We start from the raw sequence: 64,791 nt of genomic DNA, 5'->3' as shown, positions 1-64,791 counted from the left end.
TACTGAAGTTCCTGGAACCATTCTTTAACCAGAGTCGATGGTTGTAACCGTCATTGTGTTAATAAAATGAAAAACCACAGTGAACAGTGTGGAGGCTGCTGAGCAGAAACCCACACGGCCCGTCTGCTGCAGGAAAGGAAGTGTTGATTCGCTGTCAACAGTTTTATATGAGTCCTAATAACCGCCGACAACAGATTCATACCTGCTGCTGTACACTCATGAACTTCCCTCCCTCTCATTTGTCATGTGGGTCTTTTCTCTTGTTGTCTGTAAACCTTTTTTCCACTGAGCCCTCCACCCACACAGTCAAACTGAGCCCAGCCACCAACAAAGGCCACACATCTGGAGGTCTTGTCACTTTTTCTTTTTTGGAGCTTTTAGCAAAGGTGCACTTTACAGCAGGGGAGGAATGTAATAAAGAACAATTGTGAGGTATTTTACATGAGTATTTCCATTTTATGCTTCTTTATACGTCCACTCCACTACATTTCAGAGGGAGATATTTTACTTTCTACTCCACTACATTTACTTCACAGCTATAAGTACTAGTTACTTTTCAGATTTAGATTTTACTAGTAAAGCTGATGATGTATTTTATATTTGAAATACATTTAGATCACTTCATAGGGATTTATTTTCATTTTACATATAAGTGTTTTTTCAGTGTACAAAAAGCCACATTAAATCCCCTTTGACTCCATGTTTTAAAACAATACAATATGAAACATTTCAAGAGTGGTGAATACTTTTCACAGGCTCTGTATATATGTATATGATCAATGTAACAGTGTGTGGGGCCCATTTACATAAAGAGTACTTTTACTTTTGATACTTTAAGTACATTTAGCAAATAATACTTCAGTAATCTTGAAAGTAAAACCATTACTTGTAAAGTAGTATTTTACGTAACAACTCAGAACCTCGGAACCCAAAAGCACAACCTCAGAGACAGGAGCAGAGTCCAATATTCTTTAATCAGTCGAAAAATACAAACAGGGGTCACAACCTCCAAGGGTCTAGGCTAATCTCAAGACCAGGAAACAAGCAGGATATCAGGTAACAGGCAAGCAAACAAACAGATAAAGAAATACTGGAAAGCTATACAAACACACTAGACAATCTGGCAAGAAGCATGTGAATGTGAACCAGTATATAAGGAGTGACTGATGAGCCTAATGGGATCCAGGTGAGGAGATGAGTGGGGAAACTCAGGTGAGGGGAATGAGGTGATTGCAGGGCAGATGGGTGTGGCAGGATCTGCAATCACAGGAGAGTTAGTGATCAGGCAGGTGAACAACATGAAAAATAGTCACCAAGAGGGTGAACCCATGACAATTTTATACTGTATTATTGGTACATTTACTTAAGTAAACCAGTTCAATACTTCTTCCATCACTGCTTTACAGTTTACACTTGTCATTGCCGAGTGCTCATACATAAATGACAGAAGGGGCTGTTTGTCAGTATCCTCCAAATATAACACATATGAGTGTTTTCTGATCTGAACGTCTGATTTGTCAACTAAACTACCTTCAGTTGTCAGAAGATCATGGTCATGCAAATAAATTATTCTTACATTAAAAGGACTTTTTAACCAAATAAACCCAGGAACTCATGAGCCCTGCACTGCTAGAAGCAAAATAATTATTGCCTTTACTCTTATTCTTCTTTTCATTTTTACATTTTTGGTATCATTAAATATTACACTTAGGATTTCTACAGTCAATAAAAGAAACTAGAAGATTTTGCTGATGTTTGCAACATAAATTTAAAAGTAAATCATAAATGTACTCAAGAAAGGCTTCAGCAGCTTTTGGGCTCAGATTTCCAATTGTCCTTTGGGTAAAGTATTTGCAGAAATAACTGTCATCAGTTGGTTATCACCTCTATGTGAGGAGCTTTCTAGTGTGAAAACATTAAAGAGGTTTTTGGGAGAAAAACAACAGCATTTTCTGCTTTGACCAGCTGCTGATGTTGCTTGATTATACACGTTTGAAACTTTATTGTGTTATTGTCTGACTGTTTGTGTTCTTATATTATTGGTGTATTTTCTTTTTAATACAAGTAAAGATGACTTGTTTGTCTCAGTGTGGTTTGTGTTCTGCTGCTCTGATTGATGATAACAAATGTAGGATGTATTTTTTTAAATGTTGCAGAGAGGAAGTGAATGTTAAAAATGTTCTTACAGTGTGAATTTAAACACTCTGCAGGTAAAAACCTCAATTTAGAAGAAGATGAAAGATTTCAGAAACACCACAACTTAAAAACTGGTTTGTTTTATTAACAAAAACAACTTCATAAGAGAAACTGATAATAAAACAAACAGCAACAATAAAGTAATACAACTATTAAATGTAAAATTTATATTATTAAATTATATGTATTCATTATTAAATTAGTAAATATAATTTTATAAAATATGAATAGTATTATTAATTTGGGTTTTGTTATTCAATGAATCATCAAGCACGAGGGGGGAACAGTGGAGGCCCAAACAGAACAAGGTAATGAAGGCTTGGTGACTGTGTTCAGCAGTGATTCAGCTTCATCTGGAGACGCTGTCAGAGAGAGCAGAGGAGCAGAGCACTGACATTTCTCACTGCAACTCCAAACATTTGACTCCTTTTGTGTTTCAGAGCTTCCAGCTCCAGCAGCCTCCTGTCCTCCAGAGAGAGAGCCAGCAGACCTGCCAGCTCTGCAGCAAGCTGACTGTAAGATCACCTGCTGCCTCTCTGCATGCTCTGACAGCTCCAATGTCCTGCTGCAGTTAGGGCTGCATATCAGTCTGTTCACTTTCTGCTCATCATTGAAGGATTTAAACATACACTCCCTGATTCTGTTAGAGTGTCCCACAGCACAACAAGTCCCACTGAGAGAGCTTTCACTTCCCAGGCTGACAAATAACACCTTTTGGGGGCGCTATACTCAGTTTTAGGCCTCCAGGGTGTTAGAACAAGTTTAGGGAGTATATCTTAAAGCTCCACTAATCAATAGTTTTATATTAAGAATGAATCTAATGACTAAATGAGCTTTTTAGCCTCTTTTAGCTCTTAGTTGTGGTTTTGCAGCACATTTCCTGTCTGCTTCAGTCTCAGTGTTTCCAGCAGCAGCAGCTGTTTTCTGATAAACCCACTGTACACTAGCTACCCAGCAGCAAACAGCAGACAGACCATAATATGTCAGAGAGGAGTTTGTTAGCTTGTTGTGGAGTTCTTCTGCCCCCAAGTGGTAAAAACTTCAAATCTATAGTAACCTGTGTGTTTTTAAACAGTATTTGGACTTTGCTTTTTATCCTTCAATGATTTTAATTGTTGTTCTACAACATGTTATACAATTGTCATTTTCAAATGTGATAATCTCAATAATCTGTCTAGTTACTTGTAAATAAACTGCATTTTGTCTTACTGTAGATTTTGTAATATTATAATTATAATTGAATATATCTAACTAACATGGAAGGAGTCTCTGTCTGTCTCTCTGTACATACACATATATATGATATATTTACTCTTTATACACATTTGGGGTCATGAAAGCAAAAGTTTGAAGAGACTAGTAGTAGTAGAAGCAATGTGTTGTTGCAGCCACATGAGGGCAGCAGTGTAAAGGTTTTATTACTGACAGCTCAGCACAGAGCAGATAGAGGTAATATAATATAAAGTGGAGAATGAGATGTAAACTACAGCTTTAAAGTCTAATAAAATGCTTGAACAATATAAATAATATATAATATAATGTGTAAAATATATTATACATATTATATCATAAAAAGGGAGAGAGTTACTTTTGGTTTTGCTCCTGAAAACAGCTGAACATGTAGACTGGTGCAGGTTGTATTTGGTACCAACCTTTTATTTAATAATCATGAATTAATATTCAGTTATTTATAAATAAGCTGAATTTTCTCTTATTGTAGGGTTTATAATATTAGAATAATAATCAAATATTATACACAAATTAACATTAGAATATTAGACTTAAAATAACTCTGAAATAAAAACATAGAAGAGATAATAATGAATCTGAAAAACATATTTTTAAATACAGTTTTCTTTGTATCAAAGCATATGAAGCTGAAAGGTATTATTATTATTATTATTATTGTTATTATTATTATTATTATTATTATTATTATTATTATTATTATTATTATTATTATTATTATTATTATTGTTATTATTATTATTATTATTATTATTATTATTATTATTAAGAATAATAAGAAAAGCTTCCAAAAATATCAAATCTGTCAGGATGAAATTTGAGGAAATGTGTCTAAACTCAGTGTTAACAGAGAGCGTCAATGAATGCATGATACCATCAGATGATGCAGGAAATTCAATTCATTTATTAAAGTGCATTAAATAAATATAAGGGGAACATTTAAAGGTTAAAATCACAGTTCAGGAGGAGCTTTGTGGATTTGTAGTTTTTTTTATTTTCATCACATCTGTTCTACAAACAACAGAGAACAATCTGTGTTGCTAAATTCACCACCAACCTGAACGTGTTTGTGGTTCCATGAATGTTTTTGTGTTTTGTTGTGTCCCAGATTTTTGATCTGCTGCCAGATTAAAATCAAGATGAAGAAAGTGAAAGTGAAGCACACAGAGAAACAGAGACGTGGAGGAAAACATATGATTAAAAAATAAGAGTCAAATCATTTTAAAAACCAGTTGAGATAATATCAGTCCGTCTCTGCTCTCCATCACTTTCACTGTTAAACTAATATGAGTTTGTGTTTCTGCTTCTTTTAAATGCAGCTGTAATGATTGTAAATATTTGAATAGAGCTGATAAATTCTCACATTAACACCTGTGAACAATCAAACAGTGATGTGTCAGTGACGTCCATCTCCATGGTAACTGTGTGCAGCCTGTTGCTCCTCCACTCAGAGGAAAACCACACAGCAGCAGCAGCAGCAGCAGCAGCAGCAGCAGCCTTATCTGTCCGCCGCAGGGGCTGATGGGAGGTTTGAGGAGCTGTTAGAAACCACGTGGCCCTCGTCTGATCTCACAGCTCGTCCTTGTTTGGCCTCAGCTGCATCAGAGCGCCACTTCTCCCCAGGTTCACCAGAGGAAACACCACTGCACAAAATGCTTTTCCTCCCAGCTGCTGCTCTGTGCTGTCTGTGTTCAGGTGAGTGTTTCCAGCCAATCAGGAGCCAACAAACTCAACCTTTAACAAACACTGTCACACTCACCTTCATCTGTGTGTCTGTTTCTCTACAGCGCTGGTTGCCATGGCAGCAGAGCTGATTCAGGATGATTTAACATTGACCAGGAGAGCTGGTAAAAAAGTCTCCTTCAGCTGTGGAGGAACTGACCAGTGTGATGATAATTGGGTAATCTGGTACCAGAAGAAAGACACAGAAACATTCACAAGGATTCTTCGTATTGACAAGACAGATGGTGAAATAAGGAGAGAGTACAATCATCCTCAGGAAAATGAATTCTCAGCTGTAAATAAACAGAACGGCTGTGAGTTGGAGATCCAGAGAGTTAATATCTCACATTCAGCCACCTACTACTGCTCCTGTTGGAAGACAGATACCCACAGTGAGAAATGATCCCTGCAGCCTGTACAAAAACCTCCAGATGAACAGATGTCAAACAGTGTTTGTGACAGGAAGAGAGCAGTAAACCACAGCCCAGGTTCACATATTTCACCTCCATCTCAGCCAGAGTCACTAACAAACTGAGCTGAGGACTAAATGTTTGTCTGTTGGTGTCAGGATTTTGATTTAAACATTATATTTAATTGATATTATTTATCAGCTATTTCAGCAGGTTTCCTGTTGTTCCACACAGTGAGAACAAAGGAGCAACACAGAAGCACAATGATACAACAACATGAAGACAAACAAACAAACAACAATATAACACAGATAAAAGAGACAAATAATGGAGAGATCAAAAGTGAAACTTTATTAACATTTGATTTAATAACAAAAATTGAGAAAATAATAAATAGAAAAAGATGTTTGACAGAGTTGAAAGTTTGAGATGAAGATAAAAATGGTCTTCTTTGACCTGCTGCTGAAATAAAGTTCATTCCTCCTTCACAATAATAATCTGCTGTTAATGAAAACACTTCCTGTGACTATTTCACAATAAAAGCCTTCAGGCAGCATTCTTCACGTCTCATCTTTGAGCAGATTTCAACAGATAATTTCACTTTAGTAAAAGATTCAACACAATTCTTGGATTTATGACAATTTCCCCTCAACAGAAATGTGGTAAATGTAAATGGATTTTGCTCTGTGAGCAGCTGAGACTGTCTTCACAAGAGAAACGACAGCAGACACTGTTTGTTTCTTTTAACACGACCACCATCATTTCCTAACTTTAACCACGTGTTTATTATTGTAACCATGACGACGCAGCTCCCCTCATCTTAAGGAGGAAGTCATTTTAACCCAAACCATGATCTTTACCTAAACCTAACTAAATCTTAACCACAGGTTCTGATGTTTACTGTCCATATTCTAAGACAAATGGCTCCACTACAGCATTTACTATTAGAAATTTAATCCTTTATGTGATTCAAAATGTTAAACATCAATTGATTGACAAGCAAACAAAAACTACGGCTCCTATGAAAATGTACCTGCATGGCAGCACAGGTACTAATGTCATCCTAACTTGGTTTAGTTCATAATACTCAACAAATCTCCTCAAATGTGAACTTTACAACTTTTGAACTTTAATTTTTTTATTTAACAAAACAGAAAAGTTGCAGCCGGACAGATAAACAATGAGCTGAAACTCATTATAAAGCTCCGTAAAGCCGAGAGGAGCTGCAGAGTCACTGATAATTCTCTGTAGGTTCATCACTACGAGCCACGACCAACACATTACACACTGACACATCATGGTTATTATAAAAATATTGATTATAGCAGCTTTAAGTAATTTACATCATTACAAATGTCAGTTTGATTTTAAATGAGTTCTTAGTTGAGTTTAAATGTTGACCTGATGGTGGCGCTAGAGGAAAAGTCAGAGGATCAAAGTTATTATAATTCATCCTGAGGGGAACATGAATATTTCTACTAAATTACATGACAATCCATCCAATAGATGAAAAGATATTTCAGTCTGGACCAAACATGTCAACCTGCTGGTGGCGCTAGATTCAAAGTTAGAATCAATCAAGTCAAATAAATAATTGAATCCTCTGGGGACCGTGAACGTCTGCACAACATTTAATGAACAATCCATCCGTCCTTTGATCCACAATCAGATCCAATGGATCTGCACTTAAGTGGTGGACCGACCAACCGACTGACATTAGCATCCATATAGTCACACTGCTAATGTGGCTAAAATCAAATAAAAGAAGAGACAGTCATGTTGATATGAACATTAGAGAAACACATCATGGAGATGAAATATGATACTGGTTCATAATTTGGATTCGTTCACCTCAGCTGACACATTCAACAGCAGACAGGTTTTTGTCACAGTCTCATTCACTGTGGGAGGCTACTTCATCTTTGGCTCTGGAACTAAACTGTATGTAACAGGTAAGACTAAACTTTCATTTTCCTTCAGTTGTTTTATTGAACAAGTTGAAAATGTGTTTTTAGTTTTAGTTTCTGCTGCTTCAGGCTTTACATGTTAGTTTTTTCATATTTAGTAGAGAATTCTTGATGCAGCCATTCTTCCATAAAACTAATCAATAACTCCTGAAAAGAGCTTCAAATCTCACTGCACACCACAAGTTCTTCTTTATTTATGCATCACATCAAAGTTTGTTTACAGCCAAAAAGTCTGATATCAGTAATGTTACAAATAAACAGTATTTAATAATCTCACTGATTCAGCAGCAGCTCCTGTTTATTAAAAACAAGATGATATATGATGTGAAACATCATTTAATAAATGTTCCTAAATGTAATTTTAGAAGCAAATAGTGATAAATATATTGTGTGTTAAATATACAGTATATATTTGTAAATGGTAAAATGTATCTCATGATAATTGTGTGTTTATGATGATAAATATGTCTTTTAGTGGAAGATAAATTAATGCATGAAGGCAAACTCATTTTAAATGTGTGATGAAGCTAAATATAATTTATAGATAAAATGTATAATTGTATATCTTAATCCATAATTAATATAAATCATATTGGTTACGAAATCAACATGATGTCAAATATATAATGTAAAAAAATATTTTAGAAAGTGTTTGATAGAAAATATAATGAATCAGATAATTTACATGTTGTCATTTAATTAAGAATATATATTATTATATTATATTTTATTTACATATCTGAACATGTTGTGGTAATTGTGTTTCATATAAAAGCTAAAACTCTTTAAAAAGTTGTTAAAAGTATTGATGTATTGTGTGTCTGATTAGAGTAAAGTATATGCTGGTAAATATACTTCATATAAAACACTATAATCATTTACAAATGTAACATAAATATAATATATTTTAACCAAGTAATAAAACTATACTTTAAATTTTACTAAGACAAATGCCATTATATTATATTATATTATATTATATTATATTATATTATATTATATTATATTATATTATATTATATTATATTAGACGTATCTGAACATGGTAGTCGTGGTGATGGTAATATTGTTTTAAGTAAAAGATAAAACTCATGTTAAAATTATTTATTGATTTTTATTAATTAAAGTATATGTTGGTAAATATATTTTACATAAAACACTATAATCATCAGCAAATGTATTTTATATGAGGCTGTTATGTCATGATATATTTTATATTTTATAAACTCTATTATATTAGTAACTAATGTTGTGGTAAATATTGATAAAGTGGTAAATGATGTTTTAATCTTTATATATGACATATGATGAGCTTCCATGATGCTTTAGTTTGATATGATTATTGATACAGTGTCCAGTAGATGATGTTTGTGGTGTATTGATGAGTAGTTTAGTGATCATGTAGTTTCCAGGATCAGACTGAATGCAGTGCAGTGCTGTAAGCTGCTGTTGACTGTGTGAATGTGTGTCTGTGCTGCTTGTTGCTGCTGTCAAACTTCAGATGAGCAGGTAGTGAAGCCCGTGGTGAGCGTGTACCCAGCAGCATCCAGAGCCCACCTGGAGGGGAAGAGCTCCCTGCTGTGTCTGGCCTCAGCCATGTCTCCTCCTCTGGTCCAGTTCTCCTGGAAAAGACAGAAGAAGAATGGCCCGCTGGAGGATCTGCCCCCTGCTGAGGGAGAGCAGCTGGAGCTCAGAGAGCCGGGACGCACCGTCGCCATCCTGCTGCTCAATCAGCAAGAGAACAGCACATATAAATACCGCTGCTCCGTCAAGCACGAGGGGATAACAGTGGAGGCCCAAACAGAACAAGGTAATGAAGGCTTGGTGACTGTGTTCAGCAGTGATTCAGCTTCATCTGGAGACGCTGTCAGAGAGAGCAGAGGAGCAGAGCACTGACATTTCTCACTGCAACTCCAAACATTTGACTCCTTTTGTGTTTCAGAGCTTCCAGCTCCAGCAGCCTCCTGTCCTCCAGAGAGAGAGCCAGCAGACCTGCCAGCTCTGCAGCAAGCTGACTGTAAGATCACCTGCTGCCTCTCTGCATGCTCTGACAGCTCCAATGTCCTGCTGCAGTTAGGGCTGCATATCAGTCTGTTCACTTTCTGCTCATCATTGAAGGATTTAAACATACACTCCCTGATTCTGTTAGAGTGTCCCACAGCACAACAAGTCCCACTGAGAGAGCTTTCACTTCACAGGCTGACAAATAACACCTTTTGGGGGCGCTATACTCAGTTTTAGGCCTCCAGGGTGATAGAACAAGTTTAGGGAGTATATCTTAAAGCTCCACTAATCAATAGTTTTATATTAAGAATGAATCTAATGACTAAATGAGCTTTTTAGCCTCTTTTAGCTCCTAGTTGTGGTTTTGCAGCACATTTCCTGTCTGCTTCAGTCTCAGTGTTTCCAGCAGCAGCAGCTGTTTCCTGATAAACCCACTGTACACTACCTGCCCAGCAGCAAACAGCAGACAGACCATAATATGTCAGAGAGGAGTTTGTTAGCTTGTTGTGGAGTTCTTCTGCTCCCAAGTGGTAAAAACTTCAAATCTATAGTAACCTGTGTGTTTTTAAACAGTATTTGGACTTTGCTCTGTATCCTTCAGTGATTTTAATTGTTATAAATTGTTGTTAGTTGTGGATTTAAAAGTTATTTTAAGTTGAAAACAGGAAATCAAATCCTGTTTCGGGCCCCTAAAAAGCTGGGTCCGGCCCTGACTTGTTGTATTTAATAAGGGCCTTTGAGCTGTCAGTCAAACTGTAGTCGACCCCTGTCTTCATGTAAAGCTGGTCATCCCGTCTGGAAAAGTCCAAGTTCTACTGAAGAAAATGTGATGATATTGTGATGAAATGTCCACAGTTGAACAGACTGAAACAGTGTGGAGAGAAGACTGACCTGTGTGTGTGTGTGTGTGTGTGTGTGTGTGTGTGTGTGTGTGTATGTGTGTGTGTGTGTGTGTGTGTGTGTGTGTGTGTGTGTGTGTGTGTGTGTGTGTGTCAGTGTCCTTCCAGTCTCAGTGCAGGGTGAAGCTGCTCTGTGTGCTGTACACAGTGCTGATAGTGAAGAGTCTGGTGTACTGCTGTGGACTCTCTCTGCTGATGATCCTCAGAAACAAGGGACCGTCCACCAACTGCACACATGCTGACTGACTGTTTTCTGCTCGCCTTTTCTCACCATCACATCTCATCAATTCATCTCATTTATCACTTTGATCAGTGTTCACAAATGTCACTTATGACGTGTTGTGGTTGGTTTTACATTTTCTCTCTTTATGCACAAGTTAGATACAGTTGTGCTGAATATATAAATACATATATACACATATATATTTACAAATTAAACCTTAACAGTTACTTTTTTAGCTCAGGTTTGTTTTGTTTCCTACTTTTAATGTTGACTTTTATTGTACAAAAAATAAAAATAAACATAGAAAATATAATTTAGTTTTTAGTGTTTTTCAAACCTTTATTACATTTATTATTTTGTGTTTAATACATTCTGCAAAGTTAGATTTGTCTTTTTACTTCATAACTTTGATATTCTTAATAAACTGTAACATCACAGTGTCTGTGTTTTATGACGTTCTTTGTTTTTGTTGATTTTCCTTCAAAATAGGGTTCAAATTTGTGTCTCTGAACTGATTTTACTGTGTTATGCCCCAAAAAATACAGTATATTTGCAAATAACACCTGAACAGTTACTAATTATATAATTTTATTGCAGTGTTATAATGCTCTAGTTGATTCCCAATCAATAGTAACTTCTCAATGAACAATAAAAAAAACATGTAATTAAATAAGAACTATGGTTAAATATTTTACACCTTTAATTTTTTATTTAGTTGATTATCTTGTTGTTGTAACTTATCATACAATTGTCATTTTTAAATGTGATCACTTCAATAATCTGTCTAGTTATTTGCAAATTGGTTGAATTTTCTTTTATTATACATTTTCTAATATTAGAATTACATTTGAATATATTTAACTAAAATGGAAAGAGTCTCTGTCTGTCTGTATGTATGTGTGTCCTTCGATTTTCAGTTCATCCGATCGACTTCACACTTGTCTGGTGTTTTGCTGAGGACACAATGAAGTGCAGCGTCGAGTGTGAAGTTGTTTGGATGAGCGGTTCTCGAGAAATCCGCAAGCAGCAACACCAGAGGCCAAGTAATCAACCCATTCATAACAGACATATTTTGAACAAGCACTGCACTAGTACAAATTAATATTAGAATATCAGAAATAAAAGCAACTTTAAAAAATAAAGATCTTAATGAATCTGAAAACAGACATTTTTTAATTTTTTTTATTTAAAAGCACGTGAAATTGAACTTTGATTTATAAACTGATATTCAGTAGCAGATAATATTGTGAAATTTTATTAAAGATATTGGATTATACAGAATGGTGGTAAAAAAGATTCATTCATTAGACTACAAATAGCCTCTAAATGATTGTAACTGTAACACAAATATTCAGATCAGACTAAAATGATGTATGTTACGCAAAATATTTACAGTGGAAAAACATATTTGGATCATATTTAAGTAATATTTAGTCTAAATATCTTATACACTTTATTTTATATATTCATATTGTATATAGAATGTATATGTCAAATAATCGGGCTGTTTAACTGTTTAACGCAACATGTGGAAAAATAAATGACACTAAAATAACAAAAAAAGAATGAAAAATGATGAAATTACATCCAGCTGTTTTTTCCTACAGAAGTGAAAAGTAAATAAGTACATTTACTCAGTTAATGTACTCAAGTACAGTTTTACAGTACTTGTATTTAACTTGAGTTTTTCCATTTTAAACTACTTTAAACCTCTACTACACAATACTGCAGAGGACAATATTGTGTTTTTGTTGCTGTACTTACTTTTGAGATTAATATTTTAAATTTAGATGAAAATAAAAGATATAGTAACTTAAAAAATACAATAAATCAGTAAAGCAGTGTGTAGTTGTGTCTCCTCATGTTGCAGATGGGTTGTTATCAGTTCCACCAAAGAGACATGTAGACGACACCTGACTTTAAAGTCTTCTGAACCCTCCGGTGGCTTCGTCTCTACAAACTAAACCCTCAGAACTTTATTTCTAATTCTAGTAGAGATCACAAAGCTTCCAAAAATATCAAATCTGTCAATTTGAGGAAATGTGTCTAAATTCAGTGTTAAAAGAGAACGTCAATGAATGCATGATACCATCAGATGATGCAGGAAATTCAATTTATTTATTAAACTGAAATGTAAAACCACACAGCAGCAGCAGCAGCCTTATCTGTCCGCCGCAGGGGCTGATGGGAGGTTTGAGGAGCTGTTAGAAACCACGACGCCCTCGTCTGATCTCACAGCTCGTCCTTGTTTGGCCTCAGCTGCATCAGAGCGCCACTTCTCCCCAGGTTCACCAGAGGAAACACCACTGCACAAAATGCTTTTCCTCCCAGCTGCTGCTCTGTGCTGTCTGTGTTCAGGTGAGTGTTTCCAGCCAATCAGGAGCCAACAAACTCAACAAACACTGTCACACTGACCTTCATCTGTGTGTCTGTTTCTCTACAGCGCTGGTTGCCATGGCAGCAGACCTGATTCAGGATGATTTAACATTGACCAAGAAAGCTGGTGAAACAGTCTACTTCAGATGTGGAGGAACTAACCAGTGTGACAGGAATAATGTATACTGGCTCCAGAAGAAAGACACAGAAACATTCACAGTGATTGTAAATATTGACAAGAGTAACTGTAAAATAGATAAAGGGTACAATCATCCTCAGAAAGATGATTTCTTAGCTGTAAAAAAACCGAAAGGCTGTGAGTTGAAGATCCAGAAAGTTAAACTCTCACATTCATCCACCTACTACTGCGCCTGTTATAAAACTGGTTCCCACAGTGAGAAATGATCCCTGCAGCCTGAACAAAAACCTCCAGATGAACAGATGTCAAACAGTGTTTGTGACAGGAAGAGAGCAGTAAACCACAGCCCAGGTTCACATATTTCACCTCCATCTCAGCCAGAGTCACAAACAAACTGAGCTGAGGACAATTTTCTTGTTTTGCTGCTGTCAGTGTTTTTTAATATTGTTTTTTTAAATGTTGATCAGGTATTTCAGAAGGATTCCTGTTTTTCCACACAGTGAAAACAAAGGATGAATACAGAACACATGGATGCTTCTTTGACCTTCTGCTGCAATAAAGTTCATTCCTCCCTCACAACGCTAATCTGCTCTAAATGCAAAAACTTCTTGCTGCTCCTTCACAATAAAAACCTTCTTGTGCTCTTCCCTACACATCTGTCAGCAGATTTCATAATATGAAGTCACTTACATTAATCATGGGTGTAGATTTGAGTGAGGACAGAAGGGACATGTCGCTATCAATGTCAAGGTGTTGCTGAATTGTCCCTACCAACATTTTCACCGATCTCAAACATCTTTTCATTTTAACTTGACATAATGTTAATGGTGAGATCTCTGCAGAGTTTCCAGGTTTGTGTGTTTTCTGCAAAAAGTGGGTTATTATGATAAAGAGTGAGAAAACATGATATGGGGGATCCCTGACCTGACGATCTGGCAAAACAATGTCAAGCCGTTTTGCACATCGTTGACAAGCAGCAGCTCAGCGGCAGCAGCAGCAGAGTAGACATACAGATACACTCACATGCAAAGATTTATAAACAACAAAAGCAGCTGGCAGTCATTCATTTTCAGTGAAAGCAAACATCTGTTCCATATTGATTGATTGATTTATTGACTGGGACAATGTACAGATTGAAACATTGAAGATGCACTGCACCAGCAGTTAGCTTGTAGCTAGTTTGCATCTGTAGTCCCCAACAAAAAACATACAACAGCACAACAACAAACAGTACAAAGCAAAAAAACAAACAAAAAAAAACACACACAGAACACACCATACAAAATACAAAACTACACACAGAACATCACATACACCCACAATATCAATTAGAACTTGTCAAATTTAAATCAAGACCATAGATGGAGTTTAGACTCAATGGTTACACAGCTGATTGGTCTCTAGTAGATTTTTTAATTTGGCCTTGAATGTATTGATTGAACTACAGTTCTTCACATCATCGGGTAGGGCATTCCACTGAGTTGTGACTTTCACAGAGAAAGCTGACTGCCCAAATGCAGTGCGACGAAATGGTCTGATACAATCTTGTATAGAGGATATTCTGGAGGATCTAATAGAACTTACTGAGCGAGTGTACACAAAGTCACATAGTGGAGGAGGGACCAAACCATTTAAAACTTGGCACAAATTTGAGAATAATCTAAAATTGTCAAAGCTCAGTAAATTGTATTTCTTCAGAACCCTACAGTGATGGAAATGCATTGGCTTTTTCTCCAGAGTTTTAAGAGTTTGTTTATGTAAGGACTCAAGAGGTCTTATGGCTGTTTCTCCAGCCTGCCCCCAACATGTGATGCAATAAGACATATGGGAAAGAATCATAGCATACATAAATATCTTGGCTGCGTCCGAGAGACAGTTTCTAATATGTCTAAAATTTGCTAAGTTGTACTTTATGGTTTTAACCGTTTTTTTATCATGTTTCTTAAAGTTCAAATTTGGATCCAGTGTCACACCAAGATATTTAAAATCAGTAACTATGTCAATTTTTTCACCTTTGATGAAAATATCAGCATTAGGAGGTTGTATCATAGTCTCATAGAGAAAAACATACCCTTTGTCTTGTTTACATTTAGACTCAGACATGATTGATCAAGCCAATGTGTGATCCTTTCCAATGCAATTGTTAGCTTTGCAGCAGCTAACTCAGCTGTTTTTGCATGTGTGTACACAACAGTGTCATCTGCATACATTTGTAGCTCTGCATCATGACACTGTTGAGGGAGATCGTTAATATATAGGCTAAATAATAGGGGACCTAACACTGACCCTTGAGGAACACCCATTGTGCATTTCATGTTACTGGACAGTGTGTCACCAACTTTAATACATTGTCTCCTATTAGATAAATATGAAGACATCCATGCCAGTGCTCTAGATGAGAAGTTAAATTTAGAGAGTTTCGATATTAAAAGATCACGATTGACTGTGTTGAATGCTTTACGCAGATCTAAAAATACAGCACCAACTACTCCTCCTTTGTCAAGTGTCGATTTAATTTGTTCTATTAAGTGCAAGGTAGCAGTTTCGGTGGAATGATTTGCTCTAAAGCCAAATTGCATACAATGTAGACCAAATTGTTTGTATTAAGAAATGTTGACAGTTGTTTAATGACAATTTTCTCAGCAACCTTTGAGAGTACTGGCAATATACTTATTGGTCTGTAGTTACTGGCTTCAAGGCGGTCTCCAGATTTAAAAATAGGCGTGATAATGGCACATTTCCAGTCATCAGGAAAGGAGCTGTCTTTAAAAGACAATTAATTAAATGAGCAATAGGGGGAGTTAAAATATCTTTGTGTGATTTGACAAACATGCTGTCGAATTGGAAAGCATCTCTACTTTTGGAGCTTTTTAAGGAGCTGATGATTTTGTTTACTTGTAACTCATTAGTTTCTACCAGCTCAAAAACCTTATACCATCCATAGGAACAATATCCAGTTTCCTTTTTGTAATTTTTTTTTCCTAACTCATTTACAGACTCAAGAAAAAAATTATTAAAGACAGAAGCAACAGTAAGATGATCTTCAATTAACCTTCCCTGTACTTTGAGTTTAAAATCTCCTAAAAATTTTGGGTCCCTCCTTGTGAAATTATCAATGTTTTTCCAGATCAATTTACTGTTGCCTTTTGCCTCATTCAAAATAATGAGATAAAAACGAGATTTAGATTCTCTTAGCTCTTGGATAACTTTGTTCCTTAAACCTTTATAAAGCAGCATGTCAGTGTCTCTTCTAGTTTTAATGGCCTTCCTTAGTGCAGCATCTCTAGATTTCATTAGTTACCACAAATTTTCATTAAACCACGGTAAATTGTTTTTATTTTTAGATTTTATCTGTATTCTCACATTAAATCTTTCCCTCACAGAGTTGATTCTGTGAGTAAAAGTATCACAGTCATAGTCCAGATCATCAGAGGACAGTACATCACCCCAGTTCAAGCTGTTAATTTCATTGGTAAATTCTTCTTGCTTAGCTCTGGGTATGCATTGAAGGATCATTGTCTTAGTTGCCGTGGTCTTAAATCTACTTTTAGTCAGTTTTCTGGCACATAGGGTTAGGTTATGATCTGATAAGCCAGTGATTAAATTATAACTTTTAGTTATTCTTTCCGGTTGTAAATATTAGATCAATTTGTGTACTGGAGCATTTTGCTGGAGCATTGTTCTAGTTGGAATTTCTCTGTGATCATTTTAATTCTTTCCTCTTAGTTTTATCCTCCCAGTTCACATTAAAATCACCCATAAGTAATAATTCTTTGTTGAGATTGCACTCTCTCAAGACTTCTGTTAGTTGATCATAGAAAGTGTCATCTGCTGAAGGGGGCCTCTAGACACCTATGATGTTAAAAGACATTTGTTGGGATAACATTATTTTTATCCCAACATATTCTAACGTGTTACCCGCATTATAAACCACAGGTTCACATTTGATGTTGTCTCTCACATAAAAAAGCACCCCTCCTCCTCTTCCATCAGGTCTGTATCTTCTGAAACATTGGTATCTAGGCACCATGAACACACTTGCAGGAGTTGTTTGTTTCAACCATGTTTCAGTCAGACAGAGAAAGTCCAGATTTGAGACAGACACAAGATGAGTTAGCTGATGGCTCTTTGCAGTAATGCTTCTGATGTTAAAATGTCCACCGATTAGCCCCTTTGGTTTCAGCTTCGGGTCCCATAAGACTTTTGCATGATTGACAGTTTGGAAGGTTTTGAATAACCTCTGCCTCCTCACTGCAGGGTTTTGACACACAGTGGTGTCAGCAGCAGGTTTTATGAGAGAGACACTGGACCTATCGAGGTTTCTACAGCCCGGTAGCGAAAAGTTATTCATTGAGCCATCATGCCTCGTGTTAACAAAGTTTAGTCCGGAGAAGCCCGGCTCAGAAAATTGTTGCTCATTCGTCACTGGCACCAGAGGAGTCCCAGACACATTTGGGCACAAATCAGAATCGAAGTTCTGAAGCACTCCAGGGGTCACTGATCCAGGATTTAGCTGAACATCTCTGGAGAGCAGGATCAGCATGAAGAGGAGACCTGCTCTTCACTGAAATGGGGTGGCAGATGACTGGTCCACTGGATCGGTGATTCGCTCTGGTACCCGGGCTCGCCCGTGCCGCAGGACAGAGGAATAGATTGCAAAATATCCTAGTAAGTTATGATGAAAACTCACTGTAGGAGTGCCAACTGGCCATGAGCCAGCATTTGTCCCAAGCTCAATCACTTGGTGTCCCAGTTGTTTTCCATCAATGTTGAATGCTCTGGCCAGACAGACACATACAGGCAATACAGCAATGAGTACCAACAGTAGTCCAAAGAGCACTCCATGAAACACAGCCCAGGTGTTTTTGCTGATGAAACACTGCTTTGAACTTGACGCAAGGTTTGACAGGCATGCTCTGTGGTACAATAAACGGTCTCAAAGGACAGTCCTATGTAGCAATCCCATTCAGGATCCTGGTGGCCAGAGTGTAGAAGTTCCTCTTAAGCCCCTCAGCACCAGCCCAGTGCACCTGGAACCTCCTCTTGACCTCAGCGGGGAGAAAAGGCTGCCATCCAGGCGGTTAGGAACCCCAAAAGATCCATGTGTCCAGGACCGTTTCCTTAGATGTTGAGATGGATGTACAGATGGTCTTACTTGATGTTTAATCTGATGTTTATGTTTAAAAACCTGGACTTGCCTGGTAGAAGGGTTGGCAGGGGGATGAGCTGACCATCTCCCCATCCCGATGAGTGACCCCCAGTCATATGCCATCACTTCTTAAGTCCAGGGTGCACAGAGTGGCTCCAGCATATGTGGATTACATTACCAGAAAGGATCCTTTAAGTTTTCTTCTTGCTTTGTTTTCAACAAATACTCTTCTGTTAGCTTCTTTAGTGCTGTATTTCCTTTGGAATATATCAATATATCATGTTGACAATGGAAGAGAAATCCGGCTTCCCGGAGCTATACGATTCGTCATTGTTTGTTTACCGTGACATGAACAAAACTAGCCTATAATGCTTTATTCCATAGGCTACGTGGCCATGATTTTGAAAGTAAAACAGCATTTTTATTTTTTAATTAACAGAAATATAGACTAGGCACATTTTCTTGCTAAATAATACACAGTGGAAACATGAAACATTGTATATTTTATCATCCCTGTCAAGTTCATGGCCAGGCTGCCAAATAGCTCTACTACAAACTTGATATTGGCCACAACTGAAAATTTAAAAAAAATAGCGCTGCTTGAATGACCCGCCCCTGCCGTGCACTGCTACGGGCTGGCAGTGAGCGGCCACAAATCAGAGCAACCACTGCTGCTCATGAATATCTTGGTGTGAGGGCCCAGTAACTAGTAGCCTATGCATGAATGAGAACAGGTTGGTCTTTTCAGTCCTAACTCTAACCCAAGCACTTCAGGACTTCCTCCAAGCCTGTAGTAATGCTGTAGATTGTCAGCAGTATTCTAATCACTGAAGGTGACTCATTTTGGTCACTATTTCCACTAAAAAAGAAAAAAACACAAACAAACAAAAAGCTTCATTTTATATCTTAGGCCTTTTAAGTGCTCTCTGAAACTGGGCCTGGGATGGCTTGTGTCCATGACATGAGAAAGTCAAAACTTTGCTGTAGAGCTAAACCAAATACATCTTTGGAAAGGTCTCGGCCTGGAGAGCCTGAAGGCTTATAACTCAGCAACAAAAGGGGCTGAAGACATGAAACCAACTGTTATAGAGAGCTCTTGACCTCAGCTACCATGTGATTATAGTCAACAACTGGGGGCACTGTCAAATATGGGTAAAACATGGTTAAAATTAATTTTCAACCATTTAACAATCAGATATTTAATATCCGATTACACAAATATGTTTAACATTGCCTTAAACTCCACAGTGTATTCCCAATTTAGTATTTACACCTTCCAGTTCAAGGAGGAACACTAATATTTTTAAAAAACTACAAGGATAGTCTTAAAACATATAGGAAGGCCATCTGCCATTCCAGAGCCTATTACTTATCATTAATAGAGGAGAATAAAAACAGCCCTAGGTTTCTTTTCAGCACTTTGGCCAGGCTGACAAAGAGTAATAACTCTTTAATGATAAAATTATAACTATTAGAGACAAAAGTCAACACCTGTTGCCCTAAACAGGCACTGATTTATCCACAAACACAGGACCCTTAGAAACAGCTGTAAAATCTGACATATATTTAGGCTGTTTTTCTCCAATTGACCTTTCTGAATTAACTTCAACGATTTCTTCATCCAAACCATCAACCGGTCTCTTAGACCCCATCTCAACTAGGCTGCTTAAGGAAGTCTTGCCCTTAATTAGCACTTCTTTACTAGATATGATCAATCTGTCTTCATAGGCTATGTACCACAGTCCTTTAAACCTCTTCTTAAGAAGCCTACTCTTGATTCAGGTGTCTTAGCCAACTATAGACCTATATCTAACCTTCCATTTCTCTCTAAGATCCTTGAGAAAGCAGTCACCAATCAGTTGTGTGACTTTCTACATAACAATAGTTTATTTGAGGATTTTCAGTCAAGATTTAGAGCGCATCATAGCACAGAGATAGCACTGGTGAAAGTCACAAATGATCTCCTGAGTGCATCAGACAAAGGATTTCTCTCTGTACTTGTCTTGTTAGACCTCAGTGCCGCATTTGACACAATTGATCATCACATCCTATTACAGAGACTGGAACATTTAAAGGAATTAAAGGAACTGCATTAATCTGGTTTAAGTCCTATTTATCAGATCAATTTCAGTTTGTACACGTTAATTATGAATTCTCCATGAAGGCAAGAGCTAGACACGGAGTTCCACAAGGTTCTGTACTTGGACCAATACTATTCACCTCGTATACGCTTCCTTTAGGTAATATTATTCGGAAACACTCCATAAATTTTCATTGCTATGTAGATGATACCCAAATATATTTATGAATGAAGCCAGATGAAACTAATCAGTAAACTCCAAACATGCCTTAAGGACATAAAGACCTGGATGACCCACAATTTCCTGCTACTAAACTCAGACAAAACATTATTGTGCTTGGCCCTAAACACCTTAGAAACACATTAACTAATGATATAGCTCTCTAGATGGCATTACCCTGGCCTCCAGCACCACTGTAAGGAATCTGGGAGTTATTTTTGATCAGGATATGTCCTTTAACTCCCACATGAAACAAATTTCAAGGACTAGGACTGCCTTTTTTCACTTACATAATACTGCAAAAATCAGGCACATCCTTGCCCAAAAAGATGCAGAAAAAATAGTCCACGCATTTGTTACCTCTAGGCTGGATTATTGCAATTCTGTATTATCAGGCGGCCCTAACAAGTCTCTAAAGACTCTCCAGCTGGTCCAGAATGCTGTTGCACGTGTATTGACAAAAACTAGAAAAAGATATCATATTTCTACCACCTTAGCTTCGCTGCACTGGCTTCCAGTAAAATCCAAAATTGAATCCAGAATTTAAAATCCTTTTTCTCACCTACAAAGCTCTTAATGGTCAGGCACCATCATATCTTAAAGAGCTCATAGTACCCTAATACCCCACTACAACACTGCGCTCCCAGACTGCAGGCTTACTTGTGGTTCCTTCAGTCTCCAAAAGTAGAATGGGAGGCAGAGCCTTCAGCTAACAGGCTCCTCTCCTGTGGAGCCATCTTCCGGATTCGGTCCAGAGGGCAGACATCCTCTCTACGTTTAGGAGTAGGCTTAAAACTTTCCTTTTTGATAAAGCTTATAGTTAGGGCTGACCAAGCTCACCTTGGACCAGGCCTTGGTTATACTGCTATAGGCCTAGACTGGCGGGGGACTTCCCATGATGCACTGAGCTACTCTCTCCTCCTCTCCATCTGTATGTATTCATATACCATTACTGTATGTTACTAACTTGGCTTCTTCCCTGGAATTCTTCCTGCTTTCTCATCCGCAGGAAACCCCATGGACCAAGCTGTGGCCCTTAGCCGTGGGGATGTCCTTCTCCAGCTGTTGCTGCTGTTTGTTGTTGCTAGCCATGTATCTGTTGTTGTTGTTGTTGTTGTTGCTCTTGTTGTTCTGCTTCCTTGTGTCCCTTCCTGTTAAAGGGTTTTTCCTTACCGCTGTCGCCAAGCACTGCTGATGGGGGAATTGTTGGGTCTCTGTAAATTAAAGAGTATGGTCTAGACCTGCTCTATGTGAAAAGTGTCCTGAGATGACTTTTGTTGTGATTTGGCGCTATATAAATAAAATTTAATAAAAATGAAATTGAAATTGAATAAATTCCTCAGAGCTGCACCATGCAGCTTGATACAAATCAGCACCAAAGTTGTAGTTCTCCTGGTTGCAAAGTGGGTTGCAAAATAGGGTCGTAAAAAGATATATCTACCGGATATATCAAATATCTAGTACAGCCAAACTAGTAATTACACTGCATCTGGATGATCTATGTTAAGAAAAACTAAGAATGTTGGTTTATTGCAGATATTTTAGCTAGTATTCTAGAAATGGGTTTTCGGTTGGTGTTCAGTGTTGGCAGGAATTATGCAGTGCTTCAAACTGTGTTTAAGGAGTTTGTTTGTTATGGATTCAAAATGTTTGTTCAGCCACATCATGTATTAAACTGCCTCCTGAATGCTTATCAATATGTTAACAATTGCAGTAGATTAATGGCTAACTTTCCTGCAACTAGAACTGATCTATTGGTTTCTATGGTAACATACTTTGAAAAAAAACTGTAACACAGCGAAATAGAGGAAAATACTTCTGAGTGGCGGGTCCTCTGGTCAGCCAATTGCAAAGTTTCAAATTCTGGATTTCAAATTCAATTCGTCCCTGAGAAGCTCTAAAATCTATGTTGTTTTTTTTTTGAAAGAACATCATCATACAGTTACATAAAACAACACAAATAACATAACAGCTCAGATACCTACATGACACAAAGACAATTCAGCAGTGTCCATAGCAACTACCATAGCAACAACAGAAAGCTTGCAAGAATCTCCATAATAACAACAAACTAATCATATACATTCACTGAACGAATATCCTGCTAGAAATGTTATCAAAACACATTTTAATGCAGAAACTATCTTAAAATATTACATTTTCCACTGAGAATAAAAGGAATGGCAGCCATGACTTTTTGTTTGAGCAGACAGAAAGTTGACAGTAACATGACGTGGATGCAGGCCGATAACAAAGAATAGGCCACAAATATTGTAGGAATCTCACTATTTTAGAGCTGTTATTGTAAAAGTAATACATTTTGTGCTGTGGACCATTGTAGCTATTATACATTTTGATGTGAGACTGGGTTGTTTATTGTAATACAACTGCATTAAACAGCATATGTATACACTATCGATATGAAGATGATGTAATCCTCTTTATATTGCCTCTCTTTGCTCTCTGTGTTGGCTTTCTTCTCACGTGGACCAGAGTCTGTTTGACCGGTGTCTGAAATAGACAGCCGTTTGTTTGGTTTTAGCCATTTCTCCATGTTGCTAATTCTAAAATTGATAATAATAAAAAGAGTTCCTCCTCTTCTTTGTGCTTGTGTGTTTGTGTGTTTGTAGCTACATTTTAAGTGCCGTATACTGAACCTCGTAAGTCAATAAGTTTTCCACACCACGTTCCTTCAGATGTTTCACAATAAAAGCCTTGTTAAGGAAGGGATTCTGTCCACTGAAACGCTAGAAGGCTTTTAATTTCAAATGGATACAGGGAGTGTTGAGTTTGTATTAACAGTGTAATGCAGGGCAAATGAGAACGGATCAAAATGTGGCTTCGTACTAAAATATGACCAATTACTATACTTATCAAACATAGGGAATTAGAAATAAAGGCCTGATACCTTCTGCAGTTGAGGTAAATAAAGGCTCGGGTCACTATTTGAGGATATATAGACTATGTCTATAAGGGCCATAGCATCTTTTTAAAATATATATTGTATTGTTTGACAGAGTCCTTGCAATTACACCACATACCACTAGGGGTCTGCAGTCCACGGGTTGAGAAACAATGCTGCAGTAGATGACCTAATCAAATTATACTTTGCAATTGGATTTAGCAACAAGGAAATACTCATAATTTTAGCCCAGAACTACCATATTATCAGAAGCATCCTGACTTTGAAGAGACATTCCTGTGAACTGAGTCTATTCAGAAGAAAACAACATAGTGATTTGGATGATGGTGATGGCTTTTATGCATCAAAAACTAAAATGCAATGGACAGATGTAAGAATATCACTGGTTACATCTACGGCCAATTCAAATGATATTTGTGGAACAGAAATACGACAGATCATCAATCACTATTCTATTCTATTCAAACACACTTTTTCTTGCAAATGTATGACTTTATAGTCTCAGAGTATTCACATTTTTTTCTCGTAAATTTAAGACTTTAATCTTGAAAATTCTGATTTTTTCCTCAGAATATTACCCTCTCTCCCTGAGCTCCGTAACTTTTTTTTTAACCTATGATGGCCCTAATACACTGTTGTAGTTGTCTGTTTCAATCTTTTATGATTTTCTCTAATTTTTATTTAATGACTTTTTCATATGTACTGTCCCCACTTTCTTTCCAAAGAAACCATGTAAATGGTATTTTATGAACAGTAACACTCATTGTTCTCATGTTCTCCTTTCCTCCTTGTGTATGTGTACAGTTTTAAACTCGTCTTTTTTTAAACTTGCTGATGAATTGTAAAGCACTTTGAGCTGCATTCTGTGCATGGAAGGTGGTATATAAATGAAGTTCATTCATTCATTCATTCATTCATTCATTCATTCATTCATTCATTTCTGACAGAGTGACATTCATTCATTTCCAGTTTCCATTCCCCAGTGGTTGATAAGGCTTTTCTGTCAAAGCTCCAGTAGATGTATTATTATAACACACTGGCTGTTACCAACAGTAAACACAAGTTATCAACAAGGACCAAAATCTAAAGGATTCTAACTTCAAATGACAGTCTGAGGATAAAGTACAAGTCAGGAAGAGTATTTTGACTTTTATGGAGGACACTTTTGTCACACTGAGTGTCTAGGACACTCAGGCTACAGACCGGCTGAATTTCACATTACATATTTATGTTATTTTTCTATTTTTTCACAGCTACTGATCCCGGTGTAAAATCATATTTTATTAAACTGACAGACAACATGTTTCATGTATTGGACTGATTAGAAATGTAGCATGATCCTGCCTCTCTCTACCTCAGTAGGCTGAAATAAAGAGAAATACAACAAAAGAAGAGACAGTCATGTTGATATGAACATTAGAGAGACACATCGTGGAGATGAAATATGATACTGGTTAATAATTTGGATTTATTCGCCTCAGCTGACACATTCAACAGCAGACAGGTTTTTGTCACAGTCACATTCACTGTGGGAGCTGATGACTACCTCATCTTTGGCTCTGGCACTAAACTGTTTGTAACAGGTAAGACTAAACTTTCATTTTCCTTCAGTTGTTTTATTGTAAAAGTTCTTAAGTTCATTTTCTGCTGCTTGAGGATTTACACATTCATTTTCCATAATAATTAGAGAATTCATCGTGCAACCATTCTATCGTTAAATAAGCATCAGAAAGGAGTTTGTCTTCATATGTTTCTTGGAAAATAAAGTCTTTAAACTCTTCCAAATACTCAGAGAAACTCAGCACTGATATTCTAAGTTCATTCTGTATTCTCATCAGCTGCTGTTCAATGAAACTTCCCTCTCTCCTGAAAGAAATTAAATTCTAGATGAATGATTGTGGCAGATTTTCCTGCTCTGATCATCTGTTGACTTTTTATACACAATCTTGAGATAATTTAAGTAAATTTCATTGATGAGCAGGATTCTTCAGTCTCATACAGATTCAGAGTTGATTTCATTAAGCTCTCAGTCTCAGTCCGTCATTTCATTTACTACATTTCAGTGGAAACTACAATCACTAATTTCATCAACATGGACAGAAAGTACAAAGTACACAGATTTAATGTCAGCAACTTAGGACTTATATATTGTATTTTATTATGGATATATTATGGTATATGGTGTTATGGTATATATGGAGGTAAATATGTTGTTTTTTATAAGATATATTTAATATGATATAAAATGCAGCTTGACTAATGTTAAAAATTGGAGGCCATACCAACATCTATATTTGATTTTTTAATTATTATCATAAAAGAATTGTGACCAAAGTGTGAAATAAGCAGGATATTTTACAGCTGAAAACTTGTTAGTGCTGTCTGGTGGACAAACTATGTATTACTGGATTATCTTTGTCATCTTTGTTGTGTTATTTCTGGTTATTTATCTGCAGACATGTATGTGGTGATACCAGTTTATATATATATATATATGTGTGTGTTTTTAATGTGTTTGTTTTATTTTATGTTATTATTATTTTATTGTAAATGTATTGGGACCATGCTGCATGGTGATTCTGCACTTTAAAGAAAACTGATTGATACATTTATATATCAATATACTATACATATGTATTGCTGTGCAAATGTATAGTTTTTCAATCTTATGTATGATGAAGCATGGCATAAAGTTTAGTGATATATATCATAAAATATAGGAAACACAATTTATTTCTATTTTATGATGGTTAATATTCTGCATTCTACAAATGTAATTTTATTATATTTTATATTATATTGTTTTTTATGAATTATATGTAACAATTTAAATATTAATGAACAGAATTCTGTGTTGTCATCTTTTCATTTTTTTCTTTAACTTTTATCTAGATGAAGATATATATGAAAATATGTATCAGTGTAGATGATGTTTGTGGTGTATTGATGAGTAGTTTAGTGATCATGTAGTTTCCAGGATCAGACTGAATGCAGTGCAGTGCTGTAAGCTGCTGTTGACTGTGTGAATGTGTGTCTGTGCTGCTTGTTGCTGCTGTCAAGCTTCAGTTGAGCAGGTAGTGAAGCCCGTGGTGAGCGTGTACCCAGCAGCCCACCTGGAGGGGAAGAGCTCCCTGCTGTGTCTGGCCTCAGCCATGTCTCCTCCTGTGGTCCAGTTCTCCTGGAAAAGACAGAAGAAGAAAGGCCGGCTGGAGGATCTGCCCCCTGCTGAGGGAGAGCAGCTGGAGCTCAGAGAGCCGGGACGCACCGCCTCCATCCTGCTGCTCCATCAGCAAGAGAAGAGCACATATAAATACCGCTGCTATGTCAAGCACGAAGGGGGCACAGTGAGGGCCCAAACAGAACAAGGTATTGACGGCTTGGTGACTGTGTTCAGCAGTGATTCAGCTTCATCTGGAGATGCTGTCAGAGATAGCGAAGTAGCAGAGTACTGACATTTGTTTTTAACTTTTTTTCTGTTTCAGATGTTTCTACTCTTCCTTCATCAACAGCTTCAACTGCAGCTCCACCAGCAGCTCCAACAGCAAGTCCAACACCAGCTCCATCAGCAGATCCACCAGCTGATCCACCAGCAGCTCCACCAGCAGCTCTTGTCCCGTCTCAGTACCAGGTGAAGCTGCTCTGTGTGCTGTACACAGTGCTGATAGTGAAGAGTCTGGTGTACTGCTGTGGACTTTCTCTGCTGATGATCCTCAGAAACAAGGGACCGTCCACCAACTGCACACATGCTGACTGACTGTTTTCTGCTCGCCTTTTCTCACCATCACATCTCATCAATTCATCTCATTAATCACTTTGATCAGTGTTCAGAAATGTCAGTAATGATGTGTTGTGGTTACATTTACAATTAATTCACAGTTGTCCTAAAACTATAAATACACACACGCACACACACACACAGTATATTTGCAGTTACTAAGTGTAAATTCTATAGAATATTAATATCTTGATGCTCCAGTTTAATTCCACTTTTAATCATGACTTGTATAATAGTGTAAAATGAAGTTGAATCATTAGTTACCTGGTAGATATTTAAGTGCTTATAATATTTCTTTCTTGTGTATTTTCTTTTTATTTCATTATGCAGAGGGTGGCAGGTTTGTCATTCAGAGTAACATTCTCAATAAACTGAAACATCACAGTTTTTGTCATTTATAATCATCCATGTTTTTATTGATTTGACTTTGGCTTCACATAATACACATAATCAGACACAGAATCCACTAAATTAGCCAAGTTTGAAAGATACAAGTAATTTGACTCTTGTCGTCAGTAGATCTCAGTAAACTTTCACATAGTGCTAAAAACAAATGTACAGGAAGATACAAAGAAAAGCTTACAGCTAAACGGAAACAACAAAGTAAAGACAAGTAAACATAAACATAAAGTTATTAAACATAAGCAAGTAGGTGTGGTGTGCCAACAAGTTCGGTGATGGGTCCCCTCATTATTTAGCTTGTGTATTGATCATCTTTTATAATTGTTTAAGTGTGAATGTACACCTCTATGCTGAAGACACTGTTGTTTACACACATGAAGAAACAGCAGAGAGCTGCTTTGAAGCTACAGCTGCAATAAAAACGATCACACAGCGGCTTCATTAGTCTGCACTGAAGCCTGAATGTTGTCAAAATGATGGGTGTGTTTTTTAATTTTTTTCTAAATCACCAAAATACTGATCAGCTCTTGCAGTTTTATCAAGACAAAATCGATTGGTACATTTCCATATAATATGATTATAAGAATATTAAGATTATTTATTAATTCTACTGCTCTGATTGATGATAACAAATGTAGGGTGTAGTTTTTTAAACGTTGCAGAGATAAGTGGATGTTAAAAATATTCTAACATTGTAAATTTAAACACTCGGCAGTCAAAAACTTCAATTTAGAAGAATATGAAAGATTTCAGAAACACCACAATTTAAAAATTGGTTTGTTGTATTAGCAAAAACAACTTCATAATAGAAACTGATAGTAAAACAAACAGGAACAATAAAGTAATACAATAAAGTAAACATTAAATATAAAATCTTTATTATTAAAATATATATATTAATTATTGAATTAGTACATGTAATTTTATAAAATATTTATAGTATTATTAATTTGGGTTTTGTTATTCAATCAATCATTTATTATAATTAAGCTGGAATATGTGAGAAAATGAACTTGGTTCACACCAACATATGTATATGTGTATATGTGCACTTATATTTTTACTGGATAGGAATAGATGTATTCACTAAAAATATTTTAAATAATATGATTTAAGTTGGGTTCTTTGTATCAAAATCTATTTCTGCTTTCTTTTCTATGAGTCATGCATTTATTATCATTATTATTATTATTAGGATGTTCAACACCTCAATCACAGTTTCAACCATTTTATTGTCATCGATTTGTTTAAAGTGAATTGAGTGATTTATTTGTGAACACAATGCAGACTGTGGGACCTGAGCAGACTGCAGGAGTTTGAACGTCTCCCTTTATTTAATGATGTCAGTTTCTCAGCTCTGAGTTTAGGATTTCAGCTGCTTCTCTCACACATTAATAACACAGATTAAAACTGAGACAGTGAGCGCTGAATTCATACTGAAGTTCCTGGAACCATTCTTTAACCAGAGTCGATGGTTGTAACCGTCATTGTGTAAAGTGAAAAACCACAGCGAACAGTGTGGAGGCTGCTGAGCAGAAACCCACACGGCCTGTCTGCTGCAGGAAAGGAAGTGTTGATTCGCTGTCAACAGTTTTATATGAGTCCTAATAACCGCCGAGAACAGATTCATACCTGCTGCTGTACACTCATGAACTTCCCTCCCTCTCATTTGTCATGTGGGTCTTTTCTCTTGTTGTCTGTAAACCTTTTTTCCACTGAGCCCTCCACCCACACAGTCAAACTGAGCCCAGCCACCAACAAAGGCCACACATCTGGAGGTCTTGTCACTTTTTCTTTTTTGTTTTTAGCAAAGGTGCACTTTACAGCAGGGGAGGAATGTAATAAAGTACAATTGTGAGGTATTTTACATGAGTATTTCCATTTTATGCGTCTTTATACGTCCACTCCACTACATTTCAGAGGGAGATATTTTACTTTCTACTCCACTACATTTACTTCACAGCTATAAGTACTAGTTACTTTTCAGATTTAGATTTTACTAGTAAAGCTGATGATGTATTTTATATGTGAAATACATTTAGATCACTTCATAGGGATTTATTTTCATTTTACATATAAGGGTTTTTTCAGTGTACAAAAAGCCACATTAAATCCCCTTTGACTCTATGTTTTAAAACAATACAACATGAAACATTTCAAGAGTGGTGAATACTTTTCACAGGCTCTGTATATATGTATATGATCAATGTAACAGTGTGTGGGGCCAATTTACATAAAGAGTACTTTTACTTTTGATACTTTAAGTACATTTAGCGAATAATACTTCTGTAATTTTGAAAGTAAAACCATTACTTGTAAAGTAGTATTTTATACTGTATTATTGCTACATTTACTTAAGTAAACAAGTTCAATATATCTTCCACCACTGCTTTACAGTTTACACTTGTCATTGCCGAGTGCTCATACATAAATGACAGAAGGGGCTGTTTGTCAGTATCCTCCGAATATAACACATATGAGTGTTTTCTGATCTGAACGTCTGATTTGTCAACTAAACTACCTTCAGTTGTCAGAAGATCATGGTCATGCAAATAAATTATTCTTAAAGTAAAATAACTTTTTAACCAAATAAACCCAGGAACTCATGAGCCCTGCACTGCTAGAGGCAAAAATAATTATTGCCTTTACTCTTATTCTTCTTTTCATTTTTACATTTTTGGCATCATTAAATATTACACTTAGGATTTCTACAGTCAATAAAAGATACTAGAAGATTTTGCTGATGTTTGCAACATTAATTTAAAAGTAAATCATAAATGTACTCAAGAAAGGATTCAGCAGCTTTTGGGCTCAGATTTCCAGTTGTCCTTTGGGTAAAGTATTTGCAGAAATAACTGTCATCAGTTGGTTATCACCTCTATGTGAGGAGCTTTCTAGTGTGAAAACATTAAAGAGGTTTTTGGGAGAAAAACAACAGCATTTTCTGCTTTGACCAGCTGCTGATGTTGCTTGATTATACACGTTTGAAACTTTATTGTGTTATTGTCTGACTGTTTGTGTTCTTATGTTATTTGTGTATTTTCTTTTTAATACAAGTAAAGATGACTTGTTTGTCTCAGTGTGGTTTGTGTTCTGCTGCTCTGATTGATGATAACAAATGTAGGATGTATTTTTTTAAATGTTGCAGAGAGGAAGTGAATGTTAAAAATGTTCTTACAGTGTGAATTTAAACACTCTGCAGGAAAAAACCTCAATTTAGAAGAAGATGAAAGACTTCAGAAACACCACAATTTAAAAACTGGTTTGTTTTATTAACAAAAACAACTTCATGAGAGAAACTGATAATAAAACAAACAGCAACAACAAAGTAATACAACTATTAAATATAAAATCTACATTATTAAATAATATGTATTAATTATTAAATTAGTAAATGTAATTTTATAAAATATGAATAGTATTATTAATTTGGGTTTTGTTATTCAATGAATCATCAAGCACGAGGGGGTAACAGTGGAAGCCCAAACAGAACAAGGTAATGAAGGCTTGGTGACTGTGTTCAGCAGTGATTCAGCTTCATCTGGAGACGCTGTCAGAGAGAGCAGAGGAGCAGAGCACTGACATTTCTCACTGCAACTCCAAACATTTGACTCCTTTTGTGTTTCAGAGCTTCCAGCTCCAGCAGCCTCCTGTCCTCCAGAGAGAGAGCCAGCAGACCTGCCAGCTCTGCAGCAAGCTGACTGTAAGATCACCTGCTGCCTCTCTGCATGCTCTGACAGCTCCAATGTCCTGCTGCAGTTAGGGCTGCATATCAGTCTGTTCACTTTCTGCTCATCATTGAAGGATTTAAACATACACTCCCTGATTCTGTTAGAGTGTCCCACAGCACAACAAGTCCCACTGAGAGAGCTTTCACTTCACAGGCTGACAAATAACACCTTTTGGGGGCGCTATACTCAGTGTTAGGCCTCGAGGGTGATAGAACAAGTTTAGGGAGTATATCTTAAAGCTCCACTAATCAATAGTTTTATATTAAGAATGAATCTAATGACTAAATGAGCTTTTTAGCCTCTTTTAGCTCCTAGTTGTGGTTTTGCAGCACATTTCCTGTCTGCTTCAGTCTCAGTGTTTCCAGCAGCAGCAGCTGTTTCCTGATAAACCCACTGTACACTACCTGCCCAGCAGCAAACAGCAGACAGACCATAATATGTCAGAGAGGAGTTTGTTAGCTTGTTGTGGAGTTCTTCTGCCCCCAAGTGGTAAAAACTTCAAATCTATAGTAACCTGTGTGTTTTTAAACAGTATTTGGACTTTGCTTTTTATCCTTGAGTGATTTTAATTGTTATAAATTGTAGTTAGTTGTGGATTTAAAAGTTATTTTAAGTTGAAAACAGGAAATCAAATCCTGTTTGGGGCCCCTAAAAAGCTGGGTCCGGCCCTGACTTGTTGTATTTAATAAGGGCCTTTGAGCTGTCAGTCAAACTGTAGTCGACCCCTGTCTTCATGTAAAGCTGGTCGTCCCGTCTGGAAAAGTCCAAGTTCTACTGAAGAAAATGTGATGATATTGTGATGAAATGTCCACAGTTGAACAGACTGAAACAGTGTGGAGAGAAGACTGACCCGTGTGTGTGTGTGTGTGTGCGTGTGCGTGTGTGTGTGTGTGTCTGTGTGTGTGCGTGTGTGTGTGTGTGTGTGTGTGTGTGTCAGTGTCCTTCCAGTCTCAGTACCAGGTGAAGCTGCTCTGTGTGCTGTACACAGTGCTGATAGTGAAGAGTCTGGTGTACTGCTGTGGACTCTCTCTGCTGATGATCCTCAGAAACAAGGGACCGTCCACCAACTGCACACATGCTGACTGACTGTTTTCTGCTGGCCTTTTCTCACCATCACATCTCATCAATTCATCTCATTTATCACTTTGATCAGTGTTCACAAATGTCACTTATGACGTGTTGTGGTTGGTTTTACATTTTCTCTCTTCATGCACAAGTTAGATACAGTTGTGCTAAATATATAAATACATATATACACATATATATTTACAAATTAAACCTTAACAGTTACTTTTTTAGCTCAGGTTTGTTTTGTTTCCTACTTTTAATGTTGACTTGTATTATACAAAAAATACAAATAAACATAGAAAATATAATTTAGTTTTTAGTGTTTTTCAAACCTTTATTACATTTATTATTTTGTGTTTAATACATTCTGCAAAGTTAGATTTGTCTTTTTAATTCATAACTTTGATATTCTCAATAAACTTTAACATCACAGTGTCTGTGTTTGATGAAGTTCTTTGTTTTTGTTGATTTTCCTTCAAAATAGGGTTCAAATTTGTGTCTCTGAACTGATTTTAATGTGTTATGCCCCCAAAAAATACAGTATATTTGCAAATAACACCTGAACACTTACTAATTATATAATTTTATTGCAGTGTTATAATGCTCTAGTTTATTCCCAATCAATAGTAACTTCTCAATGAACAATAAAAAACATATAATTAAATAAGAACTATGGTTAAATATTTTACACCTTTAATTTTTTATTTAGTTGATTATCTTGTTGTTGTAACTTATCATACAATTGTCATTTTTAAATGTGATAATTTCAATAATCTGTCTAGTTATTTGCAAATTGATTGAACTTTCTTTTATCATAGATTTTCTAATATTAGAATCATATTTGAAAATATTTAACTAAAATGGAAAGAGTCTCTGTCTGTCTGTATGTATGCGTGTCCTTCGATTTTCTCTACAACAGTTCATCCGATCGACTTCACACTTTTCTGGTGTTTTGCTGAGGACACAATGAAGTGCAGCGTCGAGTGTGAAGTTGTTTGGATGAGCGGTTCTCGAGAAATCAGCAAGCAGCAACACCAGAGGCCAAGTAATCAACCCATTTATAACAGACATATTTTGAACAAGCACTGCACTAGTACAAATTAATATTAGAATATCAGAATTAAAAGCAACTTTAAAAAATAAAGATCTTAATGAATCTGAGAACAGACATTTTTTAAAACCTTTTTTTATTTAAAAGCACGTGAAATTGAACTTTGATTTATAAACTGATATTCAGTAGCAGATAATATTGTGAAATTTTATTAAAGATATTGGATTATACAGAATGGCGGTAAAAAAGATTCATTCATTAGACTACAAATAGCCTCTAAATGATTGTAACTGTAACACAAATATTCAGATCAGACTAAAATGATGTATGTTACGCAAAATATTTACAGTGGAAAAACATATTTGGATCATATTTAAGTAATATTTAGTCTAAATATCTTATATACTTTATTTTATATATTCATATTGTATAGAGAATGTATATGTCAAATAATCGGGCTGTTTAACTGCAGGGCGCAACATGTGGAAAAATAAATGACACTAAAATAACAAAAAAAGAATGAAAAATGATGAAATTACATCCAGCTGTTTTTTCCTACAGAGGTGAAAAGTAAATAAGTACATTTACTCAGTTAATGTACTCAAGTACAGTTTTACAGTACTTGTATTTAACTTGAGTTTTTCCATTTTAAACTACTTTAAACTTCTACTACACAACACTTCAGAGGACAATATTGTATTTTTGTTGCTGTACTTACTTTTGAGATTAATATTTTAAATTTAGATTTAAAAAAAAAGATATAGTAACTTAAAAAATACAATAAATCAGTAAAGCAGTGTGTAGTTGTGTCTCCTCATGTTGCAGATGGGTTGTTATCAGTTCCACCAAACAGACATGAAGACGACACCTGACTTTAATCTCTTCTGAACCCTCCGGTGGCTTCGTCTCTACAAACTAAACCCTCAGAACTTTATTTCTAATTCTAGTAGAGATCACAAAGCTTCCAAAAATACCAAATCTGTCAATTTGAGGAAATGTGTCTAAATTCAGTGTTAAAAGAGAACGTCAATGAATGCATGATACCATCAGATGATGCAGGAAATTCAATTTATTTATTAAACTGAAATGTAAAACCACACAGCAGCAGCAGCAGCCTTATCTGTCCGCCGCAGGGGCTGATGGGAGGTTTGAGGAGCTGTTAGAAACCACGACGCCCTCGTCTGATCTCACAGCTCGTCCTTGTTTGGCCTCAGCTGCATCAGAGCGCCACTTCTCCCCAGGTTCACCAGAGGAAACACCACTGCACAAAATGCTTTTCCTCCCAGCTGCTGCTCTGTGCTGTCTGTGTTCAGGTGAGTGTTTCCAGCCAATCAGGAGCCAACAAACTCAACCTTTAACAAACACTGTCACACTGACCTTCATCTGTGAGTCTGTTTCTCTACAGCGCTGGTTGCCATGGCAGCAGACCTGATTCAGGAAGATTTAACATTGACCAAGAGAGCTGGTGAAACAGTCTACTTCAGATGTGGAGGAACTAACCAGTGTGACAGGGATAATGTATACTGGCTCCAGAAGAAAGACACAGAAACATTCACAGTGATTCTAAATATTGACAAGAGTAACTGTAAAATAGATAAAGGGTACAATCATCCTCAGAGAGATGATTTCTTAGCTGTAAAAAAAACGAAAGGCTGTGAGTTGAAGATCCAGAAAGTTAAACTCTCACATTCAGCCACCTACTACTGCTCGTGTTGGAAAGATGGTTCCCACAGTGAGAAATGATCCCTGCAGCCTGAACAAAAACCTCCAGATGAACAGATGTCAAACAGTGTTTGTGACAGGAAGAGAGCAGTAAACCACAGCCCAGGTTCACATATTTCACCTCCATCTCAGCCAGAGTCACTAACAAACTGAGCTGAGGACAATCTTCTTGTTTTGCTGCTGACAGTGTTTTTTTTTTAATATTGTATTTATTTATATGTGTATTATGTATTTCAGCAGGTTGTCTGTTGTTCCACACAGTGAGAACAAAGGATGAATACAGAACACATGGATGCTTCTTTGACCTTCTGCTGCAATAAAGTTCATTCCTCCCTCACAATGCTAATCTGCTCTACATGCAAAATCTTCCTGTTGCTCCTTCACAATAAAAACCTTCTTGTGCTCTTCCCTACACATCTGTCAGCAGATTTCATGACATAATATCACTTATCAATCAATCAATCAATCAATCAATCTTTATTTATATAGCGCCATATCACAACAGAAGTCATCTCAAGGCACTTTTCACATAGAGCAGGTCAAGACCGTACTCTTTAATTTACAGAGACCCAACAATTCCCCCATGAGCAAGCACTTGGCGACAGCGGTCAGGAAAAACTCCCCTTTAACGGGTAGAAACCTCAAGCAGACCCCGGCTCTTGGTGGGCGGCCATCTGCTTTGACCGGTTGGGTTGAGAGAGAGAAAGAGAGAGGGAAAGGGGGAGGGGGGACAGAAGAAAAACAATCACAACAACAACAACAACAACAAGCACAAGCAGCAACAGCCAGGGAAGGATGCCATCAGGACTGTGAAGGACCGCAAAGGTTCGGCCCGGGACTCAGCTTTTCCTGTGAGATGAGAAAGCACAAAAAACTCCAGGGAAGAAGCAAAGTTAGTGACATGCATTGATGTTACATGAATGCATACAGATGGAGAGGAGGAGGAGGAGAGAGGAGCTCAGTGCATCATGGGAAGTCCCCCAGCAGTCTAGGCCTATAGCAGCATAACTAAGGGCTGATCCAAGGCGAGCCTGGTCGGCCCTAACTATAAGCTTTATCAAAAAGGAAAGTTTTAAGCCTACTCTTAAACATAGAGAGGGTGTCTGCACCCCGGACTGAATCCGGTAGATGGTTCCATAGAAGAGGAGCCTGATAGCTGAAGGCTCTGCCTCCCATTCTACTTTTAAAGACTGTAGGGACCACCAGTAAGCCTGCATACTGGGAGCGCAGTGTTCTAGTGGGATAATACGGTATTATGAGCTCTTCAAGATATGATGGTGCCTGACCATTAAGGGCTTTGTAAGTTAGGAGAAGTTAGGACTTATGTAAATTATTGGTGTAGATTTGAGTGAGTACAGAAGGGACATGTCGCTACCAATGTCAAGGTGCTGCTGAATTGTCCCTACCAACATTTTCACTGATCTCAAACATCTTTTTATTTTAAGTTGCCATAATGTTAACGGTGAGATCTCTGCAGAGTTTCCAGGTTTGTGTGTTTTCTGCAAAAAGTGGGTTATTATGATAAAGAGTGAGAAAACGTGATATGGGGGATCCCTGACCTGATGATCTGGCAACCCAACTTCAAGCTGTTTTACACATTGTTGACTAGCTGCAGCTCGGCAGCAGCAGCAGCAGAGTCAGTGATGAATGAATGAGTGAATCTGAAGCAGTTAGTATTTATAATTTAAATGTTTTAAACATAACAGAATATGAAAATGTCTTCACTGGACGAATATAAGATCATCTGATACTATATTTAAATTTCAAGTGTTAGGTATTGTTAGCTAATTTGTGATTGTTGCTCAGACATGTCATTTTAATAAACAACTTCATTACTGTTATAAGTCCTCCCAAAATAATATGAAGACATCAAGTCGTTTTTAAAGAAGAACCAAAGTGTCAGTAAAAACTGAGCTTAGCTTACAAGAATGTTCTGTAATCAATCCAAACATTAATCTTCTTTGAAATTAGTGGGATAAATTTTTCGTATTTAACCTCATCTTTCCATTTTTCCATGAGTTATTATTGCATATGTGTCGATAAGACATGAAAATGATTGATAAGATAAGTAGCCAAAGCTTGTTCAACTGATCTGTTTGTGACTGTCATCATTTCATTATGAAAATCTACAGCACAGAGACACACAGACAGATGAGCTGCAGGTTCTCAGGTGAGCTCTGATGTCACAGTGAAATATCTTTCCATAAATTCAGGGGCTGATGAAAAATAAAACGTTTTTGAGATGATCCAAAGATAGGTTTGAGTGTTGCTCTGTCATTAAACTCTTGAGTCTTGTCGCCCAAATCGACAAACTGAAAGAAGGACGAAGATGAGATTTGAAAACTTGAAAGCAGATAGTTGGTTTTAACAGAGCACATTACCTAACAGTTATTGTGACAACCTTTCATATGTCAATTTATTCAAATGTTAACTTTAGTCTCTGTTTAATATCAATAAAATAAAATGTAAAAAAAGAAAAATTAACAATCAAAGTCTATTTTCCGGCAAGTCAGAAAATACATGTTGAATTAAAGCTGCAAGCAGCGTTGGTCAGGACCTCGCACTCTGGCCCGTCGGGATCAGATCATTTTGCTTTTTAAAAATGAGGGATATTTCTTACAAGTGTGGTGTGCTTTTATTTTGAAAGTTTGATTAACATGTGTACTGTCAGGTGTGTAGAGACAATAAGTAACTGCAGCTGGACACAGAAAAATACTCATATATTTGAATGGAGAGTGTGAGTGAACCCACAGTTTTTTGAACATTTACTGCTTCCACATAGTTTTAGATACAAACTTCATTTGAACTTTAAATGAGTCACGAGACTTTGACCTACAAATCTTGAATTTACATGTTTTTTCTATCTTTTACTGTTTTTGAGATATTAGAGTGTGAGTTTTAAAGTCTTTTCTTGCTCCTCCTGTGATTTTATAATGAGTGTGTATTGCAGAATATTTCACAGCACTGAGGGAGTGACATCACCAGGAGTAGTGGGAGAGGAGGATTTTAAAGTATGCCTCTTGTGAAATCTCCTCATAAATCCCATGACTTTGGCCAAATCTTACATTAAAAATCATATTTTAGTGGGAAATTTCGTGGTGAATCCATTGATACAGGTTTGAAAGTGGTCAGACTTATAGTTTAGACGTCAGAAGCCTCTGTTTGACACAAAGTTCATGCCCATAGATTGCCTCCCCATTGTTTTACATTGTAAGGGTGATGTGGCACTGCAAATTTCAGGGCTTATAAAATCCAAACCGTTCGAGTTATTACAAAGTTTTTAACAACTTTTTTTCAGCACAGTGTCATAAGTCATCCATTGAAGTTTGAAGCCGATACCATTAACGCCCTCGGAGGAGATAGCGTTTGTTCAGGGGCCAAAATTGGGGCAAAGTCTTATTTTGAAAGGCTAATTGCGGACTTCCTATTGGATTTAAGTCAGGGGTGTCAGTGTATGATTTGTAGGTCTTCATGAGCCATTGTTGTTAGATAGGTGGCACTAGACAGCACGTTTTGGCAATTTAGGGCTTAATTTTTACATTTTATCAAATTTTTCACCAGACCTAATGTGCGTGCCAAATTTGGTGAGTTTTTGAGCATGTTTAGGGGGTCAAATTTAAGGTTTTAGTGGCGTAATAATAAAGAAAGAAAGAAAGAAACAAATAAATAAACACACGAAAAACAACAGGGTCTTTGCTCTTAGGCGAGGACTACTGTTTTACACAGTAGGAGGTTTGATAATAAAAATTAACCCCCAAAGTGCCAAAATGTGCTCTCTAGCGCCACCTATCTAACAACAATGGCTGCTCAATTATTCATCTCATCAAGAGCTACAGACACAACTGACTTAAATTCAACAGGAAGTCCACAATCAGCCTTTCAAAATAAGACTTTGCCCCAATTTTGGACCCCAAACAAATGCTATCGCCTCCGAGGGCGTTAACGGTATCGGCTTCAAACTTTGATACATGACTTATGACACTGTGCTGAAAAAAAGTTGTTAAAAACTTTGTAATAACTCGAACTGTTTGGATTTAATAAGCCCTGAAAGTAGCAGTGCCACATCACCCTTACAATGTAAAACAATGGGGAGGCAATCTCTGGGCATGGACTTTGTGCCAAACTTTGGCGTCTGATGTTTAAACTATAAGTCAGACCACTTTCAAACCTGTATCAATGGATTTGGCCAAAGTCATGGGATTTATGAAGATATTTCCACTAGAAGACTGCTCTGAAATCCTTCTCTCCAGCTGAGAGGGAGAGGGAGGGAAGAAAGTGGGGGGATGGGTGTCACGGTTAAATGGAGCTCATTTTTGAAGGATACAGCAGAAAGGTCTATATACATACAGTACATTATATACAAATTTTGTATGAAGTTGTTATTATTATTTATGTTACAATAATTATGAGTCTTATATGTATAATTCAGTAGTGGCGATGACCTATGAGGGAAAGGGAAAACATGGAGTAAGAGTGACAGTTTAGTGATAAAGTGCTGCAGAAAAATAAAATCAAAACTAAAATTTGTAGCTCTGTACTGCAGTTTATCCCTGAAATCCCCAACTTTGGCCAGGTCATGTGGGTTAAGAGTCTTTACTTTTCTAAAAGTAGACTTGATGAAAATTAGGAAGTGAATTTCTTTTACACACAAAATCATCAAAGGTTTTCAAATTATGAATTGAAATTACAGTGACCACCTAACTGTTTAGTTTTGATGTTTTACCATGACACAGGAAGTTGCTATAAGTTTATTGTACATGCTCCAATCTGCACCAAACTTTACATGTTTGTAAAGTCAGACCTGTCAGCCCAGGTCTGACAACATCTACATGCTTGTGACAGAAGCCCTTGGACTGTGCCACGCCTCGCACAGTAAAGGATAGAAAACACATGTAAATTTATGATTTGTAGGTCAAAGTCTTGTGACTCATCGTGATGCAGCAGGCAAAATAGTGGACAAAGGAAGTGATGTTTATCTCCTTCTTGCACTGTCTGAAAACAGGCCGGGTCTGAAGACATCTACATACCCGTGTCAGAAGCCCTTCTACTGTGCTGCGGTTCGATGTGCACGGGGGTGCTCAAAACACACTTCTTCTAAACTGCTTGCAATCTCTAACGAACTGTGTTCTTCTCCTCCCTTCTAATATGTTCACTTTACTCATGGACATTATTTCTTTTTGTGTTGTTGTTTCCTTTGTAAAGGGTCTATTATTATTATTATTATAAACCACAGCCAATGTTCACATATTTCACCTCCATCTACTTTTAATTTAATTTGTAATCTTCCATGTGGATGTATAATAGCAAATACTGAGATATTCTTTCATATGCCACTCGGGGGGAAGAGACTGTTGTTCATTGACAAAAGCAAATTTGTTAATGTTACCATATGGGTCTGGAGTGGCTTTTGGATCAAACAAATAAATAATAACTATACGTATTACATATTATACTCTTGGTACAGTTGTCAATCATTATTTTAACTGAGCTCCCGTTCACATTAAGTTCACTTGGAACATGTGGTGATGTCGTTTGATGACATTGACAGGTGCTGACAGAGGAACGTGTTAAATGGAAGGAAAATTCAGATTATGTGCAGGACTGCATGGAAGCAGAGGGTCAACAATGAGGGTCAACATATTCTGCATATTTCCAGGTTCATATTTATATTCTGGGGCTTTACTGGAATATCTGCAAGATTTCCAGTTGAAAACTTCTTATTTATCTTATACTGGCCATTTATGCAGCCCCTCAGTTCAGCCTCTGTCTTAAACAGGCCATTTTAGCTCCTGTCTCTTTAAGGCCCCCCTCCTGATGAGCCCAGTCTGTTCTGATTGGTCAGCTTCAGGAAGCTTCCTGTGGCTCCGGAGGCAATGTAAACAAACCTTCACTTCTTTTTCACCTTCTGTACTATAAACATCAACTTCTCAAATCCTTTATTAGATAGCATCAGTAGAAAGATGACAGGAAATGAGGGGAGAAAGAGTTGCAATAAGAGTCCCCAGTTGTACTTGAATGGGGGTCATAGTCTGAGTCCTAACCCTGAAGCCACAGGGTGACCCGTGTTGTTTTTTTTAGTAGAGTGAATCTAGGTATGTTTGTCCACACTGAAATATCTCAGAAATGATTGGATGGATATCTCTGACATTTTTGTACAGATGTTCATAATGCCCATTTTAATGACTTTAGTGCATCTCTGACCTAATAACACCAGCAGGTCAAAGCTTTCACTTATTGTGAAATATCTCAATGTCTATTAGATGCATTGTCACAAATTTTTCATGGTTCTCAGATCCTCTGGCTTTTCCTCGAGCGCTACCATGAGGTTCACATTTGTGTTTTTAAGTGACTTGTCTCAACAAATATTTGATTGATTAACATGAAATTTTCTACAGACATTAATGTTCCCCTTGAGATGAAATGTTATCACTTCGGTGAACTTTTAATCTTGCACCATTATTTGGTGTAAATTTCAGTTCATCCAGTACTTTGTGTTTACCCTAATTAGCTAATGTTAGCATTCTAAACTCTAATGGTGAACATGATAAATATCACCCTGCTTAGCATCAGCATGTTAGCATTATCATTATGAGTATGTTAGCATGCTAATGTTAGCTCATAGCACTACTGTGCTAGAGTACAGCCTCATAGAGCTATTAGCATGGCTGTAGAGTCCTACACTTATATTTATGTGTTTTATTATTAACTTATTTCCCATTGATGTTACATATACTCCCTGAAACTAGACGTAGGGAGGCTTGTGTCCATGAAATGAGAACATCAAAACTTTGTCGAAGAGCTAAACCAAATACATTCTTGGAAAGGTCTTGACCTGGAGAGTAACATATGTCAGTATGAAGCTTCTACATGGCTCCTGCTGTGAAATACTGACCTTTGTTCCTTGACCTCTGATTACACAAATGTATTTACCATCCCCTTAAACTCCACAGTGTACTCTCAATTCAGTATTTATACCTTCCAGTGCAAGGAAAAACACTAATATTTTTTAAAAACTACAATTCCTCAGAGCCACGCCATGCAGCTTGATACAAATCAGCACCACAGTTGTACAATTATGCTGCGGTGGATGACCTAATCAAATTATACTTTGCAATTGGAGTTAGCAATAAGGAAATACTTATGATTTTAGCCCAGAATCACCATATTATCATAAGCATCCAAACTTTGAAGAGACATTGCAGTGAACTGGGCCTATTCAGAAGAAAACAACATAGTGATTTGGATGATGGTGATGGCTTTTGTGAATCAGGAACTACAACACAATGGACAGATGTAAGAATATCACTGGTTACATCTACGGCCAATTCAAATGATAGTTAAAAATTGATGACTTTAAAATCTCAGAGAGTATTTGAGTTTTTGTTTGTAAATTTAAGACTTTAATCATGAAAATTCTGTTTGAAATTTTTTTTCTCATAATATTACCCCTCTTCCCCAGCCCCCTTTTTTTTTTTTTTTTTTTAACCTATGATGGCCCTAATACGCCGTTGTAGTTGCCTGTTTCAATCTTTTATGATTTTCTCAAATTTTTATGTAATGACTTCTTCATATGTACTGTCCCCACTTTCTTTCCAAAGAAACCATGTAAATGGTATTTTATAAACAGTGACACTCATTGTTCTCATTTTCTCCTTTCCTCCTTGTGTATGTGTACAGTTTTAAACTGGCGTTTTTTTAAAATTTGCTGATGAATTTTAAAGCATTTTAAAGCATAAAGCAAAAAAAGTTTATTCATTCATTCATTCATTCATTCATTCATTCATTCATTCATTCATTTCTGACAGAGTGACAAGGTGTGTTTGCTGCCCCCAGTGGTTGATAAGGCTTTTCTGCCAAAGCTCCAGTAGATGTATTATTATAACACACTGGCTGTTACCAACAGTAAACACAAGTTATCAACAAGGACCAAAATCTAAAGGATTCTAACTTCAAATGACAGTCTGAGGATAAAGTACAAGTCAGGAAGAGTATTTTGACTTTTATGGAGGACACTTTTTACTATTGCAGGCTACAGAGCGGCTGAATTTTATATCCCATATTTATGTTATTTTTCTATTTTTTTCACAGCTACTGATCCCGATGTAAAATCATATTTTATTAAACTGACAGACTACATGTTTCATGTATTGGACTGATTAGAAATGTAGCAGGATCCCGCCTCTCTCTACCTCAGTAGGCTGAAATAAAGAGAAATACAACAAAAGAAGAGACAGTCATGTTGATATGAACATTAGAGAAACACATCATGGAGATGAAATATGATACTGGTTAATAATTTGGATTTATTCGCCTCAGCTGACACATTCAACAGCAGACAGGTTTTTGTCACAGTCACATTCACTGTGGGAGGAAACCTCTACTTCATCTTTGGCTCTGGAACTAAACTGTATGTAGGTAAGACTAAACTTTCATTTTCCTTCAGCTGTTTTATTGCACAAGTTTTTAAGTTTATTTTCTGCTGCTTGAGGATTTACAAATTAATTTTCCATAATAATTAGAGAATTCATTGTGCAACCATTCTATCATTAAATAAGCATCAGAAAGGAGTTTGTCTTCATAAGTTTCTTGGAAACTAAAATCTTTAAACTCTTCCAAATACTCAGAGAAACTCAGCACTGATATTCTAATTTCATTCTGTAATCTCATCAGCTGCTGTTCAATGAAACTTCTTCTCTCTCTCCTGAAAGAAAATAAATTCTAGATGAATGATTATGGAAGATTTTCCTGCTCTGATCATCTGTTGACTTTTTATACACAATCTTGAGATAATTTAAGTAAATTTCATTGATGAGCAGGATTCTTCAGTCTCATACAGATTCAGAGTTGATTTCATTAAGCTCTCAGTCTCAGTCCGTCATTTCATTTACTACATTTCAATGGAAACTACAATCGCTAATTTCATCAACATGGACAGAAAGTACAAAGTATGAACACAGATTTAATGTCAGCAAATTAGGACTTATATATTGTATTTTATTATGGATATATTATGGTATATGGTGTTATGGTATATATGGAGGTAAATATGTTGTATTTTACAAGATATTTATATATATATATATATATATATATATATATGTGTGTGTGTGTGTGTGTGTGTGTGTGTGTGTATGTGTATATATGTGTATGTGCATATATATATATATATATATATATATATATATATATATATATACATACATATATGTGTGTGTGTGTGTGTGTGTGTGTGTGTGTGTGTGTGTGTGTATATTAAATGTATTTTTAGTGAATATCAATACAGTGTAGATGTTGACATGACATGTTTGTGGTGTATTGGTGAGTAGTTTAGTGATCATGTAGTTTCCAGGATCAGACTGAATGCAGTGCAGTGCTGTAAGCTGCTGTTGACTGTGTGAATGTGTGTCTGTGCTGCTTGTTGCTGCTGTCAAACTTCAGATGGGCAGGTAGTGAAGCCCGTGGTGAGCGTGTACCCAGCAGCCCACCTGGAGGGGAAGAGCTCCCTGCTGTGTCTGGCCTCAGCCATGTCTCCTCCTCCGGTCCAGTTCTCCTGGAAAAGACAGAAGAAGAACGGCCGGTCGGAGGATCTGCCCCCTGCTGAGGGAGAGCAGCTGGAACTCCGAGAGCAGGGACGCACCGCCTCCATCCTGCTGCTCCATCAGCAAGAGAACAGCACATATAAATACCGCTGCTACGTCAAGCATGAGGGGGGAACAGTGAAGGCCCAAACAGAACAAGGTAATGAAGGCTTGGTGACTGTGTTCAGCAGTGATTCAGCTTCATCTGGAGACGCTGTCAGAGAGAGCAGAGGAGCAGAGCACTGACTAATTCGTTTTTAACTTTTTCTGTTTCAGATGTGTCTACTCTTCCTCCATCAACGGCAGCTCCACCAGCAACTCCAACACCAGCTCCATCAGCAGATCCACCAGCAGATCCACCAGCAGATCCACCAGCAGCTCCACCAGCAGCTCTTGTCCCGTCTCAGTACCAGGTGAAGCTGCTCTGTGTGCTGTACACAGTGCTGATAGTGAAGAGTCTGGTGTACTGCTGTGGACTCTCTCTGCTGATGATCCTCAGAAACAAGGGACCGTCCACCAACTGCACACATGCTGACTGACTGTTTTCTGCTCGTCTTTTCTCACCATCACATCTCATCAATTCATCTCATTAATCACTTTTCAGTGTTCACAAATGTCACTTATGACGTGTTGTGGTTAAATTTACGATTAACACACAGTTGTCCTAAAACTATAAATACACACACGCACACACATACAGTATATTTGCAGTTACTAAGTGTAACTAAGTGTCTGTAGAATTAATATCTTGATGCTCTAGTTTAATTTCACTTTTAATCATGACTTGTATAATAGTGTAAAAACGAATAGTGTAAAACGAAGTTGAATCATTAGTTACCTGGTAGATATTTAAGTGCTTATAATATTTCTTTCTTGTGTATTTTCTTTTTAATACATTATGCAGAGGATGGCAAGTTTGTCATTCAGAGTAACATTCTCAATAAACTGAAACATCACAGTTTCTGTCTTTTATAATCATCCATGTTTTTATTGATCTCAGTTTGGCTTCACATAATACACATATTCAGACACAGAATCCACTAAATTAGCCAAGTTTGAAATGTACACGTAATTTGACTCTTGTTGTGAGTAGATCTCAGTGAACTTTCACAAAGTGCTAAAAGCAAATGTACAGGAAGATACAAAGAAAAGCTTACAGCTAAACGGAAACAACAAAGTAAAGAGAAGTAAACATAAACATATAACTATTAAACATAAACAAGTAGGTGTGGTGTGCCAACAAGTTTGGTGATGGGTCCCCTGATTATTTAGCTTGTATATTGATCATCTTTTATAATTGTTTAAGTGTGGATGTACAACTCTATGCTGAAGACACTGTTGTTTACACACATGAAGAATCAGCAGAGAGCTGCTTTGAAGCTACAGCTGCTATAAAAATGATCTCACAGCGGCTTCATTAATCTGCGCTGAAGCCTGAATGTTGTCAAACTGATGGATGTGTTTTTTATTTTTTTCTAAATCACCAAAATACTGATCAGCTCTTGCAGTTTTATCAAGACAAAACCTAAATTTAGAAGAAGATTAAAGATTTCAGAAATACCCAATTTAAAAATTGGTTTGTTTTATTAACAAAAACAACTTCATAATAGAAACTGATTTTAAAACAAACGGCAACAAGAAAGTAATACAACCGTTAAATATAAAATCTATATTTTTAAATAATATTTATTCATTATTAAATGAGTATATGTAATTATGTACAAAAGTAATATTATTATTAATGTGGGTTTTGTTATTCAATCAATCATTTATTATAATTAAGGTGGAATATGTGAGAAAATGAACTTGGTTCACACCAACATATGTATATGTGTATATGTGCACTTCATTAAAAATGAACATGAGTTTCTTTTTTTTACATACACCTGATGTTTATGTTGTTTTGCAAATATATATCACATATGGTTGTTTGTGTTTTATATTCAATAAAAATATTTTAAATAATATGATTTAAGTTGGGTTCTTAGTATCAAAATCTATTTCTGCTGTCTTTATAATGTTTCTACTTTCTTTTCTATGAGTCATGTATTTATTATTATTATTATTGTCATTTAGATGTTCAACACCTCAATCACAATTTTAACCATTTTCTTTTTATTTATTTGTTTAAAGTGAATTGAGTGATTTATTTGTGAACTCAGTACAGACTGTGGGACCTGAGCGCTGATTTCATACTGAAGTTCCTGGAACGATACTTTAACCAGAGTCGATGGTTGTAACCGTCATTGTGTTAATAAAATGAAAAACCACAGCGAACAGTGTGGAGGCTGCTGAGCAGAAACCCACACCGCCCGTCTGCTGCAGGAAAGGAAGTGTTGATTCGCTGTCAACAGTTTTATATGAGTCCTAATAACCGCCGAGAACAGATTCATACCTGCTGCTGTACACTCATGAACTTCCCTCCCTCTCATTTGTCATGTGGGTCTTTTCTCTTGTTGTCTGTAAACCTTTTTTCCACTGAGCCCTCCACCCACACAGTCAAACTGAGCCCAGCCACTAACAAAGGCCACACATCTGGAGGTCTTGTCACTTTTTCTTTTTTGGAGTTTTTAGCAAAGGTACACTTTACAGCAGGGGAGGAATGTAATAAAGAACAATTGTGAGGTATTTCACATGAGTATTTCCATTTTATGCTTCTTTATACGTCCACTCCACTACATTTCAGAGGGAGATATTTTACTTTCTACTCCACTATATTAACTTCACAGCTATAAGTACTACTTTCTTTTCAGATTTAGATTTTACTAGTAAAGCTGATGATGTATTTTATATTTGAAATACATTTAGATCACTTCATAGGGATTTATTTTCATTTTACATATAAGGGTTTTTTCAGTGTTCAAAAAGCCACATTAAATCCCCTTTGACTCCATGTTTTAAAACAATACAACATGAAACATTTCAAGAGTGGTGAATACTTTTCACAGGCTCTGTATATATGTATATGATCAATGTAACAGTGTGTGGGGCCAATTTACATAAAGAGTACTTTTACTTTTGATACTTTAAGTACATTTAGCAAAAAAATACTTCTGTAATTTTGAAAGTAAAACCATTACTTGTAAAGTAGTATTTTATACTGTATTATCGGTACATTTACTTAAGTAAAACAGTTCAATACTTCTTCCATGAGCCGAGTGCTCATACATAAATGACAGAAGGGGCTGTTTGTCAGTATCCTCCAAATATAACACATATGAGTGTTTTCTGATCTGAATGTCTGATTTGTCAACTAAACTTCCTTCAGTTGTCAGAAGATCATGGTCATGCAAATAAATTATTCTTAAAATAAAAGGACTTTTTTTTCTTTTTTTACATTTTTGGTATCGTTTAATATTACACTAAATATATACATATACACAAATATTACATTAAATATTACATTTCTACAGTGAATAAAAGATACTAGAAGATTTTGCTGATGTTTGCAACATAAATTTAAAAGTAAATAATAAATGTACTCAAGAAAGGCTTCAGCAACATTTGGGCTCAGATTTCCAATTGTCCTTTGGGTAAAGTATTTGCAGAAATAACTGTCATCAGTTGGTTATCACCTCTATGTGAGGAGCTTTCTAGTGTGAAAACATTAAAGAGGTTTTTGGGAGAAAAACAACAGCATTTTCTACTTTGACCAGCTGCTGATGTTGCTTGATTATACACGTTTGAAACTTTATTGTGTTATTGTCTGACTGTTTGTGTTCTTATATTATTTGTGTATTTTCTTTTTAATACAAGTAAAGATGACTTGTTTGTCTCAGTGTGGTTTGTGTTCTGCTGCTCTGATTGATGATAACAAATGTAGGATGTATTTTTTTAAATGTTGCAGAGAGGAAGTGAATGTTAAAAATGTTCTTACAGTGTGAATTTAAACACTCTGCAGGTAAAAACCTCAATTTAGAAGAAGATGAAAGATTTCAGAAACACCACAATTTAAAAACTGGTTTGTTTTATTAACAAAAACAACTTCATGAGAGAAACTGATAATAAAACAAACAGCAACAACAAAGTAATACAACTATTAAATGTAAAATCTATGTTATTAAATTATATGTATTAATTATTAAATTAGTACTTGTAATTTTATAAAACATGAATAGTATTATTAATTTGGGTTTTGTTATTCAATGAATCATCAAGCACGAGGGGGGAACAGTGGAGGCCCAAACAGAACAAGGTAATGAAGGCTTGGTGACTGTGTTCAGCAGTGATTCAGCTTCATCTGGAGACGCTGTCAGAGAGAGCAGAGGAGCAGAGCACTGACATTTGTTTTTGGCTTTTTTTCTGTTTCAGAGGTTTTTGCTCTTTCTCCACAAACACCAGCTCCACCAGCATCTCCAACACCAGCTCCATCAGCAGATCCACCAGCAGCTTTTGTCCCGTCTCAGTACCAGGTGAAGCTGCTCTGTGTGCTGTACACAGTGCTGATAGTGAAGAGTCTGGTGTACTGCTGTGGACTCTCTCTGCTGATGATCCTCAGAAACAAGGGACCGTCCACCAACTGCACACATGCTGACTGACTGTTTTCTGCTCGCCTTTTCTCACCATCACATCTCATCAATTCATCTCATTAATCACTTTGATCAGTGTTCACAAATGCCACTTATGACGTGTTGTGGTTGGTTTTACATTTTCTCTCTTCATGCACAAGTTAGATACAGTTGTGCTAAATATATAAATACATATATACACATATATATTTACAAATTAAACCTTAACAGTTACTTTTTTAGCTCAGGTTTGTTTTGTTTCCTACTTTTAGCTTTGACTTGTATTATACAAAAAATAAAAAAATAAATATACTTAGTTTTTAGTATTTTCAAACTTTTATTATGTTTATTGATGTTTTATTCATTCTGCAAAGTTAAATTTGTCTTTTTTAATTCATAACTGTGATATTCTCAATAAACTGTAACATCATCACGTTTGTGGTTTATGAAGATCTTTGTCTTTTGTTGATTTTTCTTTAAAATTTGTATTTGTACTGATTTTAATGCGTTATGCCCCAAAAATACACAGTATATTTGTAAATAAAGCCTTAACAGTTATTGATTATATATTTTTATTGTAGTGTTATGATACTCTAGTTTATTTCCAATAAAGAGTAACTTCTGAATGTACAATAAAAAAACTACAATTCAATTATAACTATGGTTAAATAATTTACATTTTTATTATTTTCTTTAGTTAATTATCTTGTTTTTAATGAATTTTGCAACATGTTATACAGTTGTCATTTTTTGTGATAATCTCAGTAATATATCCAGTCATTTGCAAATAAGCTGCATTTTCTCTTATTGTAGATTTTGTAATATTAGAATTATAATTGAATATATCTAACATAAATGGAAGGAGTCTCTGTCTGTCTCTCTACACCTTGTTTTTCCAGCACATCCCACGAATGCTTGATCAGATTGAGATGTGGGGGATTAGGAGGCCAAGGCAACACCTTGAACTCTTGATCATGTTCCTAAAACCATTCCTGAACAGTTTTTGCAGTGAGGCAGTGTGGCATTATCCTGCTGAAAGAGGCCACTGCCATCAGGGAATACCTTTTCCATTGTCTGTGCTGGCATGAGTGTGTTTGGTTATCAGCAATAAATAATAATGATCAGAGATAATGATTAATTATTAAACCATTAAATTATTAATATTAATTAATAATACGAGGCATCAATAAGGTACTCTCATAAACAAAATAGTTCACTTAGTAGAGCTGATATCTGGGATGTCAACATCCACGAGTGAACAGTGACGGTTTAATCCAGAGTTCTGACTCTCAATCAGCCACTTATCACAATAAATATGCACAATAATGACAAAAGACTTCTCTTTAAAGCTATAACTGTGTTCATTAATCTCCACAACAGACAATAAAGTCAACAAATGTTTCAATTAACAAACACTATACAACCACAAATACTAATCAAACAATACACATAGAACAGCAGCTGTGTACGGTCAACCACATGTAAGCAGAAGCGTGTGTGTGTGGATGACAAGATGGCGGACATGATCTGGCCAGATGACGTCACGCGAGCTAAGATGGTGGATGTGATCTGGCGAGAGGAAATCGCACGAGATCCAACATGGCTGGCGTGACTTTTGGAGGAAGTCATGTCACGTAAGAATCAAGTGGAGGATGTGACCGCAGCGTTTCTGTTAAACAATAGCAAGATGGTGCCAACCGATGGTCGGTGTCTCGATTTCACCCAATTCAACTTATCAAACACACGTGTCTGATGGCAGATGACGAGGGGCAGAGTGGCTCTGTGTCACATGCTATCTGACTGTCAGATGTGTAATAGAGGTGCGTGTATGGGTGTGTGTGTGTGTGTGGGTGGGTTAGTAGCGAGAGAGGGAAGAAAGAGGAGGAAAAACCGATTCTCAGCAGGGTCCCACAACCGCAGTGGTTGCTTTATCTACAGAGAGCGTGCATACGGACAGTAAACGGTACGCACATTGTCAACTTACTTTTCACTCGCGGTGGCACAAACACAGCAGACAACACAAATAGTCTAGAGTGGTGAAAACAAACTAAACAGGCAGCAACTTCAAATACTCCTCAGAGTATAGCAGGCAAAAGGACTCGGCGGCCCGTCAAATCACACAACAAAATACAAGCAACAAGCTTATTAACACACAAAATCTAATACAGTCTCTGCCAAGACGACCTCTAACTTTTATCACTCTTGGAAGTGAATCGATGTGTTTTTCTGTCTGTCAGTAAAATCCAGCACAGGTCCTACAGTGAGTGGTCCTAGCGGTGCCGTCCTTAGTTCCTCAAGGCTGATGGTGGCTGGTAGTCGACCCAGTTGGTAGACAGCCAGGCACAGAAGTTATCCGCATCTCTGTGAAGAAATCTTTTTTCCTTCTGCAGCCACAGTTAAAACAGTGGGTTGCAAACAGCGGTCTCTCTCTTGGATCTGGTGATTGTGTTCGGGTGAACATGGGGCAAAGTCGGTGAGGGGAATTACACGTGCACAGGGTTACCTCCTTTAGTAAACTGGCTCACGGAGAAAGCAAAGCTTCTTTCAGGCGCAGTTACAATGTAAAGGCAATGATGAATTCTAAAGCCTCGTGGTCAGGCTTCAGAGTTTACATGTAGGCCTGCCTTTGTCTGACCCTATGGTTGAGGCCCAACACCATGAAGGGGTGTACTTGGTCTGCAACAATGTTTAGGTAGGTGGTACGTGTCAAAGTAACATCCACATGCCTCCACAGGCTTGTCTTCCTCCCATAGTGCATCTTGGTACCATCTCTTTTCTCTTAAGAGTTAGTGACGGTGGGCTTCAGGCTGCAGCCAGTGAGTCGTCCTCAAATTAAAGTTTTCATTTGATGAATGTGGGTGCTGATATACCAGATTTAACTGAATGGGGTTTATTTGTATAAAGAAAAGAAAAACTATGGTATGGACGGTGGGCAAGTAATGTAATTGGTGTCTGTCCCAACACTATGTAACACCGGTAACATCGACACACATACTGTCCACATGATGTAAAAGAAAACATGATTCATCAGACCAGGCCACCTTCTTCCATTGCTCCATGGTTCAGTTCTGATGCCCACGTGCCCATTGTAGGTGCTTTCAGCGGTGGACAGAGGTCAGCATGTTCTGACACCTGTCTATCATAGCCAGCATTGATTCTCAGCAATTTGTGCTACAGTAGCTCTTCTGAGGGATCGGACCAGATGGACTAGCCTTCGCTTCCCTTTGCACTGAGGAAAGTCCAACATGAACTGAAACATTTGCACTCTTGCACTGTATGCACTTTTGGACATCGTTTCACTGTCTGTATGGCCTGTAATGTAACAAATAGAAATATTTAAAATCCAGACATTAGTCTGAATTCTTTTTTGTTCTCTGTGTGTGAGTCCTTCCTTGCTGCACGATCAACTCATCAATAAAATCAACTAATTGTTGCAGCTCCTGTTACTAGTAACACTTTAAAAAAGATTCAGAAACACAAGAAAGTGTTCAAGTCAAAAGAAAATTGAAAGAATATATATATACTCTTTATAAACATTTGGGGTCTTGTTTTTAATATGTTCTACAACAATTGTCATTTTCAAATGTGATAATCTCATTAATCTGATTAGTTACTTATAAATAAACTGCATTTTGTCTTATTGTAGATTTTGTAATATTATAATTAGAATTGAATATATCTAACTAACATGGAAGGAGTCTCTGTCTGTCTCTCTGTACATACACATATATATGATATATTTACTCTTTATACACATTTGGGGTCATGAAAACAAAAGTTTGAAGAGACTAGTAGTAGTAGAAGCAATGTGTTGTTGCAGCCACATGAGGGCAGCAGTGTAAAGGTTTTATTACTGACAGCTCAGCACAGAGCAGATAGAGGTAATATAATATAAAGTGGAGAATGAGATGTAAACTACAGCTTTAAAGTCTAATAAAATGTCAGAAAAACATAAATAACATAAAAAATAATTTGTAAAATGTAATATAAATATTATATAATAAAAAGGGAGAAAATTACATTTGGTTTTGCTCCTGAAAACAGCTGAACATGTAGACTGGTGCAGGTTGTATTTGGTACCAACTTTTTATTTAATAATCATGAATAAATATTCAGTTATTTAAAAATAAGCTGCATTTTCTCTTATTGTAATATTAGAATTATTATTGAATATTATACAAAAATTAACATTAGAATATTAGACTTAAAACAACTCTGAAATAAAAACATAGAAGAGATAATAATGAATCTGAAAAACATATTTTTAAATACAGTTTTCTTTGTATCAAAGCATATGAAGCTGAAAATTATTATTATTATTATTATTATTATTATTATTATTATTATTATTATTATTATTATTATTATTATTATTAAGAATAATAATGAAAGTTTCCAAAAATATCAAATCTGTCAGGATGAAATTAGAGGAAATGTGTCTAAACTCAGTGTTAAAAGAGAGCGTCAATGAATGCATGATACCATCAGATGATGCAGGAAATTCAATTCATTTATTAAAGTGAATTAAATAAATATAAGGGGAACATTTAAAGGTTAAAATCACAGCTCAGGAGGAGCTTTGTGGATTTGTAGTTTTTTTTTATTTTCATCACATCTGTTCTACAAACAACAGAGAACAATCTGTGTTGCTAAATTCACCACCAACCTGAACGTGTTTGTGGTTCCATGAATGTTTTTGTGTTTTGTTGTGTCCCAGATTTTTGATCTGCTGCCAGATTAAAATCAAGATGAAGAAAGTGAAAGTGAAGCACACAGAGAAACAGAGACGTGGAGGAAAACATATGATTAAAAAATAAGAGTCAAATCATTTTAAAAACCAGTTGAGATAATATCAGTCCGTCTCTGCTCTCCATCACTTTCACTGTTAAACTAATATGAGTTTGTGTTTCTGCTTCTTTTAAATGCAGCTGTAATGATTGTAAATATTTGAATAGAGCTGATGAATTCTCACATTAACACCTGTGAACAATCAAACAGTGATGTGTCAGTGACGTCCATCTCCATGGTAACTGTGTGCAGCCTGTTGCTCCTCCACTCAGTGGAAAACCACACAGCAGCAGCAGCAGCAGCAGCCTTATCTGTCCGCCGCAGGGGCTGATGGGAGGTTTGAGGAGCTGTTAGAAACCACGTGGCCCTCGTCTGATCTCACAGCTCGTCCTTGTTTGGCCTCAGCTGCATCAGAGCGCCACTTCTCCCCAGGTTCACCAGAGGAAACACCACTGCACAAAATGCTTTTCCTCCCAGCTGCTGCTCTGTGCTGTCTGTGTTCAGGTGAGTGTTTCCAGCCAATCAGGAGCCAACAAACTCAACCTTTAACAAACACTGTCACACTGACCTTCATCTGTGTGTCTGTTTCTCTACAGCGCTGGTTGCCATGGCAGCAGACCTGATTCAGAAAGATTTAACATTGACCAGGAGAGTTGGTGAAAACGTCTCCTTCAGCTGTGGAGGAACTGACCAGTGTGATGATAATTTTGTATACTGGTACCAGAAGAAAGACACAGAAACATTCAGAAGGATTCTTTATATTAACAAGAACACTGGTGTCATAGGTGGAAGTTACAATCATCCTCAGAAAGATGATTTCTCATCTGTATATAAACAGAACAGCTATGAGTTGCAGATTCAGGCAGTTAAACTCTCACATTCAGCCACCTACTACTGCGCCTGTTGGAAAGGTTCCCACAGTGAGAAATGATCCCTGCAGCCTGTACAAAAACCTCCAGATGAACAGATGTCAAACAGTGTTTGTGACAGGAAGAGAGCAGTAAACCACAGCCCAGGTTCACATATTTCACCTCCATCTCAGCCAGAGTCACTAACAAACTGAGCTGAGGACTAAATGTTTGTCTGTTGGTGTCAGGATTTTGATTTAAACATTATATTTCATTGATATTATTTATCAGCTATTTCAGCAGGTTTCCTGTTGTTCCACACAGTGAGAACAAAGGAGCAACACAGAAGCACAATGATACAACAAGATGAAGACAAACAAACAAACAAACAATGTAACACAGATAAAAGACAAATAATGGAGAGATCAAAAGTGAAACTTTATTAACATTTGATTTAATAACAAAAATTGAGAAAATAATAAATAGAAAAAGATGTTTGACAGAGTTGAAAGTTTGAGATGAAGATAAAAATGGTCTTCTTTGACCTGCTGCTGGAATAAAGTTCATTCCTCCTTCACAATAATAATCTGCTGTTAATGAAAACACTTCCTGTGGCTCTTTCACAATAAAAGCCTTCAGGCAGCATTCTTCACGTCTCATCTTTGAGCAGATTTCAACAGATAATTTCACTTTAGTAAAAGATTCAACACAATTCTTGGATTTATGACAATTTCCCCTCAACAGAAATGTGGTAAATGTAAATGGATTTTGCTCTGTGAGCAGCTGAGACTGTCTTCACAAGAGAAACGACAGCAGACACTGTTTGTTTCTTTTAACACGACCACCATCATTTCCTAACTTTAACCACGTGTTTATTATTGTAACCATGACGACGCAGCTCCCCTCATCTTAAGGAGGAAGTCATTTTAACCCAAACCATGATCTTTACCTAAACCTAACTAAACCTTAACCACAGGTTCTGATGTTTACTGTCCATATTCTAAGACAAATGGCTCCACTACAGCATTTACTATTAGAAATTTAATCCTTTATGTGATTCAAAATGTTAAACAACAATTGATTGACAAGCAAACAAAAACTATGGCTCCTATGAAAATGTACCTGCATGGCAGCACAGGTACTAATGTTATCCTAACTTGGTTTAGTTCATAATATTCAACAAATCTCCTCAAATGTCAACTTTACAACTTTTGAACTTTAATATTTTTATTTAACAAAACAGTAAAGTTGCAGCCGGACAGATAAACAATGAACTGAAACTCACTATAAAGCTCCGTAAAGCCGAGAGGAGCTGCAGAGTCACTGATAATTCTCTGTAGGTTCATCACTACGAGCCACGACCAACACATTACACACTGACACATCATGGTTATTATAAAAATATTGATTATAGCAGCTTTAAGTAATTTGCATCATTACAAATGTCAGTTTGATTTTAAATGAGTTCTTAGTTGAGTTTAAATGTTGACCTGATGGTGGCGCTAGAGGAAAAGTCAGAGGATCAAAGTTATTATAATTCATCCTGAGGGGAACATGAATATTTCTACTAAATTACATGACAATCCATCCAATAGATGAAAAGATATTTCAGTCTGGACCAAACATGTCAACCTGCTGGTGGCGCTAGATTCAAAGTTAGAATCAATCAAGTCAAATAAATAATTGAATCCTCTGGGGACCGTGAACGTCTGCACAACATTTCATGAACAATCCATCCGTCCTTTGATCCACAATCAGATCCAATGGATCTGCACTTAAGTGGTGGACCGACCAACCGACTGACATTAGCATCCATATAGTCACACTGCTAATGTGGCTAAAATCAAATAAAAGAAGAGACAGTCATGTTGATATGAACATTAGAGAAACACATCATGGAGATGAAATATGATACTGGTTCATAATTTGGATTCGTTCACCTCAGCTGACACATTCAACAGCAGACAGGTTTTTGTCACAGTCTCATTCACTGTGGGAAGAGATGCCTACCTCATCTTTGGCTCTGGAACTAAACTGTATGTAGGTAAGACTAAACTTTCATTTTCCTTCAGTTGTTTTATTGAACAAGTTGAAAATGTGTTTTTAGTTTTAGTTTCTGCTGCTTCAGGCTTTACATGTTAGTTTTTTCATATTTAGTAGAGAATTCTTGATGCAGCCATTCTTCCATAAAACTAATCAATAACTCCTGAAAAGAGCTTCAAATCTCACTGCACACCACAAGTTCTTCTTTATTTATGCATCACATCAAAGTTTGTTTACAGCCAAAAAGTCTGATATCAGTAATGTTACAAATAAACAGTATTTAATAATCTCACTGATTCAGCAGCAGCTCCTGTTTATTAAAAACAAGATGATATATGATGTGAAACATCATTTAATAAATGTTCCTAAATGTCATTTTAGAAGCAAATAGTGATAAATATATTGTGTGTTAAATATACAGTATATATTTGTAAATGGTAAAATGTATCTCATGATAATTGTGTGTTTATGATGATAAATATGTCTTTTAGTGGAAGATAAATTAATGCATGAAGGCAAACTCATTTTAAATGTGTGATTAAACTAAATATAATTTATAGATAAAATGTATAATTGTATATCTTAATCCATATTTAATATAAATCATATTGGTTTATGAAATCAACATGATGTCAAATATATAATGTAAAAAAATATTTTAGAAAGTGTTTGATAGAAAATATAATGAATCAGATAATTTACATGTTGTCATTTAATTAAGAATATATATTATTATATTATATTTTATTTACATATCTGAACATGTTGTGGTAATTGTGTTTTATATAAAAGCTAAAACTCAAAAAAAGTTGTTAAAAGTATTGATGTATTGTGTGTCTGATTAGAGTAAAGTATATGCTGGTAAATATACTTCATATAAACACTATAATCATTTACAAATGTAACATAAATATAATATATTTTAACCAAGTAATAAAACTATACTTTAAATTTTACTAAGACAAATGTCATCATATTATATTATATTATATTATATTATATTATATTATATTATATTATATTATATTATATTATATTATATTATATTATATTATATTATATTATATTATATTAGACGTATCTGAACATGGTAGTCGTGGTGGTGGTAATATTGTTTTAAGTAAAAGATCAAACTCAAGTTAAAATTATTTACTGATTTTTATTAATTAAAGTATATGTTGGTAAATATATTTTACATAAAACACTATAATCATTAGCAAATGTATTTTATATGAGGCTGTTATGTCATGATATATTTTATATTTTATAAACTCTATTATATTAGTAACTAATGTGGTAAATATTGATAAAGTGGTAAATGATGTTTGAATCTTTATATATGACATATGATGATCTTCCATGATGCTTTAGTTTGATATGATTATTGATACAGTGTCCAGTAGATGATGTTTGTGGTGTATTGATGAGTAGTTTAGTGATCATGTAGTTTCCAGGATCAGACTGAATGCAGTGCAGTGCTGTAAGCTGCTGTTGACTGTGTGAATGTGTGTCTGTGCTGCTTGTTGCTGCTGTCAAACTTCAGTTGAGCAGGTAGTGAAGCCCGTGGTGAGCGTGTACCCAGCAGCATCCAGAGCCCACCTGGAGGGGAAGAGCTCCCTGCTGTGTCTGGCCTCAGCCATGTCTCCTCCTCTGGTCCAGTTCTCCTGGAAAAGACAGAAGAAGAACGGCACGCTGGAGAATCTGACCCTTACTGAGGGACAGCAGCTGGAGCTCAGAGAGCCGGGACGCACCGTCGCCATCCTGCTGCTCCATCAGCAAGAGAACAGCACATATAAATACCGCTGCTATGTCAAGCATGAGGGGATAACAGTGGAGGCCCAAACAGAACAAGGTAATGAAGGCTTGGTGACTGTGTTCAGCAGTGATTCAGCTTCATCTGGAGACGCTGTCAGAGAGAGCAGAGGAGCAGAGCACTGACATTTCTCACTGCAACTCCAAACATTTGACTCCTTTTGTGTTTCAGAGCTTCCAGCTCCAGCAGCCTCCTGTCCTCCAGAGAGAGAGCCAGCAGACCTGCCAGCTCTGCAGCAAGCTGACTGTAAGATCACCTGCTGCCTCTCTGCATGCTCTGACATCTCCAATGTCCTGCTGCAGTTAGGGCTGCATATCAGTCTGTTCACTTTCTGCTCATCATTGAAGGATTTAAACATACACTCCCTGATTCTGTTAGAGTGTCCCACAGCACAACAAGTCCCACTGAGAGAGCTTTCACTTCACAGGCTGACAAATAACACCTTTTGGGGGTGCTATACTCAGTTTTAGGCCTCCAGGGTGATAGAACAAGTTTAGGGAGTATATCTTAAAGCTCCACTAATCAATAGTTTTATATTAAGAATGAATCTAATGACTAAATGAGCTTTTTAGCCTCTTTTAGCTCCTAGTTGTGGTTTTGCAGCACATTTCCTGTCTGCTTCAGTCTCAGTGTTTCCAGCAGCAGCAGCTGTTTCCTGATAAACCCACTGTACACTACCTGCCCAGCAGCAAACAGCAGACAGACCATAATATGTCAGAGAGGAGTTTGTTAGCTTGTTGTGGAGTTCTTCTGCCCCCAAGTGGTGAAATCTTCAAATCTATAGTAACCTGTGTGTTTTTAAACAGTATTTGGACTTTGCTTTTTATCCTTGAGTGATTTTAATTGTTATAAATTGTAGTTAGTTGTGGATTCAAAAGTTATTTATAGTTGAAAACAGGAAATCAAATCCTGTTTGGGGCCCCTAAAAAGCTGGGTCCGGCCCTGACTTGTTGTATTTAATAAGGGCCTTTGAGCTGTCAGTCAAACTGTAGTCGACCCCTGTCTTCATGTAAAGCTGGTCGTCCCGTCTGGAAAAGTCCAAGTTCTACTGAAGAAAATGTGATGATATTGTGATGAAATGTCCACAGTTGAACAGACTGAAACAGTGTGGAGAGAAGACTGACCTGTGTGTGTGTGTGTGTGTGTGTGTGTGTGTGTGTGAGTGTGTGTGTGTGTGTGTATGTGTGTGTATGTGTGTGTCTGTGTGTGTGTGTGTGTGTGTGTGTGTGTGTCAGTGTCCTTCCAGTCTCAGTACCAGGTGAAGCTGCTCTGTGTGCTGTACACAGTGCTGATAGTGAAGAGTCTGGTGTACTGCTGTGGACTCTCTCTGCTGATGATCCTCAGAAACAAGGGACCGTCCACCAACTGCACACATGCTGACTGACTGTTTTCTGCTCGCCTTTTCTCACCATCACATCTCATCAATTCATCTCATTTATCACTTTGATCAGTGTTCACAAATGTCACTTATGACATGTTGTGGTTGGTTTTACATTTTCTCTCTTTATGCACAAGATAGATACAGTTGTGCTAAATATATAAATACATATATACACATATATATTTACAAATTAAACCTTAACAGTTGCTTTTTTAGCTCAGGTTTGTTTTGTTTCCTACTTTTAGCTTTGACTTGTATTATACAAAAAATAAAAAAGAAATATACTTAGTTTTTAGTATTTTCAAACTTTTATTATGTTCATTGATGTTTTATTCATTCTGCAAAGTTAAATTTGTCTTTTTTAATTCATAACTGTGATATTCTCAATAAACTGTAACATCATCATGTTTGTGGTTTATGAAGATCTTTGTCTTTTGTTGATTTTTCTTTAAAATTTATATTTGTACTGATTTTAATGCGTTATGCCCCCAAAATACACAGTGTATTTGTAAATAAAGCCTTAACAGTTATTGATTATATAATTTTATTGTAGTGTTATGATACTCTAGTTTATTTCCAATAAAGATTAACTTCTGAATGTACAATAAAAAACTACAATTCAATTATAACTACGGTTAAATAATTTACATTTTGATCATTTTCTTTAGTTAATTATCTTGTTTTTAATGAATTTTTTAACATGTTATACAATTGTCATTTTTTGTGATAATCTCAGTAATATATTCAGTCATTTGCAAATAAGCTGCTTTTTCTCTTATTGTAGATTTTGTAATATTAGAATTACAATTGAATATATCTAACATAAATGGAAGGAGTCTCTGTCTGTCTCTCTACACCTTGTTTTTCCAGCACATCCCACGAATGTTTGATCAGATTGAGATGTGGGGGATTAAGAGGCCAAGGCAACACCTTGAACTCTTGATCATGTTCCTCAAACCATTCCTAAACAGTTTTTGCAGTGAGGCAGTGTGGCATTATCCTGCTGAAAGAGGCCACTGCCATCAGGGAATACCTTTTCCATTGTCTGTGCTGGCATGAGTGTGTTTGGTTATTAGCAATAAATAATAATGATCAGAGATAATGATTAATTATTAAACCATTAAATTATTAATATTAATTAATAATACAAGGCATCAATAAGGTAGTCTTAGTAGAGCTGATATCTGGGATGTCAGCATCCACGAGTGAACAGTGACAGTTTAATCCAGAGTTCTGACTCTCAATCAGCCACTTATCACAATAAATATGCACAATAATGACAAAAGACTTCTCTTTAAAGCTATAACTGTGTTCATTAATCTCCACAAGAAACAATAAAGTCAACAAATGTTTCAATTAACAAACACTATACTACCAACAAATACTAATCAAACAATACACATAGAACAGCAGCTGTGTACGGTCAACCACATGTAAGCAGAAGCATGTGTGTGTGGATGACAAGATGGCGGACATGATCTGGCCAGATGACGTCACGCGAGCTAAGATGGTGGATGTGATCTGGCGAGAGGAAATCGCACGAGATCCAACATGGCTGGTGTGACTTTTGGAGGAAGTCACATCACGTAAGAATCAAGTGGAGGATGTGACCGCAGCGTTTCTGTTAAACAATAGCAAGATGGTGCCAACCGATGGTCGGTGTCTCGATTTCACCCAATTCAACTTATCAAACACACGTGTCTGATGGCAGATGACGAGGGGCAGAGTGGCTCTGTGTCACACGCTATCTGACTGTCAGATGTGTAATAGAGGTACGTGTATGGGTGTGTGTGTGTGTGTGGGTGGGTTAGTAGCGAGAGAGGGAAGAAAGAGGAGGAAAAAACGATTCTCGGCAGGGTCCCACAACCGCAGTGGTTGCTTTATCTACAGAGAGCGTGTATACGGACAGTAAACGGTACGCATGTTGTCAACTTACTTTTCACTCACGGTGGCACAAACACAGCAGACAACACAAATAGTCTAGAGTGGTGAAAACAAACTAAACAGGCAGCAACTTCAAATACTCCTCAGAGTATAGCAGGCAAAAGGACTCGGCGGCCCGTCAAATCACACAACAAAATACAAGCAATAAGCTTATTAACACACAAAATCTAATACAGTCTCTGCCAAGACGACCTCTAACTTTTATCACTCTTGGAAGTGAATTGATGTGTTTTTCAGTCTGTTAGTAAAATCCAGCACAGGTCCTACAGTGAGTGGTCCTAGCGGTGCCGTCCTTAGTTCCTCAAGGCTGATGGCGGCTGTTAGTCAACCCAGTTGGTAGACAGCCAGGCAGAGAAGTTTTCCGCATCTCTGTGAAGAAATCTTTTTTCCTTCTGCAGCCACACTTAAAACAGTGGGTTGCAAACAGCGGTCTCTCTCATGGATCTGGTGATTGTGTTCGGGTGAACATGGGGCAAAGTCAGTGAGGGGAATTACACGTGCACAGGGTTACCTCCTTTAGTAAACTGGCTCACAGAGAAAGCAAAGCTTCTTTCAGGCGCAGTTACAATGTAAAGGCAATGATGAATTCTAAAGCCTCCTGGTCAGGCTTCAGAGTTTACATGTAGGCCTGCCTTTGTCTGACCCTATGGTTGAGGCCCAACACCATGAAGGGGTGTACTTGGTCTGCAACAATGTTTAGGTAGGTGGTACGTGTCAAAGTAACATCCACATGAATGCCAGGACCCAAGGTTTCCCAGTAGAACATTGCTCAGAGCATCACACTGCCTCCACAGGCTTGTCTTCCTCCCATAGTGCATCTTGGTACCATCTCTTTTCTCTTAAGAGTTAGTGACGGTGGGCTTCAGGCTGCAGCCAGTGAGTCGTCCTCAAATTAAAGTTTTCATTTGATGAATGTGGGTGCTGATATACTAAATTTAACTGAATGGGTTTTATTTGTATAAAGAAAAGAAAAACTATGGTATGGACGATGGGCAAGTAATGTAATTGGTGTCTGTCCCAACACTGTGTAACACCGGTAACATCAACAACTGTTGCAAGCCTACTGTCCACATGATGTAAAAGAAAACATGATTCATCAGACCAGGCCACCTTCTTCCATTGCTCCATGGTTCAGTTCTGATGCTCACGTGCCCATTGTAGGTGCTTTCAGCGGTGGACAGAGGTCAGCATGTTCTGACACCTGTCTATCATAGCCAGCATTGATTCTCAGCAATTTGTGCTACAGTAGCTCTTCTGAGGGATCGGACCAGATGGACTAGCCTTCGCTTCCCTTTGCACTGAGGAAAGTCCAACATGGACTGAAACATTTGCACTCTTGCACTGTATGCACTTTTGGACATTGTTTCACTGTCTGTATGGCCTGTAATGTAACAAATAGAAATATTTAAAATCCAGACATTAGTCTGAATTCTTTTTTGTTCTCTGTGTGTGAGTCCTTCCTTGCTGCACGATCAACTCATCGATAAAATCAACTAATTGTTGCAGCTCCTGTTATTAGTAACACTTGTGCTTCTCCTGCTAAGACAAGTCACAATGTCTGATGTGACAAACAACTGTTGGTAGTAGTAGTAGTAGTAGTAGTAAGTCTGTTTATATTCAGTGAGGCAGTTTCAATGTGCTTTGGAAACACTTTAAAAAAGATTCAGAAACACAAGAAAGTGTTCAAGTCAAAATAAAATTGAAAGAATATATATATACTCTTTATAAACATTTGGGGTCATGAAAACAAAAGTTTGAAGAGACTAGTAGTAGTAGAAGCAATGTGTTGTTGCAGCCACATGAGGGCAGCAGTGTAAAGGTTTTATTACTGACAGCTCAGCACAGAGCAGATAGAGGTAATATAATATAAAGTGGAGAATGAGATGTAAACTACAGCTTTAAAGTCTAATAAGATGGTGGAACAATATAAATAATATATAATATAATGTGTAAAATATATTATAAATATTATATAATAAAAAGGGAGAGAGTTACTTTTGGTTTTGCTCCTGAAAACAGCTGAACATGTAGACTGGTGTAGGTTGTATTTGGTACCAACCTTTTATTTAATAATCATGAATAAATATTCAGTTATTTGCAAATAAGCTGAATTTTAGAGTTTGTAATGTTAGAATTATAATTGAATATTATACACAAATTAACATTAGGATATTAAACTTAAACCAACTGTGAAATAAAAACATAGAATAGATAATAATGAATCTGAAAAACATATTTTTAAATACAGTTTTATTTGTAACATAGCATATGAAGCTGAAAGGTATTATTATTATTATTATTATTATTATTATTATTATTTTTATTATTATTATTAAGAATAATAACAAAAGTTTCCAAAAATATCAAATCTGTCAGGATGAAATTTGAGGAAATGTGTCTAAACTCAGTGTTAACAGAGAGCGTCAATGAATGCATGATACCATCAGATGATGCAGGAAATTCAATTCATTTATTAAAGTGGATTAAATAAATATAAGGGGAACATTTAAAGGTTAAAATCACAGTTCAGGAGGAGCTTTGTGGATTTGTAGTTTTTTTTATTTTCATCACATCTGTTCTACA

At 36.6% G+C, this 64,791-nt stretch overlaps 3 protein-coding genes across 3 annotated transcripts; all 3 read left to right on the top strand.

Moving 5' to 3' along the window:
* Positions 1-11,633: 11,633 nt before the first annotated feature.
* LOC137193539 (uncharacterized) lies at positions 11,634-28,268 on the top strand. The gene is made up of 6 exons (XM_067604749.1): positions 11,634-11,712; positions 12,929-13,027; positions 13,113-13,286; positions 25,038-25,139; positions 26,617-26,922; positions 27,039-28,268. Exons 1-6 carry the CDS (start codon positions 11,634-11,636, stop codon positions 27,308-27,310), a joined length of 1,032 nt encoding a protein of 343 aa, XP_067460850.1. The 3' UTR covers positions 27,311-28,268.
* Positions 28,269-33,498: 5,230 nt separating this feature from the next.
* On the top strand, positions 33,499-45,422 carry LOC137193538 (uncharacterized). Its single transcript, XM_067604748.1, has 6 exons — positions 33,499-33,577; positions 34,798-34,896; positions 34,989-35,162; positions 43,622-43,720; positions 44,744-45,043; positions 45,160-45,422. The coding sequence occupies exons 1-6, from the start codon at positions 33,499-33,501 to the stop codon at positions 45,420-45,422; spliced, it is 1,014 nt and encodes a 337-aa protein (XP_067460849.1).
* Positions 45,423-54,640: 9,218 nt separating this feature from the next.
* LOC137193465 (immunoglobulin lambda-1 light chain-like) lies at positions 54,641-59,159 on the top strand. Its single transcript, XM_067604689.1, has 5 exons — positions 54,641-54,683; positions 54,776-55,099; positions 57,030-57,071; positions 57,863-57,888; positions 58,631-59,159. Exons 1-5 carry the CDS (start codon positions 54,641-54,643, stop codon positions 59,006-59,008), a joined length of 813 nt encoding a protein of 270 aa, XP_067460790.1. The 3' UTR covers positions 59,009-59,159.
* The last annotated feature ends 5,632 nt before the right edge of the window (positions 59,160-64,791 follow it).

This window comes from Thunnus thynnus, chromosome 12 (assembly GCF_963924715.1).
Source record: "Thunnus thynnus chromosome 12, fThuThy2.1, whole genome shotgun sequence".
NCBI classification, from domain to species: Eukaryota; Metazoa; Chordata; class Actinopteri; order Scombriformes; family Scombridae; genus Thunnus; species Thunnus thynnus.
This window is presented reverse-complemented; position numbering and strand designations above follow the sequence as displayed.

Bases quoted from the DNA above. Each gene is read 5' to 3' on its own strand.
- LOC137193538 (XM_067604748.1), top strand. From the start codon at position 33,499: ATGAAGTGCAGCGTCGAGTGTGAAGTTGTTTGGATGAGCGGTTCTCGA. The intron at 34,897-34,988 runs GTGAGTGTTTCC...GTTTCTCTACAG, and splicing joins TCTGTGCTGTCTGTGTTCAG to CGCTGGTTGCCATGGCAGCA. The intron at 45,044-45,159 runs GTAATGAAGGCT...TTTCTGTTTCAG, and splicing joins GAAGGCCCAAACAGAACAAG to ATGTGTCTACTCTTCCTCCA.
- LOC137193465 (XM_067604689.1), top strand. From the start codon at position 54,641: ATGCTTTTCCTCCCAGCTGCTGCTCTGTGCTGTCTGTGTTCAG. The intron at 55,100-57,029 runs GTGAGAAATGAT...CTGTGGGAAGAG, and splicing joins CTGTTGGAAAGGTTCCCACA to ATGCCTACCTCATCTTTGGC. The intron at 57,072-57,862 runs GTAAGACTAAAC...TTTATATAAAAG, and splicing joins TGGAACTAAACTGTATGTAG to CTAAAACTCAAAAAAAGTTG.
- LOC137193539 (XM_067604749.1), top strand. From the start codon at position 11,634: ATGAAGTGCAGCGTCGAGTGTGAAGTTGTTTGGATGAGCGGTTCTCGA. The intron at 13,287-25,037 runs GTAACTGTAAAA...TATTCGCCTCAG, and splicing joins GATTGTAAATATTGACAAGA to CTGACACATTCAACAGCAGA. The intron at 26,923-27,038 runs GTATTGACGGCT...TTTCTGTTTCAG, and splicing joins GAGGGCCCAAACAGAACAAG to ATGTTTCTACTCTTCCTTCA.